This window comes from Phoenix dactylifera, chromosome 13 (assembly GCF_051530095.1).
Source record: "Phoenix dactylifera cultivar Ajwa chromosome 13, Ajwa_hap1_PhDact_Kaust_v1.1, whole genome shotgun sequence".
NCBI classification, from domain to species: Eukaryota; Viridiplantae; Streptophyta; class Magnoliopsida; order Arecales; family Arecaceae; genus Phoenix; species Phoenix dactylifera.
Genome location: NC_143202.1, coordinates 28160422 through 28230181, shown reverse-complemented (window position 1 = coordinate 28230181; position 69760 = coordinate 28160422). Strand labels below are relative to the sequence as shown.

The 69760-nt window shown below is 46.2% G+C and overlaps 5 protein-coding genes across 8 annotated transcripts; 3 read left to right on the top strand and 2 right to left on the bottom strand.

The window, feature by feature from the left end:
* Positions 1-27813: 27813 nt before the first annotated feature.
* Positions 27814-31844, top strand: LOC103697830 (2-carboxy-D-arabinitol-1-phosphatase-like). 3 transcript variants are annotated; one of them, XM_008779767.6, is made up of 9 exons: positions 27814-28216; positions 28451-28556; positions 28698-28914; positions 29032-29150; positions 29804-29902; positions 30607-30660; positions 30746-30844; positions 30952-31059; positions 31292-31844. In XM_008779767.6, the coding sequence occupies exons 1-9, from the start codon at positions 27882-27884 to the stop codon at positions 31664-31666; spliced, it is 1512 nt and encodes a 503-aa protein (XP_008777989.2). In that variant the 5' UTR covers positions 27814-27881; the 3' UTR covers positions 31667-31844. The 3 variants fall into 3 exon arrangements, with proteins under 3 accessions (XP_008777989.2, XP_088565983.2, XP_088565984.2); XM_088709857.2 differs by lacking the exon at positions 30607-30660 and having other exon boundaries at positions 31292-31840; XM_088709858.2 differs by lacking the exons at positions 30607-30660; positions 30746-30844 and having other exon boundaries at positions 31292-31817.
* Positions 31845-41181: 9337 nt separating this feature from the next.
* Positions 41182-43093, top strand: LOC120107807 (uncharacterized). The gene has a single exon (XM_039121258.3). It carries the CDS (start codon positions 41738-41740, stop codon positions 42695-42697), a length of 960 nt encoding a protein of 319 aa, XP_038977186.1. The 5' UTR covers positions 41182-41737; the 3' UTR covers positions 42698-43093.
* A 5895-nt stretch (positions 43094-48988) lies between these two features.
* Positions 48989-52408, top strand: LOC120107808 (fructose-bisphosphate aldolase 1, cytoplasmic-like). Its single transcript, XM_039121260.3, has 2 exons — positions 48989-49338; positions 51092-52408. Exons 1-2 carry the CDS (start codon positions 49311-49313, stop codon positions 52138-52140), a joined length of 1077 nt encoding a protein of 358 aa, XP_038977188.3. The 5' UTR covers positions 48989-49310; the 3' UTR covers positions 52141-52408.
* Positions 52409-53184: 776 nt separating this feature from the next.
* LOC120107694 (stress-response A/B barrel domain-containing protein At5g22580-like) lies at positions 53185-54461 on the bottom strand. Its single transcript, XM_039121086.3, has 2 exons — positions 54149-54461; positions 53185-53632 (listed from the first exon to the last, which is right to left on the bottom strand). The coding sequence occupies exons 1-2, from the start codon at positions 54343-54345 to the stop codon at positions 53434-53436; spliced, it is 396 nt and encodes a 131-aa protein (XP_038977014.1). The 5' UTR covers positions 54346-54461; the 3' UTR covers positions 53185-53433.
* Positions 54462-67456: 12995 nt separating this feature from the next.
* LOC120107806 (uncharacterized) lies at positions 67457-69103 on the bottom strand. Of its 2 annotated transcripts, none has more exons than XR_005509437.3 (4): positions 68636-69103; positions 68139-68249; positions 67926-68037; positions 67457-67794 (listed from the first exon to the last, which is right to left on the bottom strand). XR_005509437.3 is itself a non-coding variant. In XM_039121257.3 (4 exons), the coding sequence occupies exons 1-4, from the start codon at positions 68876-68878 to the stop codon at positions 67720-67722; spliced, it is 510 nt and encodes a 169-aa protein (XP_038977185.1). In that variant the 5' UTR covers positions 68879-69095; the 3' UTR covers positions 67457-67719. The 2 variants fall into 2 exon arrangements, 1 of the variants encoding a protein (XP_038977185.1); XM_039121257.3 differs by having other exon boundaries at positions 67926-68006; positions 68636-69095.
* Positions 69104-69760: the final 657 nt, after the last annotated feature.

The following is a 69760-nucleotide window of genomic DNA, read 5'->3' as shown; positions in this document are numbered from 1 at the left end:
CAAGATGCCGAGGTTGCACGCTCCATGTTGCGGCGTGCGGTGCTTCCAGCGGACCGGGCCGTGTTCCGGGGTATTTCGCTGGAGGAGGCCGTCGGCAGTGCTTACTGCAACACTGCCCGGGTAAGCTTTCTTCTTAATTTCCCCGAGTTTTTAGCGTACATATGTGCTTTTCAACTCACAATACCCTCGTTCCTTTCTTTTCAGCATATTCTCGAGCTCGACACCATGGCGTTCATCGCCCATGGGTATCGGGAAGAAGTTCAACAGCTCGGCCAGCAACTGGAGCCGGCCAAGAAAAGAGTCGCCGAGCTGGAGGCGGCGTTGGCCGCGGCCGAGGCTCGGTGGACAGCCACCGAGGCTGAGCGCCTTGCCATGGTAGGGGCGCTCGAGGAGGAGAAGGCGGCTCATGCCCTGACCAGGGCAACCATGCGCGGCACGGAGGCGCGCTTAGGGGAGGTCCAGGCCAGGGTCGCGGCCCTCGAGTATGAGGAGGGGGTCTTGCGCCTCCGACTCGGGCAACTTGAGGCCCGGGAGAGGAGGGCCCTCGAACGAGCCGAGCATGCTGTGGAACTCTTCAAAGAGTCGCAAGAGTTCCGCGACATGTTGGAGGAGGAGACGGTCGACGGTTTCCTTCGAGGTTTCGAGAACTTCCGGGAGCAGGTGCGCCGGTACTGCCCTCAGTACGACTTCTCGACGGTCCGTCCGAAGGAGGACCGGGGCTGGGGGTCTGACGTGCAAGCCCTTCCTGCCATCCTGACGTCCGAGGCGGGAATATACGAGCAGGACCCCGCCGAGCCTTCGACGGGGGTAGCCGAGGCGGACGGTGTCATGGAGGCGGCTCCGGCGGCCGAGATCGATGCTGTCCCGGAGGCGGCGCCCGAAGCTCCTGCTCCCGGCCCCGAGCCGGTTCCGGAGGAAGATCATGAGGTCATCAATGTGCCGGATGACCCCCCGGATGTGGCTCCCGCCGCTTAGGACTTAAGCATATTTTTCTTTTCTTTTTCATTGTATCCGGGGTCGGCCCTTGAGTGGCCGACTTCCAATTTTGTAATTGGCCTTCCGGCCCTTTGTTAATGAAGAAATGTTTGTCATTCTGTGTTCATCTTTCCCTCTATTGTCGTGGATGAGGCTAGAACCTTGGCTAACCGCCTCGACGACCTCTAACTTCGTATTTTAATCTTTGGGCTGCTTAACGAAGCTGCCCTTTTCCCTGGCTATATCTTAGCCTTCTCGGATTCCAGTCGTCTCGACCAAAGAAAGCTCCGAGCTTAGGTTTCTAGAAAATTTCTCTAAGTCCTATAACTCGGATCTTAGAGTCGTGGGAGTTGCCACGTTTGGCCTTCAGGAAAATCTTAAGGCACCGAGGTCGGGCCTTAGCCCTTCAAGTGGGACCGGAATAGGTCTATTCGTGCCGCTATTCGGGGAGTTTAGTCGGGTTTCCGAACTCAACTCCGAACCTCTCATAGGGAGCGCGGGCTAATAAACAAGTTATTGCCGAAGGTTTTCATAGTTATCGTCCTCGGACCCTGCCGAGATTTCGGTGAACAAGGCTGGGATTCCCAAAGATCGCCTTGGTACCTGTGCTTGGCTGGTACATTCGTGGCCGGGACCACTTTTCCAGCTGGACGTCGGAGTTTACTTAGAAGAGCCGAGTTGGGCCCTACTTTATAAAGCCTTAGTACGGATTACGGAGACTTGACGAACAGAGCAGGCATAATGAGGTTGGGAGGTCGGTCTTAAGCCGACCCAGCGAAGAAGCCCGGCTTTGGGGCAAAATAACACTCCAACATTGGACGAGATCGGCAATATGTAGATAAAATTTGACAAGGAGGGCGTCTAGTTGGGTGTACCTCTTGCATTCTCGGGGTCATGCTTCGCATGGCGGAGTAGGTCGCTTCCTTTCCTCGTCGACCTCCGGAGTCATTTTTGACTGGTAAAAGGGGCTCGGGCTTCCCATGGACCCGGCGACTCTTGCCGGAGTTGAGAGGATCTGGGGAGGCTCTGTTGATTTGTAGCCCTTTTTGAGATCGAGGGGGCTTAAGACCCTATGGTCGGACCTCGGAGCGCCTCAGCCTTGGTCGAGGGATCTCACATCAGGTCGGCGGGTTCGTGGACGCCTTGCTGACCTGTGATACCTCCCGAGGTCGAGGGAGTCTGGTTCTCTACGGTCGACCCTCGGGGCATCCCGACCTTAGTCGAGGGGTCGCTCGCTTCGGGGATCGGGGATCGTCGACCGCTCCCGGGGGTCCACTTTGTGGCGCCCCGGGTGGAGCCACCCTTTCCACCCCTCACGGCGCCTTCCCGAGGTCGAGGGAGTCTGGTTCTTTACGGTCGACCCTCGGGGCATCCCGACCTTAGTCGAGGGATCGTTCGTCAGGTCGGCTGGTCTGGGCACGCTCTACCGACCGGCGACGCTTCCCGAGGTCGAGGGAGTCTGGTTCTCTACGGTCGACCCTCGGGGCATCCCGACCTTAGTCGAGGGATCGCTCGCTTCGGGGATCGGGGATCGTCGACCGCTCCCGGGGGTCCACTTTGTGGCGCCCCGGGTGGAGCCACCCTTTCCACCCCTCACGGCGCCTTCCCGAGGTCGAGGGAGTCTGGTTCTCTACGGTCGACCCTCGGGGCATCCCGACCTTAGTCGAGGGATCGCTCGCTTCGGGGATCGGGGATCGTCGACCGCTCCCGGGGGTCCACTTTGTGGCGCCCCGGGTGGAGCCACCCTTTCCACCCCTCACGGCGCCTTCCCGAGGTCGAGGGAGTCTGGTTCTCTACGGTCGACCCTCGGGGCATCCCGACCTTAGTCGAGGAGGCGCTACGGGGGGCCGCGAAGGTACTACCCCGTTGTTGGTGTCGAGCGCCACGGGGGACTGCGAAGGTACCACCCCGTCTTCCCGAAGTGTCGAGGGGTCTGGGCACGCACTGTCGACACTCGGGGCATCTCGACCTTAGTCGAGGAATCTTGCACCAGTCGACGTTTCACCGTCCTGCGATTCTTTCCGAGGTCGAGGGAGTTTGGGACTCTACGGTCGAGCCTCGAGGCATCCCGATTTTGGCCAGAGGATCTGAGGATCACAGACGACCCAATATTAGAAGAGGATTACAGTCATCAAAAATGAGAGAAATACTTGCAGAAAAAGGAGCTGAGTCCATTATCCTGATTATCTTGAACCCCTTGGGGTTTCACTGGTAGTACATTCGTAAATTCTCGGAGTTCCAGCTTCGTCGGATCAGAGTCCCTTCCAGGGACTTCAATTTGTACGCCCCTAGCCGTTGTACCCGGGCGATTTGATACGGTCCTTCCCAGTTTGGGGCGAGCTTTCCTTGCTCGGTTGGTTGAGAAGCCTCGGCTTTCCTGAGGACGAGGTCCCCTACTTTGAAGAGCTTGGGCTTAACTCTGGAGTTGTAGTATTGGGCCGTTCGCTGTTGATATCTCGCCATGCGCACCCGGGCGACCTCTCTTGTCTCTTTGACGAGGTCCAAATTGCTCCTGAGCTGGGAGGAATTGGTATCGGGGTCGTAATGCTCCACCCTCAGAGAAGGCAAGCCGATCTCCAATGGGATGACGGCCTCAGTGCCGTATGCTAGGTTGAAGGGGGTCTCTCCCGTGGGCAATCGGAACGTGGTCCGGTACGCCCAAAGGACATTGTACAAGTCCTCGACCCACTGTCCTTTGGACCGATCAAGCCTAGCTTTGAGTCCCTGCAAAATAGTTCGGTTAGTTACCTCAGTTTCCCCGTTTGTCTGGGGATGGGCAACCGAGGTGAAGCGATGATCAATGCCGAGCTCAGAGCAAAACTCCCTGAAATGAACATTGTCAAATTGTCGACCATTGTCAGATATAAGGATACGGGGTAGTCCGAATCGGCAGATTACAGACTTCCACACGAAGTCCCGCATCTTTTGCTCGGTGATCCGGGCAACAGGTTCGGCCTCGACCCATTTGGTGAAGTAGTCGATGGAGACGACCAGGAACTTTCTCTGTCCGGTGGCCAGGGGAAAGGGCCCCAGGATGTCGATCCCCCATTGGGCAAACGGCCAGGGGGCGATGATGGAGGTCAGCAGAGCTGAAGGTCGGCGCTGGATATTGGCATTTCGTTGGCACCGATCGCACTTGCGGACGAAATCCGTTGCGTCCTTCTGGAGTGTGGGCCAGTAGTATCCCTGCCGCAGGATCTTGTGGGCCAAGGCTCGACCCCCCAGGTGATTTCCGCAGATCCCTTCATGGACCTCTCGGAGGGCGTAATCCGCCTCGGAGGGGCGGAGGCATCTGAGAAGGGGAGAAGTAAATGATTGTCGATAGAGTTTATTCTCGTACAAGACATACCGGGGAGCCTGGCGCTTGATTCGGCGAGCCTCCGTCTCGTCATGAGGTAGAGTTCCGTCCTGAAGATAGCAGACGAGCCCGTCGATCCAGCTTGGCTCAGAGTCGATGCACATAGTGGGCTCGGGTTCCTCCGTGCTGGGGACCCGAAGATACTCGAGCGCTGTTCCCTTGGGAAGCTCGCTCATGCGGGAGGTGGCCAGTTTGGATAGCTGGTCTGCCCTGAGGTTTTCCGCTCTGGGAATATACTGAATATTGAAAGAATTCAGGGCAGATGTGAGTTTCCGCACCTTTTGGAGATACTTTTGCATGGATGGCTCTTTAGCTTCAAAATCCCCTTGGACCTGGTTCACCACCAGCTGGGAGTCGCTGAAGGCCGTCAGGTCTCCCACTTTTAGTTCTTTCGCCAGCTTGAGCCCGGCGATGAGAGCCTCATACTCGGCCTCATTGTTCGAGGCCGGGAACTCGAGGCGCAGAGCTTGCTCGGCCACCACTCCATCTGGACTGGTGAGGATAAGTCCGGCCCCGCTGCCCCCCGGGGTCGAAGACCCATCCGAGTGCAGGACCCATGGCTGCTTCGGGGTCTCCTCCACGGACTCAGATGGCGGCTCGGGGTCGTCCGGAAGGGTGCACTCCACGATGAAGTCGGCGAGTATCTGAGCTTTGATAGCCGGCCTGGGCCGATATTCTAGGTCGAATTCCCCGAGCTCGACCGCCCATTTGGCGATCCTCCCCGCACGATCCGACCTCTGCAATATCTGCTTCATAGGCTGGTCGGTTAATATAGCCATCGTGTGGGCTTGGAAGTAAGGCCTGAGTCTCCGAGCCGAGTTGATGAGAGCGAAGATGGTCTTCTCAAGTTTAGAATATCGGGTCTCAGCATCCCTGAGAACCCGGCTGGTGTAATAGACCGGCTTTTGGAGCTTGTCTTCTTCCCGGACGAGGACCGAGCTTACTGCAGCTGGGGAGACGGCCAGATATAAGTAAAGAATTTCGCCCTTCTGGGGCTTGGTGAGCAGCGGGGGAGAGGCCAGAAGGCTCCGAAGCTCTTCAAAGGCTTGCTGGCATTCTTCTGTCCACCGGAAGTCTTTCGGCCGTTTGAGGCTCTTGAAGAAGGGGAGGCAACGCTCGGCTGATCGAGAAACAAACCTTCCCAGGGCGGCTATCCGCCCCGCGAGCCGCTGCACCTCCTTAACTGTCTTTGGAGGCGACATCTCTTGCAGTGCCCGGATTTTCTCCGGGTTGGCTTCAATTCCGCGTTGGGTCACTATGAAACCCAGGAACTTGCCCGAGGTGACTCCGAACGCGCACTTCGCCGGATTGAGTTTCATTTGGTATTTTCTGAGCTTGGCGAATGTCTCGCTGAGATCGGCTATGTGGTGTTCTACCGCTTGGCTCTTTACCAGCATGTCGTCCACATAGACTTCCATGTTCCGGCCGATCTGGTCTTTAAAGATTTGGCTGACCAGTCTCTGATAGGTGGCCCCAGCATTTTTCAGGCCAAAGGGCATCACCTTGTAGCAGTAGGTGCCCTTGTCGGTGATGAAGGCCGTCTTCTCCTCGTCTTCTGGCGCCATTCGGATTTGGTTGTATCCTGAAAAGGCGTCCATAAAAGTTAGCAGTTGGTGTCCTGAAGTGGAGTCGACGAGCTGGTCGATGCTCGGGAGAGGGAAGCTGTCTTTTGGGCAGGCCTTGTTCAGGTCGGTGTAGTCCACGCACATACGCCATTTTCCGTTGGCCTTCTTTACGAGGACTACATTGGCGAGCCAATCCGGGTAGGAGACCTCCCGGATGAAGCCGGCTCCGAGGAGTTTGTCCACCTCCTCGGCCGCAGCTCGTTGTCGCTCAGGGGCGGAGCCTCTTTTCTTCTGCTTTACAGGCCTGCTGGTTGGCCTCACCTGGAGTCGGTGGACCATGACCTCGGGGTCAATTCCTGGCACGTCCGCGGGCGACCAGGCGAAGACATCAGCGTTGTCCCGCAGAAAGCTGACGAGGCGATTCCTCTCATAGGCGCCGAGGCCGGAGCCAATCTGCACGGTTAGCTCGGAAAAATTTTCTTGTAGTGGGATTTGAATAAGGAGCTCACCGGGCTCTACTTGCTTCTTCCAGAGGGTGTCCCTCGCATCGAGGGTTTCTATGGGCAGTGAAGGGCCCATCGGGCGGTCTGGTGCCTCGGCTGGTTGCTTTACTGTGTGGGCCGCCATGTAGCATTGCTTGGCGACCAGTTGGTCTCCGCGGACCTCGCCCACTCCTTGGCTGGTGGGGAACCGCATGAGCAAATGGCGAGTTGAAACCACGGCTCGAAGGGCGTTTAACTCTGGGCGCCCAAGGATGGCGTTGTAGACCGAGGGCAGACGGACCACCAGGAAGTCCGTCCTCACAGTGCTCTCCCGGGGGGCGAGGCCAACTGTGACAAGGAAGCTAGCCTCACCTTCAACCGGGACCGCATCTCCGGTAAACCCGACCAGCGGGGCATTGATTCTCCGGAGGTGTCCTTCTGTCAACCCCATTTTTTGGTAGGCATGGTAGTACAAAATGTTGGCTGAGCTTCCATTGTCAACTAGGACACGCTTTACATCAAACCTATTTACAATCATTGAGATGACCACAGCGTCATCGTGAGGGGTCTCGACCCCTTCTAAGTCCTCGTCCGAGAACGAGATGACTTCATCAGTGCGTGGGCGCTTCGGGGGTGCTCCCTGGGCGGCTGTTCCTGCCGAGGTCCGCCCAATCATGTTGATGGTGCCGGCGATAGGCCTGTTGCCGCCAGGATTTTCGGTTGGTGCGACATTCTCCGCCGGCCTCCTTTCCTCATGTCGGTTCCTCACGAACCGGTTGAGTACTCCCCGTCTGATGAGCGCTTCTATCTCGTCCCGGAGCTGGAAGCAGTCCTCCGTGTCGTGCCCGCGATCTCGGTGGAAGCGGCAGTACTTCCTGGAATTTCGGGGAAATCCTGTGTCTCGCATAGGAGGCGGGGGTCGGAAGAAGTCCCGACCCTCAATTTCCATCAGGATCTCGGCCCGAGGAGCATTGACGGGTGTATAGTTCTCGTACCTCGCCTGGTACGTCCGGGGCCGTGGTGGAGACCTCGGGCGAGGAGGTGTCCTCTGCTGAGGTCGCCCCTGTTGGCGGGGCGGGCTCCTCAGTCTGGGGAGATTCTTCTCTCGGCGGGGAGACCGGCTTCTTTGTCGACCGCGCTCCTCGCGGCGCTTCTTCCGTTTCTTCGAGGTGGGCTCGATTGCCCCCCGTCTGGAGGCGACTGCCTCCTCGGCCTTGGCGTACTTCCGGGCTCGGGCAAGCATTTCGGTGAAGTCGGCCGGGAAGCTCTTCTCGATGGAGAAGAGGAATCGGTAGGAGCGGACCCCAGTCTTCAGAGCCGACATGGCTATCGAATGGTCTAGCTCGCGAACCTCTCATGTGGCGGCGGTAAAGCGGTCCAGGTACTCTTTGAGGGACTCCCCCTCCTTCTGCTTGATGTCCAGGAGGGAGTCTGATGTCCGTCGCTGGCGCCGGCTGGCAGCAAAGTTGGTGGCGAACTGCCTGCCGAGCTGCTCAAAAGAGGACACCGTGTTCGGCTTCAGACCAGAGAACCAAAGCCGAGCGGTCCCTCGGAGGGTTGCTGGGAAGGCCTTGCAGAGTATGGCCTCCGAGGACCCTTGTAGGGCCATGAGGGCCCGATAACTCTCCAAGTGGTCGAGGGGGTCGGTGATTCCGCTGTAGGGCTCCACCTGAGGCATTTTGAACCTCGCGGGAACTGGCTCGTCCTCGATCTGGCGGGAGAAGGGGGACTTGGTAGTGAACTCAAAGTCCCCTTCCTGTCTTGCCTTCTTGCTGTGGAGTGCCGCAATCTGGCGCTCCAGATGCTCGACTTTTCGGTCGAGCTCTCCCACCCGTGGGATTGTCGCTGTGGTTTGCGCCGGCTCACGGTGATCCGGGGCTGACTCCGCCTCAGAAAGTTGGGGTCTCCGGTCGAAACCTTCTCCCGGTAACTCTCTCCGGGGAGAAGCTCGTTCTCCATTGTTGGCTCTGGAGGAGCCATGCAAATTTTGGCTGGGGAGAACCGGGCCGTTGGGGAGACACTCCGGCGGGGCCTGGGCCTGCGGGGGAAGTGCCGGTAAAGCCTCCACGCGCCGTAGGCCCTGAACGGCGGCGGCCAGGGCCTGGACTTGCTGTGCCAGGGCATTGAACTGTTCCGGCTGGACCTGAGGAGCTGGGTCAGCCGGAGTTGGAGAATTCTGGACGGAGTGTCCAGAACTTTGCGGGGGACGCCGGGAGACGTTAGAGGTTCCCTTACTTCTCAACTTCATGACTGCTACTCGGGCCCTTCCTCTAGCGCCAACTGTTGCTGGAAATTGGACCCGGGGGCAATCTTCGGTCGAGGAGAGGGAACGACTGTTAGTCCTCACGGCGGGGCGGCGGTCTGTCGGCGGGCGGCGTCCTCCGTCCGGGGCGGTCGGAGAGAAGGAACAGCAGGTCCTCGCAGCGGGGCGGCGATCCGTTGGCTGGCGGCGTCCTCCGTCCGGGTGCCTGCACACGAACCGGTGGCCGGGTTCTCCAGCGCCGGCCCTCCGACGCTCAAGTCAGGGAGGGGGCAAATAGTGGGGAGAAGGAGATAAACAGTGATTTTTGGGTGTATGAATGTTCCCCCCTCTTGGGAGGCCGAGGCTCCCTTTTATATGCGGGGGTCGTTTACCTGTGATGTAACAGGGCGAGGCCGTAGTACGGCTTGGCATGTTGTTCAGGTCGGCGCTCGGTCAGGCGAATCATTGCACTGATGTCGGCGGTATGGCCGAGATCAGAGACTTATCATAGTCGACTAGACCCTGCTGGGTCGATTTGCCGTGGAGAGCCGGGGATCTGTAGATGTCAGGAGCCATGCGCATTTATTGTGGAGTAAGCCGGAGATCCGCATTTATTATGGAGTAAGCCGGAGATCCGCATTATTGGTGGAGTAAGCCGGAGATCCGCATTTATTATGGAGTAAGCCGGAGATCCGCATTTATTGTTGAGTGTGCCGGAAGATTACAGCGGCCATGCGCAATAAATGCCGGAGGGGTGTTAGAGTACGGTCCTCGGACATCGGGGTTTCTCTTAGGTCGGAGGTTTCGGGGTCGGTCGTCTTGTGGCCGAGCGTTCCGAGGTCGGACGCTGACTTCGGCTGTCCGGGGTCGGAGGTTGTACGGCTTCCTAGGGGCATTTATGTCATTTGGGGGGAAACTTTATTCCCCCCAACAATAACTATTATATATAGCGGCCAAGGATGATTTCCATGGAAGAGTAAACATGTTATTTAAAATCTTGTGTTATGAAAGAAACGATAGCCATGATTGATCATTAATCCTGGACTGGATTCGTTTGGCAATGAATTATTCATGATTGCACTGCCCCTTGTTAAACAAGAAAAATTGATGATATTATTTGTCAAAAGATATTATTTAACTTGTTTAGAATATTATTAAACTGAATATACAATTTTGCAAAAATATTATATATTGCAGCTGACATGGAAATTTGAACTTAAAACATTATTTTGTTCTAGAATCACTTATTAAATAACTCGTTATGCTTTCTATTATATGGACTTTTCACATGCCGTTTGAAAAACATCTACTGCTCCTTAAACTACTTCACTTATCATAAATATGGTATAATCAAGATATTAAAACCTACCTAGGTCCAACGTTTTTTTCTTTTACGTACAAGAACCAATGGTGACTTCTAATCCTCGGAATATCTAATCCCATTCAACCAAAGAAGCGTGTTCTCCTCCATCCCGAACTCTGACGTAATCTCATCCACCGAGATCATCCCACCACCATATGGGCGTTGGAGCACACAAGGTCGAGGCTGGTGCGAGAGTGAGCGAGCATAGCTGATTGGCGATGGATGGCGACCTAGAAGGGATAGGATAGTCGGACTTGACAGATCTCAAAGGACAGAGGGAGCGGAGGAAACATGGAATTGAATGGAAAAGAGACTCTACTCTTTTAAATTTAAATAGATGAGAAGACCGACCTACAATCGTAATTTTCTTTCTGGATTCTAATATATATACACTAAAATGGAGGTTTTGCTTTAGCAAAGCTCTCCATTCACCACATATACAGATACTAAAACTTCTTGCATGCCATAAAGCATAGATATTAATAATATCATTAGCAAAGCTTATTTAATACCATGTTAAATAAGAGACTTATTAGTACACTAATAAGGAATTTATTAGCTATGAAATAATATTAAGTAAAGATCTTTTTGTGAGTATCTCTAAATAAATAATGATATTTGCTTAATGTATGCTGATATTAGTAAAAAATATTTTTTATTAGTTCTGTACATTACCCATATTCTGCATGATTCATTATGTTACACTTATATTTTAATAATTTTTATTGCATTTTTGTGATTATATTGTTATTTAAAAAGTGAAAGTACAACCACTAGTAATCTTGTTATATGGCATTTAAATATTCTTTATATGCTTTACTTTTCTATTTCTTATTTATACACACGTTGGATCATGATCTTGTTATTTATAATAATATTTTATCTTACAAACTTGATATATGCATATGTTCTTGAAATTTTGTGTATTAATAGTGTTATGGGGGAATTGAGCCGCCATGCCCCACGTGATCGGCACGCGTATCCAGGAAAGCTACGGCTGCCCTATGATCCAGCATTCCGACCCCGAGTCGGACCTCCTCGGCTCCGCAGCCCGACCCCGGGTCGGCTGCCCTATGATCCAGCACTCCGACCCCGAGTCGGACCTCCTCGGCTCCGCAGCCCGACCCCGGGTCGGCTGCCCTATGATCCAGCACTCCGACCCCGAGTCGGACCTCCTCGGCTCCGCAGCCCGACCCCGGGTCGGCTGCCCTATGATCCAGCATTCCGACCCCGAGTCGGAGATCTTTTGATAACGACAGGCTATTCTCCAGAGGCACGCCGCGGCCTCCTGCTCCACTACTCCCTGCAACGGCTGTACCCGATGCTGCCCACGATCTCCTGTATCGACCGTACAAAGCGGAGCTCCACTACGCCCTGCCATGACCGTACCCGGCGCTGCTCCACGACGCCCCGTAACGGCCATGTCAGTGGCCATTCTATCGTGCCCCACGACAACAAACCCCCCTGAGAGACCTCCCAGCCAGGTATATATGCGGCTGGGGGGAGAAGGGGGGGGGTAAGCAATACCTCCCAGAGCACTCTCTCCCACTTGTGATTATCATCTCTCCTCCTCCAATCTCCTCTGACTTGACCGTCGGAGGGCCATCACCACCCTGGTGGTGGTGCAAGGCTTGTTTGCAGGTTCCTTGGCGGAAGGTGGAGCGCAACCAGCACCAACCAAGACAACTCAGGCGGAACCCCGTTCACACCGTCGTGTCAATCGTTCTCGGTTTGGACCACCAGCAACAGTTGGCGCTAGAAGGAGGGCCGAATCTCAGAACGATCGTAATGGCACGGCGAGGTGGTCGCGGAGCTTCCAATGCTTCCGGTCGCGGAGCCTCTCGCGCCTCTGGCCGGGAGGCTGCTGCGTCCCCAACACACTCTCAGCAGCATTGATGTCTTGGCTGATTGCTCTGATACCAAGTGGTATCAGAGCAGGTGCTCAAATATTATTTGTAGTCTTAACCGACTAGAGCCAAAGATCATGACAACTCAAATAGATAGTTTTCTAGGAGAAGGACAATCAATTGATACACCACCACTATTTAATGGCATAAACTATACACATTGGAAAATACGCATGCGCATCTTTATTCAATCACAAAACTATTATTTATGGAAAATCATAATAAATGATCTTCACACACTCTCTCAAACTTTTAATGAAAAGGATTTAGCACAATTGAATGCTGATGCCATGAACCTTTTATATTGTGCATTAGATAGGAATGAGTTTAATTGCATATCTTCTTGCATGACTGCTAAAGGAATATGGAATATGCTTGAAGACAAATATGAATGCACTAACAAATCTGAAACATCATGTGTAGAAGGAGAGCAGTATCATATTGAAAATCCATGCTTGGTGGCACATGAGGTACATGCTGGAACTGAAAGCAATTTTACATTTGATGAACTCCACGATGCCTTTTCTGATTTGTATTTAGAATATAAGAAACTTGTTTGTAAGAACAAGAACTTGAAGAATGAAAATCAAATTCTAATAGATGAAAAACTGAAACTAACTAGTAAAACTGAAATCTTAATTAAAGAAAATCAAGAACTAAATCAGAAAAACCAACTTCTCACTGAAAGCCATGATAAACTTAAGAAAAATAATGAATTGCTTTCAGAAGATAACAAAAGATTAACTAAAGAAGTTGACAAATTAAAACCTGTTGTTGAAAGATTTACTTTGAGCTCTGAAAAGTTGAATCTAATGATAAATAATCAAAGAGCTGAATTTGATAATATTGGATTGGGATGTCAACCTTGGTACACCCAAAAATCTTTCAAGAATATGTTTGTTAAAACAGTTTCTAATCATTTTAAAATAGATTCTTATAATGCTGATAAACAGGAACAAAGGTTATGCAAAATCTCTTCTGTTCCTAAATCTGTACATTACAAATTTGATAAACCTAAAAGGCAAAAACAGAAAACTGAAGGATTATCTACCACTCATGTTAAATCCATGTTTGTTAAATTTAATAAGAAGATGCAGAAATACACTTCTTGTAGTCCAAAAATCTGCAAGCCTATGGACAAAATAGCTATTAAGAAAATATGGGTTCCAAAAGGAACAATAATAGCTAACCTGCAAGGACCCAAAAGAGCTTGGGTTCCTAAGTTGAAAATCTAAATATTTTCTGCAGGTGTGTCTAGCACTCAAGGCTCCAACAAAAGATGTTAAATTGGACATTGGGTGCTCTAGACATATATTAAAGAATAAAACTTAAATAATAACTTCAAATTTCTCCATCTTTCTATATTATACTTTACTTATTGTTGGATAAGTTGCTAGATGATTAATCAATTTATTAAGATTAACTCTATGAATTCTCTATATGCTTGATTGAGAGCTTTTATCCATGGCATTATTGTTTATTGATCATAGATATGAAAATGTGTACTTGGTATGCCTTTGAATATTGCACTATAAATACCAAGATTAAAGAAACCATCTTTGGCATATAATATCAACTCATGCGAGTATGGATTTAATTTCAAAAGACTTTGGCATTGGCTTACTTAGAGTATCTTCTGAAAGGTCAAAGTTTGCTATGCATGTTAACTAAGGAAACAAACAAGAATCAATTTCTAAATCTAAAGATGTTGTTTCTATCACTGAGTTTTCAAAAGCTTACATTGGATTTGTTCTTGGCAAATAAAACTGAAGTATTTTCTGTATTTGCTAAATCCTGTAAAAGTGTTTCAAATGAAAAAGGTTTCCAAACTGTGAAGAATCATGACACAGTGTTGAAAACCAAAATCCTGATAAAAGTTATACAGAAAATAATATTAAATCCAATGATTTCAGCACCAAGGACACCATAAGTAAAATAGAATTAATAGAATTCTCATATGACTTCTATTAAATCTATTTTTGATGAAAATTTTGATCTTCTGAAAAATGGAAAATGAACCATTGCATATCCTTTTCAGTCGTACATGTTATGCTTGATATGCTCTTATGAAAATAATGCCAAATCTGATAAAGATATTTCTATTCTTGGATATCATTCATCAAGCAATGCATATAGAGCATTCATGAAAAGATTCTAGTTGTAGAAGTATCAATTCATTTTGATTCTTTATGAGACTAGTGATTTATTATCAAGATACTAAAATTATATGGTTAATCTTTTACATATAACAATCTGAAAAACTTGTTAATAATTAGAACCAAATTGGATTTTTCAGATATGCTCTTAATAAAAAAAATTTTTGACTATTAAAAGACTAAATTAAGAAAAGATAAAATAGATCTTGATAAGATTCTTGCATAATTAGAAGTAAAAATCACCTTTATCATTTATTTGCTTTACGAGCGTTATTTTCTATCAAATGAATGTGTAGAACACACTCTTGTGTGGTTATTTCATTAAAAAGGAGATCTATGTAAAATAACCACCATACTTAAAAATACACATTACATATATGATAAAGCAATATGAGATTTGATACAAGCATCAAAAACTTAATATATAAAAGCTTAAGTAAATTTTTTGATAGAAAGCAATAGTGATAAATCTATGGATCAAAAAGAAGAATTTGTAATATTTTATTTGCTCAAAGAATGCATTGATGACATCAGTTTTGGTTCTACTAATGAAGAGTTATATGAAGATTTTACTTAGCTCATGTAAGGTGAGTTTGAAATATGTGTGATGAATGAATTAACATCTTCTCTCAAACTCCAAATTAAGACAAACAAGAAAGGGGATCTTCATTGACCAATGTTAGTCCACAAGAACACTCTTATAGAAGATTGGCATGAAGAAGGTACATCTAAGACCCCATCTTGTAGAATTTGAATAGGATGAGCAAAGTAGATCTATTGTTTAAAGTTGTATTGAAGATTGATAGAATAATTATTTCATCATACAGCTAATAGACCAGAATGTATGCTCATTATGTGCACTTGGGCAAGACTTCAATCTAACTTTAATGAATCTTATTTTATTGATAACAAATAAATCATAATCTGAATTTCTGATAGAAACAACTGTTTAAGATAAAATTGATTAAAACTTAGCTAAAATATCTTATTGATAATTATCTTAAACAAATAGAATCTAAACTAAATTATTTTTGAAAATAAGAAATTGAATTGACCTTGATAAATCTTCTATTGCCTCACATGCTTGTCCTTGAACTATCTTGGTTAATGAAACTATCTCTTTAGTTCAAGTGAAATGTGCTTGCTTATATTTAGGCAATCTCTTGAGTAAAGTGATTCAACATTTGCGCGAGTCGACTCCGATCCCAACGGTAACATTGTCAGGAAATGCAGACTGTGTCCAACGGCTCTTTTTCTTGTCTCTAACGGCTATATTCTTGTTTCCACGCCATCTAAAGCTATAAAATCAAGAGAAGAGCTAGGGGAGAAGGTATGGAAGTGGGAGAGAACTTTTAGGGAAGAGATTCCAAACAGATTACAAGGGAAATCTCCCAAAAGCACAAAAGGGCCATTCAAAGTGAAATAGAGGGAAGAAGAGCATCCAAGTGAATCCCAAAGCTTCCTCTCCATCCGTGTGCTGCCTCAGTGATCCTCCACTTCGTGCCAAATCAGAAGAGGGTCAAGTAAAGAAGAAGTCGAGCTCCTTCATCTTCCAAACTCGTTTGAGGACTTCACTTTACTCTATTTGCTTATAGTGTTATATTTGCTTGTTTAAGAAGCTTTGATTTATCTTAAACTTTGTTATAATATCTTGTAACTTGATTCAATCACGGGATTGAATCAAGGGGTAAAGGTTTGTTGGTGAGCCAAAGGGAAAACCAACGGTGTAAGGTTTGTTGGTGAGCCAAAGGGAAAACCAACGGGGTTTAGGTTTGTTGGTGAGCCGAGGGTAAAACCAACGTGTAAGGGTTTGATTGTGAGCCCGGGAAAACAATCGGAGTGGTTCTAGTCGGTGAGCCTGGGAAAACCGACCGAGTTCGTTGTGCGCTCGTAAAACAACAAGTTGGGTTGTGAGCTTGTAAAACAACCGGCTGTAATCGGTAGGATTATAGTGAAATTCCCAAGAGGTCTTGGGGAGTGGATGTAGGTGCTGGGGTGCACCGAACCACTATATTTTTGTTGTGTTTGTGATGCTCTTTGTTGACTGACCTCCTCACTCACTTACTTAGATATTAAGCTTGCTTAACTCTTCTTCGTGCATCCTTTAGTTGCAAGCATAATCAATTTACTCAATCATTAAATTGAATAGCATACTAGGGCAAAATTAGACTAATCTTTTATTGAACCCACTGCTTAATAGTTGATTAGATTAGAATCATACTCTTGCTAAGGTTAAGCTTCACTAAGCATCCATACAACTTAGCATAATTAATCTAAAAGATTAGAAGTAGTTTAAAAGGTTTTAAAAGACCCAATTCACCCCCCCCTCTTGGGTTGTCACCTTGGGCAACAAGCATTCCACCGCTTCTCCTCCCATTCAGACGGTCGAACCTGCTCAGTTCGACCAGCTAGCCCAGCAGGTTCGCACCCTCGCGGAGGCAGTGCAGAATCTGCAGGGTGTGATCTCTCGGGTGCCGCAGCGGGCTCAGGAGCCGCTGCTCCCCGAGCACTCGCCTCTTCCTCACAACCCGCGCTCCTTCCTCTCCCATGGAGAGGAGCGCCGGCGCGGGGAGGATTCTCGAGTGCGGTCCATTCTGCCAGGACCTTCTCATCGGAGCTGCGCGGGGTACGAGAGGCGGACCCGGGCGCGTTCTCAGACACCCCAGTCCTCGAGGGGCCCGCACTCCAGTCGGTCCCCCTCGCGCCGCTCCTTGTCTCCCACCCACCGGTCGCGCTCCCTGGACCGGCGGGTGGACGATCTCCACAGACAGCTCCAGGTCCTGAAGGGCCACTCCAAAGATCCCTTCGCCGACTTGGAAATCTCCTCCCAGCCGGCGCTTGCCTCAAGGATCCTGCGAACCCTAAACCCGCCGGGGTTCAAAATGCCGGCGATCGAACCCTACGACGGGGCGGCGGACCCACGGGACCACGTGGAGAGTTTCAGGACTCTTATGCTCCTCCATGGAGCATCGGATCCTCTCCTCTGCAAGGCCTTCCCGGCGACCCTCCGCGGCCCGGCAAGGGCGTGGTTCGCCGGCCTGGAGGCTAATTCCATCCAGTCCTTCCACCAGTTCACCCGTCTCTTCATCAGCCATTTCGCCGTCAGTAGCCGGCGAAGACTGGTCTCCGACTCCCTCTTCGATGTCCGGCAGAACGAGGGAGAGAGCCTGCGGGATTATCTCACCCGCTTCAACAAGGCAACACTGGAGGTCCGGAATTTGAGCCAGGAGGTGGCTCTCTCAGCCCTGAAGCGAGGCTTCCGGAAGGGCAGACTCACCTTCTCCCTGGACAAACGTCTGCCGCGGAGCTTCCCGGAGCTGTTGTCTCGGGCAAACCAGTATGCAGACGCCGAGGAGGCAGCCTCCCACCGGAACAAGGAGGCCGCCGAATCCCCTCTAAAGCCCGGGAAGAAAAGGCGAAAAGAGGCACCCCAGAGGAGGAGCCCGACGCCTCAACGCCGGCGCAGAAGCCCGTCACCAGCAAGGAACCACGGCGCCACACGCCCTCGTTCTCCGCACCGACGCTTCAACCGGTACACCCCACTCCTGGCCCCCCGGGCCCAGATCCTCATGGAGGTCAAGGGGCGGGAGGACCTCCCGGTCCCGAGGCAGATGAAGAAGATCCCTGGGAGGAAGCCTTCTCGGGCGTACTGTGAGTACCACCGAGACCACGGCCACGATACCGAAGACTGCTTCCAGCTTCGGGACGAGATCGAGGCTCTCATTCGCCGAGGACGTCTCGGTCGATATGTAAACGACCGACGTCCCCCCGCAGACCCGCGTCCAGCCAACCCGGCCCCTCAGGAGCCTCGGGAGCAGAATCGACCCGTTGCGGGAGTGATCCACACCATCACTGGGGGCTGCTCTCGGCCCGTGAGGAACGCAGGGGGCTCGGCGGAAGTATCAGGAGTGGCCGTCGCGAAGAGGCAGCGGGTCGGAAATGTAATCACTTTTTGTGATGAAGATGTAAAGGGGGTTCAGACTCCCCACGATGACGCCATGGTGATCTCTCTCACTATGGCGGACTATGATGTAAGGCGTGTTCTTGTGGATAGTGGAAGCTCAGCTGATATTTTGTATTACGAGGCCTTCCAAAAGATGGGCTTTTCCCGACAATTGTTGCACAAAACATCCACCCCCCTCATAGGATTCACTGGAGACGCTATCTCGGCCGAAGGTGTCATCGAGCTGCCTGTGACTGCGGGCATTGCACCCGCAGAAGCCACGGTGCGGCTCGGGTTCTTGGTCGTCCGTGTCCCCTCGGCCTACAACGCTATCCTCGGACGACCCGGACTGAACGCCCTTCGCGCGGTGGTTTCTACCTACCATTTGCTCATGCGGTTCCCCACAGCGGCCGGGATTGGAGAGGTCCGAGGTGACCAGCCGACCGCACGGCAGTGTTTCCTAGCAACTCTCAAAGGGAAGAAGCCCATGGAGGCCCTAAGCGTCGAGTCACTTGACGCCAGAGACGAAGTGGCCTTGCGGCACGGGGAGCCGGCCGAGGGCGTAATCGAAGTTCCCCTCGAAGAAGACCGCCCGGACCGCACGGTCCGGGTCGGTGCCAACCTCGACTTGGAAGCTCGGCTCCGGTTAGTGGAATTCCTCCGAGCCAATGCAGATGTGTTTGCCTGGTCGGCGGCCGATGTACCTGGGATCGACCCGGAGGTCGTTTCTCACGCCCTCAACGTCGACCCGACCCACCGACCAGTAAAGCAAAAGAAGAGACACTGTGCCCCGGATCGGATCCGGGTGGTCGACCAGGAGGTAGACAAACTCTTGGAGGCAGGTTTCATAAGAGAGGTGAGCTACCCCGAGTGGCTGGCAAACGTCGTACTTGTCCGGAAGGCGAGCGGAAAGTGGAGGATGTGCGTCGACTACACCGACCTGAACAAGGCGTGCCCCAAGGATAGCTTTCCGCTTCCACGGATAGACCAACTGGTCGACGCGACTTCCGGATATCAGCTACTGTCTTTTATGGACGCCTTCTCCGGCTACAACCAAATAATGATGGCTCCACAGGACGAGGAGAAAACTGCCTTCATAACAGACCGGGGGCTGTACTGTTACAAGGTAATGCCCTTCGGTCTGAAGAACGCTGGCGCCACTTACCAGCGCCTCGTCAATAAAATCTTCAAGGAGCAGATCGGCCGGAATATGGAGGTGTACGTGGACGATATGCTGGTAAAAAGCCGCCATGCAGACCAGCACATTGCAGATCTGGAGGAGACTTTCACCACCTTGCGAAAGTTTCGCATGAAGCTAAACCCAGCGAAGTGCGCTTTTGGTGCTTCGGCCGGGAGGTTCCTCGGTTTCATTGTCAACCAGCGCGGGATCGAGGCCAACCCGGACAAGATCAAAGCCATCCAAGATATGTCCCCTCCGACCAAAGTGAAGGAGGTTCAGGAGCTCGCTGGAAGGGTCGCCGCGCTCGGACGATTTGTGGCAAAGTCGGCCGAACGCTGCCAACCATTCTTCAAGGTGTTGAAGCGCCCAAAAGACTTCCTCTGGACGGCCGAATGCCATGCGGCGTTCGACCAGCTCAAGGAGTACATGGCGTCTCCTCCCCTGCTGTCCAAGCCGCAAGAGGGGGAGATGCTCTACCTTTACCTGGCGGTCTCCCCAACCGCAGTCAGCGCAGTACTGGTTCGGGAAGAGGCAAGACTTCAGAAGCCTGTATACTACATCAGCCGAGTCCTCCGGGATGCCGAGATGCGGTACACGAAGGCTGAGAAGATCGCCTTCGCGCTGCTGACTGCGACCAGGAGGCTTCGCCCCTATTTCCAGGCTCATTCTGTCACCCTTTTGACCGATCAACCACTGCGGCAGATTCTCAGCAATCCAGAGAATGCGGGACGGCTGGTGAAGTGGGCAGTAGAACTTGGTGAGTTCGACATCCGCTACCAGCCCCGACCAGCCATCAAGGCCCAGGTACTCGCGGACTTTCTCGCTGAGTGCACTGTGCAGGAGGCGGAACCTAAGCCGCCGGAGACACCCAGCCTCGATCTCCCGATCTGGACGCTCCACATTGACGGGTCGTCGAACCCTGAAGGTGGAGGGGCTGGGCTGGTCCTCACCAATCCCGATGGAGTGATAGCCGAGTATGCCTTGAGGTTCGGATTTCCAGTGACCAACAATGAGGCGGAGTACGAGGCCCTAGTCGCGGGACTCAAACTCGCCAAGGAGCTCGGCATCCGGCGTCTGAAAGTCTTCACCGACTCCCAGCTGGTGGTCGGGCAGGTTCGAGGGGAGTTCGAGGCGCGGAGCCCGACCATGCAGAGCTACGTCCGGAAGGTGCAAACACTCATTCCCGACCTCGGCAGTGTTGACATTCAGCAGGTCCCGAGGAGCGAAAATGCCAGGGCCGACAGGTTGTCCTGCCTAGTGGACGCAGACGCGCACAACTTGTCGAGGGCAATCTACCTGGAGACCCTGGATGCCCCGAGCATTGACGGGGCTGGAGCGGTGATGGCAATTGATCCGGAGCCGTCTTGGATGGACCCGCTCGTCGCCTACCTCGCCGAAGGAATCCTCCCTGAAGACGAAGATCAGGCCCGGCGGCTTGTAAAGAAGTCCGCCCACTACGTACTTTATGAAGGGAGGCTGTATCGGACCTCGTTTACCGCCCCCCTCTTAAGGTGCCTCCGCCCCGCGGAAGCGGCCTACGCCCTCGGCGAAGTCCACGAAGGCATCTGCGGATCGCACTTGGGGGCTAGGTCCTTGGCGCATAAGATCATGAGGCAAGGCTACTATTGGCCGACCTTGATGGAGGACTCGAAGGACCACGTGCGGAAATGCGACGCCTGCCAGCGCCACGCCAACGTCCAGAGAGTCCCCTCTGTCCCCTTGGCGCCAATCACCGCGCCCTGGCCCTTCGCACAATGGGGAATGGATATCCTCGGACCATTCCCCGTCGCTTCGGCCCAGCGGAAATTTTTGATTGTCGCCATCGACTACTTCACCAAGTGGGTGGAGGCAGAGCCACTGGCCACCATCACGGAGGCACAAGTCCGGAAGTTCGTGAAGAAGAACATCATTGTCCGATTTGGAGTACCTCGGGTCCTCATCTCGGATAACGGTCGACAGTTTGATAACAAGCACTTCCGGGACTTCTGCGAGGAATTCGGGATCGAGCATCGGTTCACATCCGTGTCGCATCCCCAAACCAACGGCGAGGCCGAGGTCACAAATCGGACAATCCTCCAAGGTATCAAAGCGCGGATCGGCCGGACGGGGCAAGCTTGGGTCGAGGAACTCGAGAATGTCCTTTGGGCGTATCGGACCACACAACGGACTCCTACTGGAGAGACGCCTTTCAGCCTAACCTATGGCACGGAGGCCGTTGCCCCCGTGGAGCTCGGACTCCCCTCGCCTCGGGTGGCCGCGCACCGACCCGAGGCCAATTCAGAGCAACTCCGAGGGAACTTGGATCTCTTGGAAGAGGCAAGGGAAATGGCTCAGGTACGGATGGCAATGTATCAGCAGAGGGTGGCCCGATATTACAACTCCAAAGTCCGACCGAAGCTTTTCAGAATTGGAGATCTGGTGCTGAGGCGAGCTAAGGCATCTCAACCTACGGAAGGTGGGAAGCTAGCGCCAAATTGGGAAGGCCCGTATAAAGTTCGTTGGGTAAACCGACCTGGCTCCTACCAGTTGGAAGCCCTAGATGGCCGAGAAATTCCAAGGGGCTGGAATTCCGCTAACCTGCGGATGTATTACCAGTAGAACAACAAGGCCAGAAAGACAATTTAAAAAGGTGCAATACTTTTCATTTCAATAATTTCTGGTTACAGTGGCGAGCTCGTGTGATTACAAGGAATTCCCAGAGGGGAATTAGGGAGTAAAGAAAGTAAAGAAGAGGTGGGGACCCAAACCCTCAACCCAGGGCGGCTGCAGTCCCACCAGAAGTGGGTGCTTCTAACCGGAGGCGCCATCCAGCACCTCACCAAAAAGAGGAGGAGCCGCCGCAGAAGAAGCTCCCGCTGCCCCCAGGGGAACGCCGCCTCCAAAGGATATTCCCATCTTCCCCAGTGGTAGGAAAGAGAAGGGATTCGAGGGGGAAGAGTATATGGAGGCGCGGTCCCGGATTGAGCGTCCGGCGCAGAGCTCAACCGGGAGGCTGAACTTCAAGGAGGGGAGATGTGATCCCGGATGAAACGCCTAGAGCGGAGTTCCGCCGGGGAGACCCTCCTTGTTGATCCCAGATGAAACGGCTAGTTGGCTGAAGTTGTAAGGGGAGCGCCTCCCCTTTCCTTCGACAGGAGTCTCTCAGTCATATGCCAAGGAGGAGGTCCGCGATCCATGGCAACCTGCAGCTCCGGCTTAGCAAATTCCATCGTACCTGCACCTGTATTTATAGCCAAGCTGCGGCCCCCTGGTAGTTCCGATACGGGTGGCTCCAATAAATGCAGGCGCACTGAATCCGGAGCCGTTCCGGCTCCCGAGGCGTATCTCCCCGCGATTTTCTAAGCGTCATTCTCCTTAAATCGCATTGTTTGTGCAGGACGATCCGGGTGACGTATACCCCTAGGTCCACGTGTCTCCGCTCGCGCCCAGGCCGCATCCTCCTCGAAGAACCCGCGTATCGCGGCCGCTCAACTAACACTCCTCACCAGCGGCAACTGGCGATCCGATTTCCCAGGTAACGCATTAATTAGCGTTTAATACCCTTCTCGTGTTCCCCCCAGGCAACGCTTGGAGGAGAGGAGAAACACGGTCGCGGCTGGGCACAGAGAAACCCCGATGGGCGGCGAGCGACAAATGGCCGACCAACGAGTGGAATGTCCCGAGGCTCGGCCCTCGGATGCCTGGCTAACCCGATGATCATCCCGGGAGCAGACTAGCCGGAAGCCCCGACCGGTCGCCTCGGCTTGCGCCAGCCTTGGCCGACCAACGAGCGGAATTTCCCTGAGGCTTGACAACCCTCAGATGCCTGGCTAACCCGATGATCATCCCGGGAGCAGACTAGCCGGAAGCCCCGACCGGTCGCCTCGGCTTGCGCCAGCCTAGGCCGACCAACGAGTGGAATCTCCCGAGGCTCGGCCCTCGGATGCCTGGCTAACCCGATGATCATCCCGGGAGCAGACTAGCCGGAAGCCCCGACCGGTCGCCTCGGCTTGCGCCAGCCTTGGCCGACCAACGAGCGGAATTTCCCTGAGGCTTGACAACCCTCAGATGCCTGGCTAACCCGATGATCATCCCGGGAGCAGACTAGCCGGAAGCCCCGACCGGTCGCCTCGGCTTGCGCCAGCCTTGGCCGACCAACGAGCGGAATTTCCCTGAGGCTTGACAACCCTCAGATGCCTGGCTAACCCGATGATCATCCCGGGAGCAGACTAGCCGGAAGCCCCGACCGGTCGCCTCGGCTTGCGCCAGCCTAGGCCGACCAACGAGTGGAATCTCCCGAGGCTCGGCCCTCGGATGCCTGGCTAACCCGATGATCATCCCGGGAGCAGACTAGCCGGAAGCCCCGACCGGTCGCCTCGGCTTGCGCCAGCCTTGGCCGACCAACGAGCGGAATTTCCCTGAGGCTTGACAACCCTCAGATGCCTGGCTAACCCGATGATCATCCCGGGAGCAGACTAGCCGGAAGCCCCGACCGGTCGCCTCGGCTTGCGCCAGCCTTGGCCGACCAACGAGCGGAATTTCCCTGAGGCTTGACAACCCTCAGATGCCTGGCTAACCCGATGATCATCCCGGGAGCAGATTAGCCGGAAGCCCCGACCGGTCGCCTCGGCTTGCGCCAGCCTTGGCCGACCAACGAGCGGAATTTCCCTGAGGCTTGACAACCCTCAGATGCCTGGCTAACCCGATGATCATCCCGGGAGCAGATTAGCCGGAAGCCCCGACCGGTCGCCTCGGCTTGCGCCAGCCTTGGCCGACCAACGAGCGGAATTTCCCTGAGGCTTGACAAACCTCAGATGCCTGGCTAACCCGATGATCATCCCGGGAGCAGACTAGCCGGAAGCCCCGACCGGTCGCCTCGGCTTGCGCCAGCCTTGGCCGACCAACGAGCGGAATTTCCCTGAGGCTTGACAACCCTCAGATGCCTGGCTAACCCGATGATCATCCCGGGAGCAGACTAGCCGGAAGCCCCCGACCGGTCGCTTCGGCTTGCGCCAGCCTTGGCCGACCAGCGAGCGGAAGAATTTCCTGAGGCCTAACCCTCGGATGCCTGGCTTAGCGCCGGAAGAATTTCCTGAGGCCTAACCCTCAGATGCCTGGCTGAGCGCCGGAAGAGTTTCCTGAGGCCTAACCCTCGGATGCCTGGCTCAGCGCCGGAAGAGTTTCCTGAGGCCTAACCCTCGGATGCCTGGCTTAGCGCCGGAAGAGTTTCCTGAGGCCTAACCCTCGGATGCCTGGCTCAGCGCCGGAAGAGTTTCCTGAGGCCTAACCCTCGGATGCCTGGCTCAGCGCCGGAAGAGTTTCCTGAGGCCTAACCCTCGGATGCCTGGCTTAGCGCCGGAAGAGTTTCCTGAGGCCTAACCCTCGGATGCCTGGCTCAGCGCCGGAAGAGTTTCCTGAGGCCTAACCCTCGGATGCCTGGCTTAGCGCCGGAAGAGTTTCCTGAGGCCTAACCCTCGGATGCCTGGCTCAGCGCCGGAAGAGTTTCCTGAGGCCTAACCCTCGGATGCCTGGCTTAGCGCCGGAAGAATTTCCTGAGGCCTAACCCTCGGATGCCTGGCTTAGCGCCGGAAGAATTTCCTGAGGCCTAACCCTCGGATGCCTGGCTCAGCGCCGGAAGAGTTTCCTGAGGCCTAACCCTCGGATGCCTGGCTCAGCGCCGGAAGAGTTTCCTGAGGCCTAACCCTCGGATGCCTGGCTTAGCGCCGGAAGAGTTTCCTGAGGCCTAACCCTCGGATGCCTGGCTCAGCGCCGGAAGAGTTTCCTGAGGCCTAACCCTCGGATGCCTGGCTTAGCGCCGGAAGAGTTTCCTGAGGCCTAACCCTCGGATGCCTGGCTCAGCGCCGGAAGAGTTTCCTGAGGCCTAACCCTCGGATGCCTGGCTTAGCGCCGGAAGAATTTCCTGAGGCCTAACCCTCGGATGCCTGGCTTAGCGCCGGAAGAATTTCCTGAGGCCTAACCCTCGGATGCCTGGCTTAGCGCCGGAAGAGTTTCCTGAGGCCTAACCCTCGGATGCCTGGCTCAGCGCCGGAAGAGTTTCCTGAGGCCTAACCCTCGGATGCCTGGCTTAGCGCCGGAAGAGTTTCCTGAGGCCTAACCCTCGGATGCCTGGCTCAGCGCCGGAAAAGTTTCCTGAGGCCTAACCCTCGGATGCCTGGCTTAGCGCCGGAAGAATTTCCTGAGGCCTAACCCTCGGATGCCTGGCTTAGCGCCGGAAGAATTTCCTGAGGCCTAACCCTCGGATGCCTGGCTTAGCGCCGGAAGAATTTCCTGAGGCCTAACCCTCGGATGCCTGGCTTAGCGCCGGAAGAATTTCCTGAGGCCTAACCCTCGGATGCCTGGCTTAACGCCGGAAGAGTTTCCTGAGGTTTAACCCTCGGATGCCTGGCCTAGCGCCGGAAGAACTTCGGGAATCAAAAGTCAGCAAGAAGCAACCAAGAGCTAAAAAAAAAAAAAGAGGACGAGGGCGAGATGAAGAAATATTCAACGTGCATTAATTTTCAGGGCCGAGGCCCATACAATTGGGCAAAACGCCGACATACAAAAATAAAAAAGACAATGAAAGGTACAAGAGGTCAGCTTGCAAAGGCGAATCGACACCATTAAGGAAGGATGTCCGCCGAAATCCTCAGGTTGCCAGGTCAGCAGCAACCGCCATACGCCATAAAGAAGGCGGGAAGCTTGAAGCGCGCGCGCCTCTCCGAAGGATGGCGGCAATCTCGAAACATCACTCCCTTCACCTGTTCCCCTTCTGGTTCCAGGCTCGGAAGCGGGGGGCTACTGTTATGGGGGAATTGAGCCGCCATGCCCCACGTGATCGGCACGCGTATCCAGGAAAGCTACGGCTGCCCTATGATCCAGCATTCCGACCCCGAGTCGGACCTCCTCAGCTCCGCAGCCCGACCCCGGGTCGGCTGCCCTATGATCCAGCACTCCGACCCCGAGTCGGACCTCCTCGGCTCCGCAGCCCGACCCCGGGTCGGCTGCCCTATGATCCAGCACTCCGACCCCGAGTCGGACCTCCTCGGCTCCGCAGCCCGACCCCGGGTCGGCTGCCCTATGATCCAGCATTCCGACCCCGAGTCGGAGATCTTTTGATAACGACAGGCTATTCTCCAGAGGCACGCCGCGGCCTCCTGCTCCACTACTCCCTGCAACGGCTGTACCCGATGCTGCCCACGATCTCCTGTATCGACCGTACAAAGCGGAGCTCCACTACGCCCTGCCATGACCGTACCCGGCGCTGCTCCACGACGCCCCGTAACGGCCATGTCAGTGGCCATTCTATCGTGCCCCACGACAACAAACCCCCCTGAGAGACCTCCCAGCCAGGTATATATGCGGCTGGGGGGAGAAGGGGGGGGGGTAAGCAATACCTCCCAGAGCACTCTCTCCCACTTGTGATTATCATCTCTCCTCCTCCAATCTCCTCTGACTTGACCGTCGGAGGGCCATCACCACCCTGGTGGTGGTGCAAGGCTTGTTTGCAGGTTCCTTGGCGGAAGGTGGAGCGCAACCAGCACCAACCAAGACAACTCAGGCGGAACCCCGTTCACACCGTCGTGTCAATCGTTCTCGGTTTGGACCACCAGCAACAAATAGTATATCATAATATTGATATCAAAAAATAATTTAAAAAAAATAATCAGGCTTGTTCCAGTTATCTATTCTATCATGTTTATTTTATATTGCATTTCAAGAAAGAATAGAAAAAAAAAAAGAAAAATTACACCACGCGCATGTCATGAGTTATAAACTAGCATATCTATAATAGAGGCTCTATCTGCATATAGCTCTTTATTTGCCATATGGATATTAGTATTATGATGTGATTTAAATACTTCTTGCATTTAACATTATCATTAATCAAATAAAAACCATATATTAAATAAATCGATGTCTTCATTAAAGCTGTATATTAATTTGTTGCAGGTTACAGAATAATGATTTTTACTACTTGCATACCAATGTTGATGATGGAAAACAAATCTTTCTCAAATTCTACATCCTCATTAACCAGGTAAAAGCCACATTTTACTTAAATCAAATAAACAAAGAAATTGGTACTAAAAATGTAAACAAACAATTGCAAGCTTAAAAAATGATATTTTTTAATTTATTATATAGATATTGTAACAATTACAAAAAAAATATAACGGTTGAAATAAATATCTAATATTCATAATTATTATAAATAAATAAAAAATTGATATTATATATAATAATTATATGCTCATAATTTATTTTTAACTCAAATTCAAACTAATTAACTTAAAATTTAATGTAATTTATACTTTAATCTGCACATATGTAATTTATTTCACGACTTCAACTTCAAATGTAGTCATTATAATATCATAATAATATTATATTTCATCATCAAAAATATAATATAATAGTAATATTATACTAATTTGGTAAATTATATAATATTTTGAATATAATTTACTATAATGCTATGTACTGGCATGGCATGGGTGCTAAGCTAGTTCGAACGCCCCGCAGCCGATCCGCGAAGATAAGTGAGATGGAGACGGCAGGATAAAACGTGGCAGTTCATTGACTTAACACGTGGCGTTATCGGAAACCAAAAAAATATCGCGGCGGCTTGCCGAGTTCTTTAAAACTCGTCACTTTACCCGCCTTCTCCAATCTCCATCCGCTCTCCGCAGTCCGTCCGTTAAACAAATCCATTAGAAGTATTCTTCCCAAAATGACCTCATTGGTATCTCCTCCTCGTCCGCTCTCGTGCCTCGACCGGCGAAACCCTAGGGTCGGCCGCCCGTCTTGCTCGAGATTGGGGGAGATCGAGAGGCTGCCGGGGGGCGGCGATGTGAGGCCGGAGCTCCGGCACTCGGTCCCCCAGTTCCCAGCAATCCGGGAGGCGAAACGGGTGGTGCTGGTGAGGCATGGGCAGAGCACGTGGAACGAGGAGGGCCGCATCCAGGGGAGCTCCGACGCCTCGATTCTCACGCCCAAGGGAGAGTCGCAGGCCGAGACTTCTCGCCAGATGCTTGTCGGCGATTCTTTCGATGTCTGCTTCACCAGGTCCTTCCCCTTTCTTCCCTTTCTCTCCTCGGACCTCGGTTTTTTGACGAGAATTTCGGAAATCTTCTTCTTTCCTCGTGCTAATCTCAAAAAGAAAAAGAAAATTATGTGTTCGATAAAGATTTATTGGTTTTATAATGGGAGAACGCTGTGGTTTGATATGTTATGTGTTCGATTAGCTTTCTTGATTCTTTATTAGTGTTAATCGAACGAGAATCGTGCTTTGTGCTCCAGTCCCCTGGTTCGTTCCCGGAAAACAGCTGAAATTATATGGGGTGCCCGGAAGGAGGAGATGATTCCAGAACCCGACTTGAGGGAGATTGATCTCTACTCATTCCAAGTTAGTTGTCTGCGAAGAATGCCCGAAGCTTATGACTAGATCCTATTCTTCGCAAAGGATGCAGCTTTTTCGTTTTCTTAGTTGTGGTATCTGCTATGGTGCTAAAGGTTTCTGTATTCTATGATGTATTGAGCTTCTCAGGGTCTCTTGAAGCATGAAGGGAAGGAGAAGTTTGGCAGTGCGTTTCGCCAGTGGCAGAAAGATGCTGCAAATTTTAACATCGACGGCCACTATCCAGTGAGAGAATTGTGGGCCAGAGCCCAGAGCTGCTGGAACAAAATCTTAGCTCATGAAGGGAGGTCGGTGCTTGTTGTTGCTCACAATGCAGTCAATCAAGCTCTTGTTGCCTCTGCAATAGGTGCCGGGTTTCCATTCTAATTCTATGTTGTTTCGCATTGAATATTGTCATGATTTAGCAATATAGGTAAGGCAGAATTATTTATAGCTATCGTAACACCTATATCTGTCCACCCAGGACTAGGCACAGAGTACTTCAGGCTTCTACTCCAGAGCAACTGTGGGGTGAGTGTGCTGGATTTCACCCCACAACCTAAAGTCAGTTCTCCACATATATGCCTCAATCGTTTGAATCAGGTACTTGCACCATCCGATCATTTATATCTGAAGCTATGATGTGCTAAAATTGACTAACATTTGTAGGCGCTTGCCCTGGGTCCATCATTTTTCTCTGATCAGTAAGATATGCGTTTTATCTTAGCATAGAGGGAAAATACTCAGAACATGACACATTGCCTCATTGGTATCACCTCGAATGTGCAATCAGTGACTGTGTTTGTATGGTCCTTGAATATCTGATTGTGATCAAAACAACCAATCACTGAAATGAAGCAGTTGTTTGATGAAATCCCTTTCTTAGTGGTCTGGGGTTCCTCTCTACTTTATATTGGTAGATAAATATCTTGTCATGTTCTTTGTTTTGTCCTGCTTAATTGTATGTGCTTTGTTGGTAGTTTATCTTATGCTAGGCAAAGAAAGGATTTTAGTGATGGTCATGGGCGGTAGCATATGTTGTGTGCAAGGCATATGTTGTGTGCAAGTTGGCAATTCTATCTACAGTTTGATTATTATTTTTTAAATATTTCTAGTAACATGCTTTGATTTTTTTGCATTGTTATGTTACTTTCGTGACATTACATTAGTAAATCCTTGATCTGTCTTGCTCATATTCTCATCATCTTAGTAAGCTTGTGCAAAGGTAATAATGCATGAATTTTATGCTATTGCAGACTCCAAATTCTCCCATTGCTCCTGGAAGTTCTGGAGGAAGAAAAACCAATAGGCGGATCATTTTGGTCTGCCATGGGGCAACACAGAGCAACACCGAGGTATGGAAAAGGTGATGATCAGTTAATGCTACATCTTTTCTCTTGGAGTATCTAATGCCTAAAATATTTGTCATATGAAGCCTCTCAATGGTCAGCTTATTCTTCTTCCATCACTTAGTGTGCCAGCTTGGCTATGTTGATGAATTGTGGGAATCTGGGTGCTTGTCCTTTTGATTAGTACTCTTTACACAGCTATATATGAGTTCCCATATTCTAGAAAGAGTATGCGTGGACACTTTCTGTGGATACATTCTAACATGTATAATAAGTTCAGCAAATGCCTACTGCTAGATGTCTCTGTGCAATGCACAATTGTTGAACCTAACTATAGTTAGGAATCAATTATCAAGTGACACAGGGATGTGCTGACAGAGCATTTGCATATCTGTATCACGTAGAACTATCATATGTTTCAACAGTGCTTGATCTTGTTCATAATGCCAAAGCTATGTTTCAGCATCTTCTGTTCTGGTTCATCAGAGCTAACCGTGTTCATTTTATTCTTATTCTGTATGACCTAAATCCTTTTGTTCATGTGCACATATAAGCAACTGTTAACCATTATATATTTTCAAAATGTGGATTTTTTTAAAAAAAAATATGCTGAGTGTTGCTTAAAGTAGCTCATTCTTGGTTGTTGGAGCTAGTTTGCAAGCTTTCCTTATCCTAAATGAAGAAAATGATTTCAATTTTCTACTTTCCAGGCCGGTTTCCCCAATATGGGATATGAACCCATGAACATGCTTGGGGTTATACAGGTAGCTCATTTTGGTTCCCTCATTGTTAGTATATTGAAGCTGATGTATTATTGATACAGTCATTTCTGGACCACTTTGACTGCAGTCACAGAAAACTGCAGAACTACTTCTAGACTTGAAAGTGAAATGTATAATTTGTAGCCCACGAATTGCCTCAGCTGATACCGCCATGGCCATATCTGAGGTGAATCTTTCTTGAAAGTTTTCCAAAACCTAACAGTACAATTAATTTCATGAAATGTCGTTCTTTTCCAATGCAGTCATCTATTTTAACTGCAAACCTGATTGTAGGTTCAAGAGGCAGCGGATTGCTTGGGTGCTGATTGTATGCCTCGTTATGTAGAAGTGAAGAAAATGCTAGACCTTGAAGTTGAGCCTGTACTTCAGCAAGCATGGAAGGTCAAAATTTAAGATTTAGCATCATTTAAAACTTTAGGCTAAAAATTAATTTATTTAGAAGGCACTCTTTCGTTATAGCAAACTTGAAGCTTTCTGTCAATGAATTCTATGGTTGCTCCGATCATCACTTCTTGGAGATGGAAAACTACATAGCAAAGCATGATTTTTATAAGCTTAATTAATTTTTCAAGACAGCAATTGGTTTCTGACACTGATTTTTGATATTCAACAGAATTCAATGGAAACTTTGATAGCCAAGTCAGGTTGTTTATATGGCTTTGATGATGGCATCCTAACAGAATTATGGAATCAATCAAAGAAGGCTTGGCGATCTTTGCTCGATGAGATGTCTAATTATTCAGAAACGGAAGGAAATGTGGTGGTTGTAGGGCACCCTGCTGTTCATATAGCACTGATAGCCCATTGTCTGAATCTGACAGAAGAATGGATGGGATCTTTTCATCTAGATGCTGGTAGTGTCAGCGTTATTGACTTCCCAGATGGGCCATCAGGAAGAGGCGTCATCCGATGTATAAATTACACAGCACATTTGGGAAGGTGGTCTATACCCATAACGAGAGCAACAACAAATGACGAGGAGTTTTAGCTGAACTTGCAGGGATCCTTCTTCTATTTCTTACTAAATTAATTGCAACTTGGACAATGTAATCACGTAAGCATGTCATAACGATGCATACAATTTTCAAATTGAAAAAAATAGGAACGAAAAAGGAGATGTATTATAGTAATTTTAAAAAGTTGAATTCACATAGTTGCTTTATCTAGCTATTCTGACTCTTGAGCTAATCTATTGTTCATAAAGGAAGTCCCAACATGAGCACTCTATCCTACATCCAGAATGGCTTTCTGCTTTGATTGGAAACCTGCTAAAATTGGAGAAAGTACTTTCTTCTATTCTTTATAACACTTTGGCATCCAGTAAAGTTCATGTTCCTGTCTTCTATAGTACTATTAGTCTCTACACTTCATCTTTGATCTTTCTAAAGAGCAAGTCCTAGAGAAGCTTGATGCTGCTTCTTAGAGGCTCGAGTTCTGAAGTCCGAGAACAATGTCGAATAGATCGCCAAAGATCAGGAAGAGGAGAGAGGATAAGAAGAAAGAGGGAAGAAGAGATTGTGGAATTCCGTCAATCATGAAGAATGCAGCCTCCGCTTAAAGCTTTAAAACTTTAATATTATTTAACAGTTACTGTCTCTGAACTCCGCATGCTGTAAATAGAGTTGCAAACAAAAGATAGAGGGGAAAAATAATGGCTGCAAAACAAACTATGGGCGTAATTGATTTGAAGTCTTCTAAAGTCCGTGTCCCTTCTTACCACAAAAAGGACCACGTCCCTGCTTTTACTCCACCATGTACAAGCTATCAGCATCAAAAGGTCATGAACAGCCAGCGGGAACAGTCCAGCTACATCCCAGAGACCCTGACACAAGACGGACCCAAACAATTTAAGTCGTGTAATTTCAGCAAAAATATCTGAATCCAATATTATTTGTTCCTCCGAACAGCAAAACTTGGGAACCCACGCTCCTTGGTTAGTTCTATCTTGCAAGCTCTAGATTCTTGGTCAGTCGCGGCGCGGGGGGGGGGGGGGGGGGGGGGGGGGGACGCGCCCCGGCCAAGTTCGAGGCGCCCTCCCTATTCACCGACGCGCCCCGGCCAAGCTCGGAGCGCCTTCCTTATTCGCCGACGCGCCCGACTAAGCTCGGGCTCCCTCTCCAGTAATACACCCCGAAGCTCGAGCTCGGGGTGCTCCACCGAGCATACCTTGGAACTCGGAATACTAGGCTGGCCTCAGCATCCGTCTAGCCAACCTTGCCGAACGCCTGATGCAACCTCTCGACGAGCTCGGCCTCGCCAACCACTGCACCCATGTGCATGTCTTCGTCCTCCTACGTGGCCGTATATTGCGACACTACCACGACGTGCTACTCTGGCCATGCCCTGACATAGCTGTCAATGTCTTACCGTTCTCAAGACGGACTCCACCGCGCGCTACAATCAAGCTCTAGCTGCGCGCCACTTCCTCTCATGATGGAAACGGGCCATACCTGCCATGGCTGTCAAATGCCTTACCGTTTCCAAGAACGGACTCCGCCGCGCGCCACAATCAGACTCTGGCTGCGCGCCACTCCCATTCATGATGGGAACGGGCCATACCTCCGCCATCTACACGCTCCTCTCGGAACTATAAAGAATTCCAACAGGTAATGCCTAAGGGACTTTTTTGGGCTGGATCTATAAAACTCAACACTAACTTGATCGTTGGAGAGCCCTCACCGAAAATACCGGTGAGGCTTTGTGCAGGTACGCCGTCGGTCGTAAGAGGTGGCTCTTCTCGTCTTTCTCCGCACTCCGATGGCTCCTCCGATTTTTTCCGGTGTGGTCACCCTCGGGCTAGATTTGAACCACAATAGGTTGGTTATAGGTCTAAGCCCTTAGCCACGTAGCAGAAGGTTGATGCAACTCTGTGCGCTTCCTCTTTCTCAACCACGAAATTTACATTTGTGAGAAAATAACAAAGGATAATCTTTGTGATATTTCTTATGATATAATTCCACCGATGCTCCACATGTGTTCCTGCTTCATTAAAATTTTCCGAACATCACTTCTCTGCATCCACACCAAACAGAAGGTCATGCTGTTAATGAAGCTGACATCTCGGTACCTGTCGATTGACGTATAGGTTTTTACTTCGCTTTTTTGACATCCGTCCCACCTAGCGATATGGAAGTATGTGTTCTTTAATAACTTTTGATATCCACCATAAGGGCATTTCCACCTTGAGATGTGCTGTAATATCCGGGCCCAATTTGAGCCCAAAACCTTTTTGGGCCCGTACTTGAGCATTGGGCCAGGACACCTAATGGACCTAACTAGAGCCCATTGTTGGTGGCTGCTATCCCATACCCTAAGGATGGATGTGACTAGGGTAGGGACAGCTGGGAAGCTGTGGAGGGCCCAGCTGTTAGGCCCTTCACGAGGGGAAGCTGGGGGTGACACTTCACCCCAGCTAAAGGTGGCTACAGCCCCCTAGGTCTCTCTCTCTGTGTGTGTACCGTACCCCTTCCTCCTCCTTCCTTCCTCTGTTCTCTGAGAGAGGGTTTGCCAAACCTACTTCCGTCGCCGGAGAAGATGCTCGTGGCTTCTTCCAAAAGCTAGGTAAGCCCTCTACCTTTTCTCCTCTTGACTTGATCGGGATAACAGAGAAAGAAAGAAACACGGAGAGAGAAAGAAAAGGGAAGAAAGAGGGCTCACTGCATGCGGCCGCGAGCGGCGCCGGCGACACCGTTGGCTCCGACCGCGAGCACCACGACCTCCACGGGGAACAGCCGTGGGAAACGGCCACGGGCATCCCGCGTTGCCACTGGTTTTCCCCGGCGTCTCTTCCCCGTGGGAGAAGAGAAGGCCGTCGCAGGCGCGGCCGTGGGCTCAGCCGTAGGCGCGGCTGTGGACACCGCGAGCCCAGCCGTGGCACCGCCGACTGTGGCTCGGCCCTCCCAAACTCCCCTTCTTCCTTCACAGGGGAATAATGAAGAGAGGAAGAGAGAGGGTTTGGGAGTGAGAGAGAGAATATGGGAGGTTGGTGAAGGGAGGAAGAAGAAAAAGAAGAAAGGAAGAGGGGACTCATCCTCGTCGTCGTGTGCGGCGGCCGCCGGCTTCGGCCGCGAGCACCGTCGACGCAGGCGCGGCCGAGAGTGCCGCAGGCTCGGCCAGGGATCCCGCGGGGCTTGGCCGCGGACGCCGCCGGTCGTGGCCCGTCCCCCTCCGCTCGCCATCCTCCCCTCCGCTCGCCGTTCCCTTCCGCTCGCCATCCCCCCCTTTCCGCTCGCCGTCCTCCCTTCGTCGGAGAAGAGAGGAAGGGGAGATTGGGATGAAAGAGAAGAAGGGAGGAGAAGAAACTTCGGGAAGAAGAAAAGAAACAGAGAAGAAAAAAAAAAAGAAAAGAAAAAAAAAGAAGAAAAAGAAAAGAAAAAGGAGAAGGGAAGAAAAGGAAAGAAAAAAAAAAGGAAGAGAAAAGAAAAAGAAAAAAAAAAGAGAGAAGAGAGAAGAAAAGAGATCCTTAACGGGTCTGCCTAGCGGGTCGGATCCGAGTCCGGATCCGAAACCCGTTAGGCCTAAATTCTTTAATTCGATTTGGGTGAATCCGATGAAGGATTGATTCAAGCCCAATCGAGTTAAACGGGTCAATTAAGCCTAATTGGTGTTGAATTTGAACCCAATTAAGCTGAGTTTGTCTCAGCAGACCTAATTGATTGTGAATCAGGCCCAATTCATGCCCAATTCAACTGACAGAAGGTCGAATTGACCTTGGGCTAACTTCGACTCAGGCCCAGATGAGCCACATTGACCAAATCAGAGGACCCAATTGGCTAGAAAAGGTTGGACCCAATTATAAACGAGGCCCAATCCTTTAATTAAAAAACCCAATCAACCCATGTGGACCCAATCTGGTTTTTAAATCGAACCCCAAAGGCTTCAAATTGGACTTGGGCTAAATCCTTGGATGGGATCCAAGCAAGTAAGTTCATAGTATGATGAACTAAGAGATGTTATAATAAATGAATGGGGAATAATGTAAACCCTATGATGTTGTTTTAGGTGATTAAGGATTTGTCACCTGGACTTGAGCAATTTGGAAAGCGAATTGAAGTAAGTAATCTGTCTTAATCTTATCGTAGATCTTGTATTACATTTTATAAGATGAACCAGTATTTTTCATACAATTTGAATTGTATACATGATTTGTGAAGAAAGTGAGTAATCTATCTTAATCTTATCGTAGATCTTGTATTACGTTTTATAAGATGAACCAGTGTTTTTCATACAATTTGAATTGTATACATGATTTGTGAAGAAAGTAAGTAATCTGTCTTAATCTTATCGTAGATCTTGTATTACATTTTATAAGATGAACCAGTATTTTTCATACAATTTGAATTGTATACATAATTTGTGAAGAAAGTGAGTAATCTACCTTAATCTTATCGTAGATCTTGTATTACGTTTTATAAGATGAACCAGTGTTTTTCATACAATTTGAATTGTATACATGATTTGTGAAGAAAGTAAGTAATCTGTCTTAATCTTATCGTAGATCTTGTATTACATTTTATAAGATGAACCAGTGTTTTTCATACAATTTGAATTGTATACATGATTTGTGAAGAAAGTAAGTAACCTGTCCTCATCCTGTTATGGATCATGTCATGTTATTAATGTTTCCTAAGCATTTATTTTAAGAATATATGTTTCATGCATGATATGTTACAATGCATAAGTAACTTGCATGATCCCAGAAGCTATGGCTATGTATGCAACATGATGATACTGATATTTTAATCATGCATGTAAGTTTATAAAGTCTTAGCTAGCCCAGAGGCACTATAATGGGCTCAAAGATGCTACTGAGAATGACTGAGCCGCCAGTGGCTGAATAGTAACTGAGCTTGCCCCGCCAGTGGCTGAATAGTAACTGAGCTGCCCCGCCAGTGGCTGAATAGTAACTGAGCCTGCCCCGCCAGTGGCTGAATTGGAATTGGGCCTGCCCCGCCAGTGGCTGAATAGTAACTGAGCTTGCCCCGCCAGTGGCTGAATAGTAACTGAGCCTGCCCCGCTAGTGGCTGAATAGTAACTGAGCTGGCCCCGCCAGTGGTCGAGTCTGACCTCGCAGTAGCATCCGAGAGAAAAAGGACCACGGCATGCCGGGGGCACGGTTTCATATGCATATATTATGAAAATTTTTGTGATTTGCACTACTGCTTTGTTTAAATCGCATACTTATTGTGCCATGATGATTATTAGATGAATATGCATGTCAGCTTCTCAAATCCTGCATAAACATGGTTACCATTATGTTCGATCCGGTAAGATTATGTATGATTACTTACTGAGCCGTGTAGCTCATATCCGTTCATTTACTTTTTCTTTCAGATCCTTACCACTGATAGCTGCCAGAGACACGTTAATTTGGTATCAGGGCTTCTTTCTTTTGGGGTAAAGCAAGTATACTTTTGTGTACATAAACTACATAGAATATCTGTATTTGGGTACTGACCAGCATGTTGTACTAAGAATGCTTTCATATGAAAAGATTCGGTTGGTTTGACTACCCTGTTACCCAGGTATGAGGCTGCGTGCTATTGTGGGCGGTAGTCGGCAATAGCACGGCCGTGTCACGGATCCGGGTCCGGGGCGTGACATGTGCCCAGCAGTCTAATGGTTCTCACAGCCTTGAGCTGTTCCAAATGTCATAAGTTAATTTTAAATCAGAAATCATTGGCTAATTTTATATCATCATTTCTGCTCTTCTTGTTATAACCTTTCAGCTGCATGAGTTACCCCTGTTGATAGCGGCTAGTAATCAACGAGGTTGCATTCTCCCATGAAAAGGAAGAATGATTGGATCTTAGAATTATCTCAGTCCTCCGGATTTTAATGCTTGGAGCAACATGTACTACCATTGTACGACATGTTTGGTTAATTCTGTATAGTTACAGAAGTTCTTGATATCTCAATCCATAGATTGGTGAGAGTACTTGCAATCTCTCTTCCCTTACTCTGTATCTGGAATATCATATCAGGTTTTAGGTTATACGCAGCATTCCCCTGCTTTTCCAGTCTTTTTGCCCCAACTCGCTAGGTGGGAAATCTGTGGTAGAAACATAAGTTCTGCAGCGAATCCATTCTAGAAGCAGCTTGCTGCAGCTGCAGCTGCTGCAATGGTCTTAGGACATCTTGGTGCTCAAGGCGGCGGTATTTATCCAGATAATTGAGTTGGTTTGTTTTCCGAGGGAAAGGGAATCAGATCTTGCAACTTGTCCTTTCCTCAACTAGAAGTCCACGTTGTGGTCAGTCAATGGTTTCAAGGGAGGATCTGAGAAAGGCCCATCACATCATGATCTCTGTTCCAGGTCCATCAACCAATGGAGAGAAAACTGACTTAAATAATTTTATTTTATTTTTTTGCTTGGAAGGGCCACCCGAATTTTAAATCGTTGTGTCAACTTTAGGTTTAATAATGACTGTCCGCTTATAATACTGATCAAATATTTAGTTTTACTTGAATCGTGCATGGATTTTAATAATGGCTGCTGCTTCCTCTAGGTATCTAACAGTTGGTGGGCTTGATAAATCCTGTTGGGTTGCACATGCATTGCTGGATTTGATGTCCTCATCATTTCAGATTCAATAAATTGAAGTTCTGGGGACGTGGATGAAGAAAAGTATTTCACAAATCTTGCCCCCCCAACACGATCCCGATCTTATGAAAAGAGACCAGCAGCCATTTAACTAGAGTTTGCCACATCAGTCAATTGCTTAGGGTCTTATACGTGCGGTGCAACATAATTCTGCCGGTTGGCACCATTCTCGTCAACGCATAGGCTGGGAAGAAGCTTCGGATTTCAGATCCATATGCGGCATTCCACCGTTTTTCTTGAAGAAAACAGGAAATTGTCCAAATTGCTCGTATTTCTCTCGAGTACGTAATCTATGATTCAACCTGCAACCAGAAAGTCGTGAAACACGGCACATATCAAGGAACAAGTTAACCCAACCATTCAGAAGAAAGCAGCAGAACTGCTAGGAAAGAGAAAAATAGAAGAAAAGAAAGGTGGAGCTGCAAGGTGAACTGGACAGGAGGCACAAGCATCCAAGTTGATATCCGTATAAACAACCAACTACATGTCCCTTTCCTGCTTCCATTTATTTTTAAAATTTGGAGGCATTCACTTTCTCAACTTTGCTTTTAAAATGCAAACAAGATTAGGTATAATGGCTCTGTATTCCATTGAATGCGGTAAGTAAATGATCAAATATATGACCACCAGCTTACCTGCCCATTAGATGAAGTCACGGTCGCTCGCTGCTTCTCCAAATCTTCTCTCCGGTGCTTGGGCCAATTCTCCGGAGAACTCAGAATGCAGAGCCAGTAATATGTGAGGAGGGGAGGTGGCTCCATTCTTCCCTTCTACAAACATTCCATTCGTTTGGCGGCTTCCTGTGAGGAGCGGACGGGAGGCCCCGTCTTCATGATCCACCGAGTTGTTCTGATAGGAATTTTTATTAGCTAACACATTAGCTTGGTCTGCCGAGTTGGTTTGAACCTATTCATTCCAAGACATGGTCCTCAAATCTAAGGTCCCACTCTCTAAAAGCTCGAAGGTGAAGCAGCTTCTCTACGATCGCCCTCAAATCTCAAGCCTCCACCCTCCCTGGTAAAACCCATTGACATGAATTCGGTGCCGAGTTGAGTACCTTGTCGTGCGGAGCAACTAATTTTCTCACAATATACCCTCTGACATCTTTTATTAGCCATACATTATACCCTTCATTTAGACGGATGGAACTGGTAAATCAAGTATTGAATTTAATGTGAGCTCGAACCAATTTTCTTGTGGTACATGGAGTAAAAATTTACCAGAAAATGATAGACAGCTGAGGATCTCATCCATTGTGTCAGCTTAATCTAGACCAACTAGAGGCCCTCGTTGATTGCAAAGCGCACTTAGGCTGCCCTTGTATTTTTTTGTCCGATCATCTCTAAGCAATTACCTTTTCGGCTGTGATGTAGCTTCAAGAATCTCATCCAAAGAGGATAGATGGGAGATATTATTTGAGTTATTTTGAATTGTATAAGTCTTCAAGATCTATTCATTACATAGCTGATATGAGACTAAATACACATTTGCACAGATCCCTACATGCTCTCTTTGTTTAACCTCTAATACTTTGCTAGACTAAGAATCCAAATCCATCCAAATCTAATCATAAATATCAAGATCAGCTCATAATCAGCCCAAATGAGCCTATACAGTAGTATCTCCTATCCACATAAGCCATAAGTCGAATTTTCTCTAATACCATTTGTAATAATTCAGATTTTTTTAAACAAAAGCTAGTCAAAAAGTATCATCTAGGTTTCTTGATCCTATATTAAATATCCAAAATTTATCTAGTATATAGTTGATGTAAAACTAAACACCTATGTGCATAAATCTTTGTAGAACTTGGATCATTATCCTTTGTTCTTCTACCATGCCGGTTACTATTTGTTTCAGCACATCTCTTTGAATACTAAAAGGACAGCAAAAATAAATTCATTTCAGTGATACCTCATTTTAATGCCTTTTGGAATAGTGCAAATGGCGAGCATTGAAAAGCAGTAATGGTTATGGGACCAAGTGTGACATTGACTTTCAACTTGTTTGCTATGTCTTTTTCAGTTTCCTGAGCCCTTCTCATGCAAAATTGCAACCCAGTAACATGCGTGTCGTTCTTGCTCTCCTCCTACAGTTTGTTGGTTTTGAATTTGTGGGTATGATATTGGGCGTTATTTATTGCAAAGACATGACTCATCTTGCTTAGATTGTAGTGCCTTACTCTCCAAATCATCAATGAGGAGTGCTATTTATGTCGGATTGCAGTGCCTTTTTTTTTTCTCCTCAGAAAAATTGGGATCTTTCTTTATGTTAAAAATGGTATACATTAAAGAGAGAGTCTTGCTTTGGGGGACTCTGATTTGTTTTTTCTTTTTTAAAATCATTATCCCTAAATTAGAAAAGAGAAGTTGTCTTTTTTACTTTGAAAAAAAATAAAAAATTGTTCTTCAAAGGTGCAAAAGATTTTGTTAAAAGTGGAGGACCGTATTTCTTACTTGAATAGAATTTTGAAATACTCTCAATAGGATCATTTCTAGACTTTCTTTATCAGCAAGTCTGCGAATGTACTCCCAAGAAAACTACAGCAAACATCTCAGTTTGGGATCACTAATCTCAGGAATCACGAACAATCAAGGTGGCTCTGAAGGAAAAACCTCCGAGCAGAGCCTGCATACTTTTCTAATGCAGTAAGTTATGGGATGACGACTTAGGTGATGACATGAATTTAATTATGCAGTGCTTCCCTCATAAACAGGCACAGCCATGTGTTTGGAATCAAGGATAAGGAGAGTTGGTATATTAAATGCTATCAATACCGAAAATATTAGCTACCATTGTGGTATACCACAACCCATGGACACATTAAATAGAAATGAGAGGAGTTACTCACCAAGGTTCCAACCTCACATTATTCCTCTGGCCTTCTGCCTTGGGGTGATGGGTCGGAGTTGGTGGGTCTGCTGACCGTGTTTAATCTTTGTGGACCCAATCCCCTCCTTCGTGACGCATTAGCCCAATCACCTCAAGGAATAAATATACTCGGTTTCCTCTTAGGCCTCCTTGCAACCCTGCCTTCCCTAATTGCTTGCCACCAAATCCTTTATTTACGCCAGGCTCGAGCAAATCAGCCCTCACGCAATGAGAAGGAAAGAATTGAAAACAATGAAAACAACCTCCTCCTTTTAAACCAAGTGTGATTCTCCTTCCTTCTACACGCCATGGGGGACAAAAGCGTACAGGGATTAGGACCGTAATTAGACCAAGTCCAATGCCAGTATAGAAGTCTTTCCTTTAGATGCCATTTGCACTGGCCATGAAAAGCAACAAGGCAAGCCAAGATTATTCCTCCCTTCCCTTCCCTCCCCCATGTCGTACTTCCCAGCCAAGAGATTCCCTTGGCTTCCCTCACCTCTCTTCCTTCCCTCTGGTCTTCCTTTCCGTTCTGGTTTCGAGCCATAGAACGTTGAGAGACCGACATTGAACTCAAAGAAAGACCGATGGCGAGCAAAACAAGGAAGAAATCCCTTATCTCCAGCCATCTCCTCCTCCTTCCTCCAACAATGAAGGACTTCGCTTCCTGCTTCAGCGAGCACGCCGTCAAAGTCTCCGATGCCTCCTGCTCGGGCGGCAGCGGCCATTCTTCGCCCCCCGAGAACAGGTCGGTCCAGAGCGCCGTCACCTGCCTGTACAGGTCGCGGCTCTCCACACGAAAGGAATTTCTCATCAGGGTCACCTGGTCCAGGAGCCACGTCGGCCCGGCCTTATCCATCGGCGTCGACGACAGCCCCTCCCTCCGCGACTGGAAGCCTACTTCAATGAATTCACGGCTCTTGAGGAAGAAGAAAGGGAGCGAGTCCTACGCCTTGGGTAGCTCTGTCGTCGATCTCCGCTGGGACATCTCCTCCGCCAAGTACGGTCCGGGGCCCGAGCCTACCGATGACTTCTACGTCGCGATCATCGTCGATGCCCAGTTCGGTTTGCTGCTCGGCGACATGAGCCGGGACTACATCGAACGATTCGAGGAGAAGATCCCGGTTGCCGAGTTCTCGATGTTTAGTCGGAGAGAGCAGGTCCTCGGGCATTCCCTTCACTCGACCAAGGCTCGGTTTCGCGAGGATGGGAGGGATCATGAGATCACCATCAGGTGCAAGGAGGATGGTTGGGACGCCAAGGAATCGGAGCTGTCGGTGTGCGTCGACAAGAAGAGGGTGGTGTACGTGAGGAGGCTCAGGTGGAACTTTAGAGGGAATCAGACCATATTTATCGATGGAACGCCGGTGGACATGATGTGGGACTTGCATGACTGGTGGTTCAGCAGCCCCTCGGGGGGTTATGCCGTGTTCATGTTTCGGACGAGGAGCGCACTGGAGAGCAGGCTGTGGCTCGAAGAGGAGATACTGCACAAGGAGCAAGCCATGTCCGGCTTCTCCCTGTTGATCCAATCTTTCAAGAGCTGATCTCGAAGCCTTCTGACTGGTTTGCTGTTTCCTTCACCTTCTCCTTCACTATATATGCTGCTTCTTTTCTCTTTTGTTCCCAAAGATTAGTCCCCGATTCTTTAGGACGTTTCGACTCAAATAAGTCGGAGAGGAGTTGCTCGTTAGATGGAACTTTAGAAATGTGAATTTCAGGTTGGATTCTGAATTTTTTGTTCTTTCTTTCGGCCCCCGGCCCCCTTTGTTTCCTTGTTAAATATACTTTCTTATAGAATCATGTTATCCTTTTGAAATACAAGCCTTTGTCCTTTCTTTAAAGGGGATGGTTTTTCCATTCTTTCTGTTTATATGTTTCCGGGGTCGTTATGGGAATGAATTAAATGGGTGGAAATACCAAATCCCACCTTTTGTTTCTTCTGTCGATCTCCATGATTCGCTTTTGTTCCTTTTCACTTTAAATTTTGGTTATTAAATTTTTGCTATTATCTTAGCGGGCATCAAAGCTGTGTTTGATATTTTTCTTCCACCTTAACATCTCCCTGGAGTCCTCGAGGTTCCTCGACTTGTTTTCGGGAGGAAGTTTCTAACCTCACTAACTATTTGCTATAGCGTCTTCAATTCAGTCACAGTGGAGATTTGATTGTCCTCGAGCAATAGATTGCTATAATGGTGGGGCTTCAAGGAGACTCATATCAGGGGATTCATAATGATAGATTGTTCGAAAGATAAAACTTATTATAAGGCAAACTGCAAAGGTGATCCACCATTATATACTGCTGGTTCTCCAACTTAATTAATGATAAATTAAGTATGCCTTTTTTGGCTATCAATTTTACTTCTAAGTTCGCTCTCGTAAAATCTCCTCAAATCTCTCCATCTCAATAGCAATCGCACCATGTTTTTGCACTCTGTGCATTTTTATCACCATATGTGTTAAAATTTATTGCTCTGAAGCATAAATGGGAGGTCTGAAATTGTTTGTTTTAGGTAATAAAGGTCCCGAGTGATATCGGTCATTGAGATACATTCATAGATTTGCATGGGTTAAATATAGAAGCAATGGAGATTTTTTTAATATGGTTTTAAATTAATTTGTGTTCGTAAGTCAATGATGAATGATCGTGCGGATCATCTCCATAAAAAAAACTTCCAACTAGAACAAACAATAGGGCGAGGACTGGTATTCTGAAGAAGGGATCCACAGTCAAACCATCCTCCTCGGGGGGTTTTTCTTTCAACTTACCAGCCAACCTCATTTGGAATCTGAATTGCTTGAAAAATATGGAAAGGAAGTTGCTTTAAGCAAAGATCTTTCAAAGGATCATAGGTTCTCTCTGACTTTTCTTTTCTTGGGAGAAATGAATCAGACCAAGTGCCTCCTCTTATTAATGAATGACCAAGTGTCGCACGCAGTCAAGACAAGGGTCATATGGGGGAATCACCATGTCCATATCCTATCAGCAGCATATTTATTGATTGAGTCCTTCATTTTACTCCTATTTACTGAGATCTATTATTGTATTTCGATATAAACGAGAAAGATTCAAGTTTATGAAGTTAATCCATTATGATGTTTGAAGGAAGAATTTGTGGGACTCTGTTGCCTCAGCTCCAAGAGAGCTACAGGATCTTCTATTTTCGGATGCTAGTTGATGTTTATACACTCCTGTAATCTGGCCTTTATATTCTCACCGCAACATAGACAATGCTGTGAAGAACAAGACGGTGCCGTAGGATATTTTGATCGAGAAACAAGAAACTTGTGCAACTCATGCATTTAAGGAAAAAAAAATTGTCCGAACCAAAAACATTAGCTCATGTCAAGGCACTATAAAAGAAACGTGAAGTCTTGGATCATGTTTCTGGCTTGAGCAGCAATTTGATAGGTGGATGTAGTTGGGAAGGGGATTCAAGAAACAATGGATATACAAGGATGATTGTGAGGAAACAAGGACGAAACCAATACCATAACTAACGAGATATAATTGGATGGTGCTTCATATCATTCTTTTATCAATTGGTTTTAAATATATAGAAAGAAAGGCTCTAAGAGTACGTGACGAGATGTCTAGAAGGTTAGGATGCCGTCGTATCGTTCTGGTTGCGAAGTATATTTCTGCACATTGTTACATCACCGTCATCTTGGAAGCAGAGCATCCTGGTACTGGAGGAGAAGTATCTGTCGCATTCTTTGCTGCCTTCTAGCTTATTTTTTCATATTTCCTTCCTTTTCTTTAGTAAGACTGGCAAATGGGTATATGTAAACTTGTAAAATTATGATTATAAATCGATAAGATATTCCATGTCAACTGTCCAGCTCTATCTCTCGACTCGGTCTAATAACAAGTAGGTCTACTCTGTATTTAAAAAAAAAAAAAAATGAAAGCAACACGACAGATTTTTAAAGAAATATAATAATATCAAGTAAGATGGATGCATCAATGATTGCATTTACATAACATTTCTTTCCACCCTTCTTAGCACGGTGAAACCGCTGGCCTTCTCGTTAACCAATCACCTTTGTGGATTAAATTATTAACGTACTTCAACAAATTGTGAGGGGCTGATTAATGAGGCCAGATAATGCCTGTTTCAGCTATTAACTCAGCTTGCTTAAGACTTGATCAAATCATCACTGACCTCTTGGGAAGAGCTTTACGATCGATAAGATTAAAACTGACGAAAGAGACGTTGAAATATAATGAGATATATGTAGTAATCAACTGGACCAGCTTATGTTATGGTCCCTTGAATCTTGATGCAATGGATAACCATTTCTACAGTATTGTAGTAGGAAGTTGATATAATCATGAAAGAAACATCAGGGAATTGATTAATGAAGCAATGTGACGTCTACACAAGAGTGCGTCGTGTCATGACGGGCCGTGGCCCTACCTGCACTCAGAGAATCGATAAGTGGGGTTCGCTCAAGTGGCTGAGCATGGAACCAGATTATCAATTCTTGAACTTTTGTTTCAACAAAACCCACCAAGTCCACTTTTTGAGATCTGATAAGAGATCTTATTACTCTCTATCTACTTCTTTTATTCATTCCACAAACATTCCAGATAACACACTTCATTGAGAATCCGGAAAGTTGGTAGAATTACTCCCCTTTCTACCAAGGGACTCCATCATGGCTCTTGTCCGAATGCTATCGGTTTCGCTTCAAGTCTTATCTTTCTTCTTGCTTTCCTCGCCACTCTTCTTTTTATCTTGCTGCAGGAGGTTCTCCTATTCTTCATTAGGCACAGCAACTACGGTTGGTAGATCTTCATATTCTCTTGAATCTTTAACAAAGATCCTATCAGCCGAAGCCGCCGAAAGAAAACCAACCCACGAGGCCACGATGCAGACAGAAGCCGCTTACCTCCTTGTATCAGAAAAATAAAACCAATGTTTAAGCTGGGAAAAAGGGACTGTTTTTAATGCTTGTAACAGATAAGACCTATCGGGTCGCTCATAATTGGACATCCGAACTCAATTCGGGCCAGGAGAGTTCGCTTGGGGATATTTGATTGCTGATTGATCGCAAGTGGACCTGAGCTAAGTTTCTCTTTAGCCCAATTTAATGGAAAAAAAGGCCCAATAGCTTTGGCCCATGAGAGCATATGCCACTTTCGAAGTGGGCTCTCCCTTGACCCACTTACACCAAACCAAATGGTCCCTCGGCCATTTTCGTGTCAAGGGATGGCCTCCTGGAGCACCAGTGTGGAGGCTAACGGTCTCGTAATTAGTTAAGAAATCTCATATTAAGGTCCAAGATATGAGTCCGGTTAGCCATTGCACCGGGTTCAGGCTCAGGTTCGTGCTGATCCATGTCGAACGCCAGCACATCCCCAAGTACCCCAAATCCGAGGCTTATCTCTCTGCGAATGGGCACAAATAGCCCAACAGGTACCCAATGCTTATATAAGTAAGCAACCCAACACAAATTAGAAAAAAAGTAAATAGTCTAATAAAAATACAAACAACTGAAAAGCATAAATAAAACTAGACGAAGATACAAAACATAAAACCACATATTTATATAATAAAAAAAATCATAATATGCATAGGAGTATTAAAATATTAAACAATGAAATAAATTACTTTTTATACCATTAGGCATATCATATAAAAGAAATAGTAAGTATGCGAATTTGTGCACTCATATGTGTGCGCCGTGTGTGTGAAAGAGAAAGGACAAATCAGGAAGGAGGGAAGACAACTAAAAGAGCGGAAGAGATAGGTGGGCATGAGTGTGTATACGTGCAAGTGTGCATGAGAGCATCAAGTTTCAGACGCATGCACCTCTCACCAACATCACTGCCCTTTTCATTGGGTACTCTCTCCACCTTCATGACACTCCTACCAATGGCCCCCCTCCTTGTCCGCCCCCTCCCTTTACCTTATGTCCAAGTTGGCCTTCCCATAAGGTGAAAGAATGTTCACGCACCACTTTGGGCTCGTTTGGTTCGCGGAAAAAGAAGAGAAGAAAGTGTGGTCAACGGGAAAGTAATAAGATGCCTCTTGTTTGGTTGGAGTTTTCAAAGGAGAGAGAAGGAAAAGTTGAATTCCCATAGGAATATGATTCCCACATTTCATGGGAAAGTCTTTCCCATGAGAAACATGGGAAAGTTATTTTCCCATGAGGCAGGAATTACTCCATTTTTACTTTTTTCCAAAAAGTCCCTTCAGCATTAAAGAAGTATTAAAGAGACATTAAAAACCTAATTTTTATTAAGGACATAATAGGAATTATACATAACTTTCCTAGGAAAGTGGATGACCAACCAAACATAAGCACTTTGGAAATTTGCCATTTTTCCATGGTCAACCAAACATGCCAAAAGTACTTTCCTAGGCATCCTTTTTCTAAGAATTTGTTTCCCAGAAATCATATTCCTAGAAGAAAAAATGCTTTCCGCAAACCAAACGAGCCCTTTGTGACTTCACCAATGCTGCCGTTGTCCTCTGCCTTATCTTGGCATTTTCTTCTTTTCTTCGACCCCGCATCTGTCTTCTTTGCCACCCTTCTCGCCCACGAGCCTCACAGCAACTTTCCTTGCTCGTTTTGTGTGCAGCTTCCAGTGGCCAACCCCTTTTTATAGGTTAAATGTTCTGGCCACCATATTGAGGAAGTAAGTTGTTTGTTAGAGGTTATTTGGATTGGGAGAGGTTAAATGTAGGCTTAATCATGAAAAAATAATCTGATTTTTTTTTTGCAAAATAAATGATAAAGTGTTTTTTTTTGTCTTTGCAAAATCTACTGATTCAACCTCATATGTATTGAGTATTTGTAGCCTAGATCTAGACATAGTGCTTAGAGCTTAAAGTAGGGTCACTAATAGACCAGCTTTAGTCTAACCCAATCCAGACTCTTACATAGACTCAGCGCGAAGCCTGGCCCGAATTAATAAGACTTGTGGGCAACCCGAAACCCAAGATGTTTACTAAGACGACTTGCCCTACTTTCTAATAATCATCATCACGCTTGGAATGAAACAAACGAGTTTGAAATACGATGCAACTGCAAAATTATAGTTCGGATAGTGCGACGACCGGGGACTTGAGTTTGGGTAAAAGGTGAAGAGGATAAGGTTCGGATATAGATGAATAAAAGAAAAAAAAATAACGCCCCATGGCCTTCAAAAGGAGCGTAACGCGGACTTCAGTGCCTCATGGCCTGATCTACTTGGGCTTCGCAAGCCCGCCGTACTCGTGGCAATCGATGTGCACGGTCCATGGATCCAAACCTCACGCCCATAGTTTTGATCTGATCGGAGAACTTGGATACGGAAGCTGGCACTGAAAGAGAGGAGGGTTCTAGAAAAAGAGCGAGCATCCGTAACGAGAGGCACAGCCCACCTAAGCTGGTTCTAAAAAACGCTACATTCCCCTTGATTCGGTGGGCGGGTTGGTGGATTTTGGAAACTTGCGTTTTTTTTCTTTTATTACGTCCCCTTGTCGCACCCCTCGGCCCTCGCGCTTTTCCACTGCCTTGCGGGCCCACCTGTCCAAGACTAACAGCAATGCTAGGCCCATAGATGATGGGCTTCCAAAGCACCCTACGAGGTTGGAACCCGCGCTTAACGTGAACAGCAAACAGGGCAGGTAGTAGTCTTCTAGTGTAGCTCCACATGCGCGCGAAGGACCATCTATTCTGACCCCTCTACATAAGCAATCATTGATGTATTAAAAACTGAGGTATCAGACTACCGGCAGCTAAAATAATAAAGCGATATTGACTCTTGTTTGATGTACATCTTGATTGCACGTAGTAAGAAACTCGCGTACTATAAAAAATTACTCTTTCATGTTCTCCCACATGACAGAGATAAGATCATAAGAACCGTGGGCATTTTAAGAAGAGTAAATATAATCTGTGGGCTGGGCCCTTGAGAGGGAGGCCCGGATCTGGAGTCCTTACAGCACAAGGTGACGATATTCTCGAAGCATCGGCTTTTAGTTTTGAGGCCGGAGAGTGGTATGATGTAAACCCCATCCCTATCCCTATTCCCTCGCCGCTCCTTTACCCCTATTGCCGTTATCCTTTCTCGCTCTCTTATATATACACTCTTCCCTCCCCTGCTCCGTTAATTCTTAGTCCAAGAGATAGCAGCAGGAAGAAGAAAGGGGGCCAACGTCGACGATGTCTGCTTACTGTGGAAAATATCGCGGTATTCCATATATCTCTCCTACTCTTTCTTGTTCTGAAAAAGATTTCATTTCTGATGTCGTACTCTTTGGTGGTATGAAAAAGGGGTGATTTTTTTTGATGTGATGAATTGTATTATTTCTTTTTGGGCGAACAAAAATTCGATTTTTTTCTCGTCTTGGATGAACCTTCTTATTGTTTCTTGGCCCGAAAGGTTTTAGATTTTTCCCTTTGAATCTTCGAATTTTTCTTGCCCTTAAAAATTTGTTCTTTCTTTCCTCTAACGTTGTTTCTTCATGGACAAAAAAGGATTTAATTTTTCAGTGCCTTGTCACTTCTTCTTGGCTGTAGAGTTATTGTTTTTTCGCTTCCCCTTCTTTGATGACACGAGTTTCGTTACTTCAAAAAAAAAAAAAAATCCGTTCTTTTTTGTTTGTCGCGTGAGTATTAATCTTGGATTTCTTGGATGTTTCTTTTTTTTTTTTTTCGTCTTAGTTTTTGTATATGGGTTTTGATTATCGTGATCTTTTTGCTGGGGTTTTTCCACTCCCTCCTTAACTGGCTACGACTATAGGGCAGATCATAATAGAGATTGTTCCCAAGATCTTATTTTTTTTGTGGGAATTCCGCTTTCCTGGTATTGTTTACTGGTCTTTTTCGCCTCCTTAAGTATCTTATCCATGAGTCGTGAAACTGGTTTTATCTTATCCATGAGTCGTGAAACTGGTTTTGTTTATTTATCTTTTCAATTTTAAGTGTCTTGTCTAGAATCATGAAAGAGAACTAGGACTTCTGATCTTGATATAGGTTAAGTTTTTTGAATTTTAATGGACAGTGTTGATGCTGCGTTCGTGTATTATATAGTGTTCTAATGATTTCTTGAAAATTAATCTCCTAAAATGCCCTTCTCTAGCAAGGATTTTAAGCACCGGCAAACTTTTTTTTTTTGGACTGGGCAGCACAAATCTTCTATCATGTACAATGCGACAAACTATTCCTAATTCCTAATAGTATTCTCTTCCTTTCTTTCTTTCTTTTTTTTAAGTTCTTCCCTAGAATTTGACCAACCATCCATTCAGGCTCTAAAAAAAGAAAAAAAGAAAATGTGGTGCATCAGTTTTAACCTCTATATGTAGTTCACACAGAAGAACTTTTAGTGTTTCTCTTGGTGATCAAATTTTATCCGATTAAATAGTGGGACTTAAGGTTACTTAAGCTGCTTTATGGCCTAAATACCAAAAGAGGGGCTCTTGCGGAAGTCCTTGATGTGTCCATAAAAATCGAGCTTGAATTGAGGATACCTTAAGCCTGCTTGTACTAGTCTAGTCTTTGGGCTTGCATTTCTCTTAGCCTGTTTGGTCATGCATAAGCACAATCTGGACTTGTTTGCACTTCTTCAAATCAAAAAGCTTGTGTGTTGTGGCCTTCCCAGCTCTGTTGTCACAATAAGCTATAGCTTTTCAATAGCTGAATCCCAAGTGCAGTCAGCTATATCATGTTGCTATCATCATAGTGGAAATTGTTAAAATGTATGTCTTGATCGGATGCTTGCACAACTGCTTTGAAATTCTGTCTTTATTCAAAACTTTACACCCTGCTTTGTCAATGCCAAATAAAAATTTGTCTTTTTTTTTTTTTTGTTTCTTTCAGAATCTTGTTATTGTCATTGTATGAGCATCTCCATCCTCTAGTTTTCTGTTTGAGATATATGATGATTTGTAAGCTTCTACCTTTCTTCTGTTCAAGACAGATTCTAATTTTCCCTTTTCTTGTAGATGAACTCATTGCCAATGCAGCTTACATTGGCACCCCTGGTAAGGGGATTCTCGCAGCTGACGAATCCACCGGCACCATTGGCAAGCGTCTTGCCAGCATCAATGTGGAGAACGTCGAAGCCAATCGCCGTGCTCTACGGGAGCTCCTTTTCTGCACACCAGGTGCTCTGCAGTACCTCAGCGGCGTCATCCTTTTCGAAGAGACCCTCTACCAGAAGACAGCTGACGGAAAACCGTTTGTTGAAGTCCTCAAGGAAGGAGGGGTCCTCCCTGGCATCAAGGTAGACAAAGGTACTGTGGAGCTTGCTGGTACCAATGGCGAGACCACGACACAAGGCCATGATGATCTTGGCAAGCGCTGCACCAAGTACTATGAAGCAGGGGCTCGTTTTGCCAAGTGGCGTGCTGTCCTGAAGATCGGCCCGACTGAGCCATCCCAGCTTGCAATCAATGAGAATGCTAACGGGTTGGCTCGGTATGCCATCATCTGCCAGGAGAATGGCCTTGTTCCAATTGTGGAGCCTGAGATCCTTGTTGATGGGCCCCATGATATCAACCGCTGCGCTGAGGTGACAGAGCGGGTGCTTGCTGCTTGTTACAAGGCATTGAACGATCACCATGTTCTCTTGGAAGGAAGTCTCTTGAAGCCAAACATGGTGACTCCTGGGTCGGACTCAAAGAAGGTCGCTCCAGAGGTAGTGGCTGAGTGCACTGTGCGTGCTCTCCTAAGAACTGTCCCGGCAGCTGTTCCAGCCATCGTCTTCCTTTCCGGTGGTCAAAGTGAGGAGGAGGCGACTTTGAACCTGAATGCGATGAACCAGCTTAAGGGGAAGAAGCCATGGTCACTCTCTTTCTCATTTGGCCGTGCACTGCAGCAGAGCACACTCAAGACATGGGCTGGAAAAGAGGAGAATGTTGAGAAGGCAAGGGCTGCTTTCCTTTCTAGGTGCAAGGCCAATTCAGAGGCCACCCTAGGGGCATACAAGGGAGATGCTGCAAGGGGAAAGGGTGTCTCGGAGAGCCTCCATGTCAAGGACTACAAATACTGATTTTGGTTCCTCGAGGTTTCTGGCTTGCTTTTAAATGAGGTTGTTGGATTACTAGCTGTTCAGCACTTCTTCGCCACTAGCCAGGTCTCGTTAGGATTTCCTAACCTGAGGGTATTTGGTACCTCGGCAGGTACGAGTCTTTGAATGTTTGCTTCTCCTGGTTTATACAGTTCAGTTCTCTCTTTCCTTTTCCGACTCCAATGGTTGCTTCTCTGTAATGAAGTCCTCTTTGAATATAGGTATCTGCCATGTATGATTATCTTCCTTATGTGGTCTTCTTGTTCTCTATTCGTCGTCTTTCCGTGATTCAGTACTAGTCCAATTGTGCGAGCATCGTTTTCTATATTTCTAAATTTTTTTTAAGAGATTCGAGAAGCTTCTTTTCTCTGATTGGATCAAGATATGAGATTTTTCTTCCTCGTGGTTTTTGCCCTTCTTTCCTTTTTTTTTTTTGTTGTTTTTTTTTTGTCTCCTGTTTTCCGATGCCTCCTGCTGAAGTAGGCTGGTCTTGCCTGTTATCCATGGATGGTAGAGTCATCTGAGAACTAGGAGTCCAGAAGAGGAAACAGTCAGTGTTCGTCGAGGAATCTTGCGGTTGGATTTGTCTGTGCCTCTCCCATGGAGGCTGTAAAGAGAAGAGAAGCGGTATACGAGGAGGATGTGGGTCTAGAGAGATGGTGGCGGAAGGGGACCGAGGAGAAGGGAAAAGATGGGACCCGGTGGAGTTGGTAGGATAACGTGAATGGAGCGCATGTGCGTGTTTACGGTGGCCGGAGATATCTGATTCGGGTGCGCGAGAACACTGTTCATGGGCTTTTAATAACACTGCAAGCCCGGTAATGAGAACATTTAGACGTGCGAAGCAGCAACCGTAGGCGCCTGCGGTATGTCGCTCGGATGGTACACAAATCCATCGAAGTAGGGTGGAAAAATGTAATTTAGCAGAGGAGCATTTTCCTACTTCGCATTGGGACTGAACAAAGGTTAGGCCACTCGAAAGGATATACAATTCCATGAGAGGGCGTTAAGAATTTGATGTGGAGCTCGAATAACACCAAATTAAAATTCAGAAAATAGCTCTAAATAGCAGGATTAGGAGAGAACAGAAGTTTGAGAGCCACCTAATTTTTTGTTTTAAATAAAAAATCGCCGAAGGACAGCACCTGACAACAAAACCAGAATCACCAATCTAGCTCATTACGTAACACAGTTAAATGAGAACGCAGCATGGGATGAACTTTAAACTATTGCGGACTTTCCTGACCATGACCCCATCTTCAAATATTTTTCCTTTCAAGCTGAAGGCTTGACGAGAATTGGTGGAAAATCAAATAACAAGACCTTATCGATGGCTGCAGTGAATTTTTCTGCGTACTCGAGGTGGCTGGGATGGTTGGCATAAGTTGCTAGGTCATTTGGGCTTCTAAATGTCAACAAGAACATGTGAGTGAAGCCTTGTGTGACCATGTCCTCGCTCAGCACATTCTGTCCCCTGCATCAGAATGAAAAATAAGAATAGCTGTTACGGTCGAAGCACCAATAACTCATTATAGACTTGATAATTTTCGAATTAAAAAGGCCCGAAACCATCACCGATCTGACTCATGTCCACACAAATATTCACTTTTTGGTGTTGGGGGGGATTATTGTGGGTCGGAGCAAACTGATCAAGCGAAAACACTTTCTTGCAACTCTGGTAGGAAATTAGCAAGTCTTCGCACAACATTAAGAAGAAATTTTAAATATAAATAGAGAAGAATCCATGTTCCTCGCCTGAGGCAGAACACGCTGGTTATGACATGTATAATATAGACATCGTGCTAGTTTTGAAGAGTATCAGTTTTAGTTTGCCTCAGTACAAGATCATTGCAGATTGTGTTTACCTTGTACCCGAGTACTCCCATAGCTAGAAAATACTCGGAAAATATCCTTATATGATAAACTTTCACCAAAACTAAATAATATGTCAGGAACCATCATGGAAAACAAGAGTAAGGATCAGTAGTACCATTCGAATGATTTAACAGTGTCCATTTCAGCAACGAGATTTTGCATCCCTTCCATCAGCTTCTCCACTACGACGCCATCCTTGAACTTCACCAGAACCAAATGCTTGAAGTCTCCCATCGGTCGATCGCTCAAGCAGGAGCAATAGTTCTTGCCAAGATCGGGGTTAAGGCTGTCAAAATTTAAGAGTTCGTTCATGGACCATCGTCAGAAGCACCACAGTGAAGCATCACCCCTTTCTCCAACAATATCTTCCAAAATATTCCATGTACCCCACAGGGCACAACTGCGGGGATCCCACCACCGTGATCTCGTCAGAAATTTCTTCGATGAAGAGATTGGAGTTTCCTTCGATGAGCTGTCTAGATCAGGAAGTTATTCATTTTTTTTTTGGTTTTATATGCTTTTAGAGGGTACCATCATGACATGACGATATATTCTTTTTCTCCTGGCTTATCTCAGGGGCTCCAAATTACGTGCCTGTGATCAAGCCAAGGATGATCATGCATACGATTCTCTTCTTTAGCTCTGGCTGCTGTCAGGACCATTTCAACGGATATATGTGCTCATGGGGGAAGTTTTACGAGCTATACGATGCATGATGTAAGTCGAGTCTGCCTCCATGAACCTTGGACTCTTTGAACTCTTGAACGCTTGAAGTGTGCTTCCCACCTCTAACCGAGTCAAATAGTTGCTCAAAGTATATAAAGCTACACGGGTCATTCAAAAGATCAGCATATCTTGCTTCACAATTTGCATCAATTCACCGTGAAGTCCGCATAACTAAAGCACTGGATAAAGGTGCAGAGCACATGCTTCCTCATCAGACATTAATACATGTTCGGATGAAGAGCCACCGACTTCAAAATGATTCACGTGTGGTGTCAGAGAGGCAGGTAAAAGGTTACAGTGTTAGAGTAACTCGGCTGACCTGTTCCAGAGTTTCATAGTTTATGCCAAAAGATGCCCAAGGTTTAGAAGGAATAACTAGGGAATGAAGAGAGACAGGCTAATGCCTTTAAAAATATTTTTTTTATAAAAATATAATTTTTGAAAAGTAGATTTCTGGAAAGAGGCATGTTTGGTTGATCATGAAAAAAGGTGATAGATTTTTAGAATACTTATATTTGATTGACCATCCACTTTTCTGAAAAAATTATGTATAATTTCCACTTTAAAAATTATGTATGTTTGGTTGATCATACTCTTAATAAAAATTAGGTCTTTAATACTTTGGTTCAAATAAAAATGCTTAATTTGATGTTGAAGGGCCTTTTTTGGAACTAATAAAAATGTTTCGATTTTTGGCTCATGAAAAAGTAATTTTTCCATATTTCTCATAAAAAAAACTTTTTCTTGAAACGTGGGAATTATATTCCCATAGAAATACAACTTTTTCGCCTCTTAGATAACTTCAATCAAATAAGAAACATCTTTTTACTTTTCTGTTGACCATACTTTTCTTCCTACTTTTTCTGCAAACCAAACGAGCTCTAAGAGGGGTCTCTTTCTATAGACCTCTATAGATCACATCAATAATTGTGAGGACCCATGCGGGCGTGTGTTTAGTCCCACATCGGTTATTCGCTGGGTAGATCTTGGGTACTTATACAAGATCAAGGAACCCAAACAATACCTTCCGGCTAGCCATTTTGAGTGAGGTCCTGGGTTGTTACAAATGGTATCAGAGCGGATCCGACCCATAACTTATGTGGACTACAGGACATTGCAGCACGTATCCATTGAGGTTGACCACAGACCGATCGTGGTGTTTGTGATTAGATTTGAATGGATTTGAATCCTTAGCCTGACGAGGACGTTAGAGCTTGAACGGGGGGAGTATGTGAGGACCCGTGCGGGCGTGTGTTTAGTCCCACATCGGTTATTCGCTGGGTAGATCTTGGGTACTTATACATGATCAAGGAATCCAAACAATATCTTCCGGCTAGCCATTTTGGGTGAGATCTCGGGTTGTTACAATAATAGATCTAGGAATACAAAAAATATCGTCTGCGAGAACGGAAACAGCTAGAGTCATGAACCACATCGACGGTATCAGGTGAGTTGATTTTATCTAGCAAACAAAAAACCAAGGATGATTTTGCGAATAAAGTCCACATTCGTATAAAACACCGAAAGGCCATGGAAATGGAGCAAAACATGAAAGGCAAGGCCGACACTTTTCCCTCCCTGTTGAGAAATCCAAGGAATGGTAGAGAAGGAGAAGCGAGGAGCATAACACACCCCTTTATGAGAAGCTTGAAGGACATTCTTTCTAGAGGGGAATGCCACCAAAAATCTGTTGTAGCTAAGATGACAGGGGTTCTTCCAATCAAAGTTGTAGCTTGAAGGACATCCTTTTAGCAAGCTGAGAATTGGAAATAGGGCAGTCGTTGAGTGTGGCAACATTAATAACCTCCGAGCGTAGAGCCTGAAGAATGTCAGATCTAGTCTCAAGGTCAAACGGAGGGAAAATCCTCGACTTTTCCGGCCGACCTCTAGTTTCAAATTGCTTAGCAAGAAGAACAGAAGGGAGGGCCCTACAGATCCGGAAAGATTGCCTGATTCTATGACAGAAGAAGCAGATCAGAGCTTTCCGACATTCCTTCTTAAAATGACCAGCTTGCCACAACGGAAGCAACTACCTTTTTTTGAAAGGAAAAAAGGATAGTCTTACCCGCAGCTGCTTCCGAACAGGTTGAGAGAGCACCTCTTTTGAGGGAGGAGCTTGACGCGCCTTACCAAAAATCCCACTTTTTGGAGCTTGGCTTGCAAGGGAGGGGTCTTTATCAGTAAGATTCTGAGATGTCGCAGAGAACCGGCGAGAGAGAGGTTTTTTCGGAGGAGGGTAGCAAAGAAAGTACTCGCGAGAGGCGAAGCCATCAATGTGCCCCAAATTCTTAGCCCTGTGCAATACCCTACATATGGCTACGAGAGGGAGAGAGAAATTATACCATACACTAGGTGCACTATATACACTATCCTAAGAAAGAGACGATGTGATTGGAGTTGTGCACGACTATATGGTGCATACAGTGTAGAATATAATATTTTTTTATGGCTAAAATTTTGGTCGACAGAATGGAGTCCATTATTCCCGTTTTGATATATGAGGGAGAACGAGCTTTTGTCCAATTTCCTATTATTACCTCTCTAATCATGCATCTGCTCCCATCTTTGTAAAACACCACTCAAGCTAGATCAAATTAAAGCCAAGAGGCTCCCTCATTCCATGAGGGATTTTATCAGCACTGGGCGCGCCATGCAGCTTCGCTAGAGGTGCAGCATATCCTGCATTTTCATGGATTTTCGATGCCAGAAAGTACAGATTGTCTTCTTATCCATGTGAATTTCAGACTCTTGAAATTGACGGAGAAGGTGGTGGCATACTGGCTAATTATTCTATGCTTCTCATGCTGCTTTTATAGGATGACTCAGTGCTTGTTAGTGTAGAATTTTTAATATAATACTCTACACATGGATTATCTTGAATAAATACTAATCCTCTCTGAACCTTCATTTTTTGTAAAACAAATCCATCATAATGCGATCTTTGCTATTTTTTCAAGTGGTGGTTGCTGCTCGATCCATATTGACCGGATGCTTGGCTTGTGAGTTGTGACTAAGAAACCAGTGAATGGAGCGACTAACCTAAAAGCTATATATATATATATATATATATATAAGAAGTGGAAGACCTCGCATATATACTACCGGAAGAGAATCACGGGCAAGGATGGTGATATATATATTCCACACGTTGGGCAGGGAGCTCGGGAACAATATTGGCGAGTAAAATTTGTTGCATGTGTTCCAAAAGCCCAAAAGAAAAAGCAATGGCTGGTGATTAAGGACCTCTTATTTTCTTACTTTGTTTTTCTGTCGAGGAGAAAAGGTTTAGATCGAAGAATATTATTTCTGCATTTTACTGCCGTTCTCTCAAAAAAGAATAACTTCAGCATCTCTTTCTACTTGCCAGGTGTCTTACCAATAGTGGTTTGGAGAGAGGAAGGTGCAAACGTCATATTTGAGTCCAGGCTCTAAATTAAATCACCCTGAAAGAAAATGCTTATTCTCCATTATTCTTCAGGTGAGTCGTTGGTGAGATGAAAGAAAGATGCTTATCTTCCTTGGTCATTTTCGATCTTATTCGTTGGATAAATCTTTAATGAGAACAAGATGCTTGCATGTCCCCTTTTCTTATCATGAGATCTTATTCTTTGGATCAATCTTTAATGAGACGAAGCAAAGATTCTTATGTCCTTTCTTCTCATGGAATCCTCTACTTGAGATCGATCTTTAATGAGATGAAAGGAAGATGCCCATATATATATATATATATATATATATATATATATATATATATATATATATATATATATATATATCTGTGTGTGTATGTATGTCATTATGCATGCATGCGCATACATGTGCACATATATATTAATTGTATTGACAAGAATTATTCCTTACCAACCATACGGCCTAAGAATTATAGAGCATCATGCAGACGAAAGGATTCTGGCATGTTTTGCAACTATTTTAAAAACTTTCCTTGCTGATGAGAATCACTTCTTACCAACTATAAGTTGAAATCACCACTTGTTCTAAAAGCTTAAGCTTATAAGATAAGGTAGATTTATTTATATATTTTATATTTTCTAACACTCTCTCTCACATGTGGGCCGGGCTTTTCTTAATGGGCAAGCCCAACATGTGAAATTTTTTAATAATAGGGTTAAAGATTGTGGAGACAGGGTTCGATTTCAGGACCTCTGCTCTGATACCAAGTTGAAATTACCACTTGTCCTAAAAGCTTAAGCTTATAGGATAAGGTAGATTTATTTATATATTTTATATTTTCTAACACTATATAGCCTAAGAATTATGGAACTGCATGGTGACTAAATTTTCTTCACATGATGCAATGGTTTAGGAGCTGATACCTTATTTGTAAATCTTTCCTCTCTACAATAGATGAATCATGTATGGCCTTTCATCTCAAACATCTAGCCTCATAATTCCTTGAATTTTAATTTCTACATGGCATCAAAATCATTTGCTTAAACAAGCCAACAATCCAAAGATTTTTTTTCTCTCTCCATGGCGGAAGAAACCTTTTCAAATGCCACCAATCCTATGATTGTGTCCAGCCCTTCCTTATCAAACCCGATCAATATTTTTGTCTCCAAAACTATTGAAGCCCAACTACAACTAAAACTCACAGCTATGAACTATCCATCGTAGCCTGCTCAATAGAATCATATCCCCTCCACCAATAAATGCTGTCAATTATAGGAAAAAGACCCTAAATCCAGCTTATCTTTATTGGCTTCATCAAGACAAGCTACTACTTCATGCAATAAAAGCCTTCACTTATGATTTAATCATGCCTCTCATAGCCTCTGCAAAGACCACGTGTGAAGCATGGGAGAAGCTAGCATGCCCCTTCGCAAATAAGACATATTCACATGTTATGAGTCTTTAGGAACATCTAATACTCACCCAGCATGATACTCGCTCAGTGGCTGAATACCCACAACTCATGAAGGGTATTAGTGATCAGCTTTGTTTTCCATTTTCTTATCCCATTAGGGTGTGTCAAAGGACTCATTGGCAGATAGAAAGAATAACAAGTCAAATAGCGATGATCCATAGGTGAGGGGATGTGCCACTAACGTTAGCGTAGTTGAAAAGATGGTGATCAAAGGAAGGACATGCCACCAAGGTGGTAGCCTAGTGGTACTGGGCAGCAATTCTAACCACAAGGTCCCAAGTTCGAATCGCTGCGGCGACGATTAAATTGTGGACCGGAGCTTACTACTTTGGCCACCACTTGGACTTGTGGTGTAGGACCGCTCTTGAACCGCTAGTAGCCGAGGTGGTGCCGTGTGTGACGTACTCACACGTGGGACTCGAGCCAGAGCTCAGAGGAGTAGCTGAGCCGGGCCCACGGGTGGGGAGGGTATGAGTAAAACCGGTCGGGGTGCCCAACACACGGCCATTTCTGCCCGCATCGAACATTCTCCTGGCGGGGCGGGGGCCCAGTTGGGGACTGCTACGCGGGGGTGGGCTTGTCCCTTCCTCCCCCCTACCCCTTTTTTTAAGCAAAAAAAAAAAAAAAGGAAGGATACGAGAGTAGCGTGGGTCCAGATATCTTGACGTTTAAGAATTTTTGCAACCATCATGTCACCATCACACCACTCAGATATCTTGACGTTTAAGAATTTTTGCAACCATCATGTCACCATCACACCACTATTCGAAGAAAACAGACTTGGATAAGGATAGGAGTATAGCCTCGGCTACGATAACAGAAATTTAAGTTAATTTCTTGATTTATTATGGCTCTTAGCTAACATATTGGGCAAGAAAGGAACTCGCGCGTTTTAACTAGAAGAAGAGCCTGCAAGCCTAAGGAGAGCCTCTGCTCAACCGAGCCAGCTGATAGTCATAGAAGCCTCCTGAGTTTGTTGTCCAAACTTGCACCTTCTAGCTCTCAGTGATCCCTCCTTACTGCTTGCTATGCTGCCTTCTGCTTTCTTTTGTAACTACACGGTTCATGTAGGCAACTCCACCATGTAAACAGCCTTTCATTGGATAAACTCAGAGGAGCCGACTTACTTCCTCGACTACTCCTTACACCCATGTTTCCTAAAGAAATTAATTAAAATTATCAGAATATTATTTCATGGGATTCGATCCTCTCTAGTTTAGCATACTAGCAGGCGGTCCCGATCTTATGGGCCCGACAGCTTTATGCGCACGGCGGCGATTTTGGAGCATTGATTCCCGCATGATCGTGGCCGTCCAAGAGTTGGACGGCCTGACTTGGTAGACAGGACCTCTCCAGCCATCGTGCCGACCAGAGAACTGCATTCTCAAGTTGTTTATTTATTTATTTATTTATTTTATGTTCAATATTTTTTTGAGGGATTCAAAAATCATATTCTTTCCTTTCCCTTTAGGAGACTCCAGACACTTTCATTGTACATGTGGAAAGTTAGTTATATAATTATATATATAATTATCATGCTAATTTAGCCCATCTTCATGCTTTCTTAACCCTTTTGAAAAAATAAAGAAGGGATACCTATCCAATTTAGATGAAAGATTGAAAATACGAGCATCAAAATTTACTTCATAATAATATTTATGATTTTTATAAATAGCAAAAAAAAAGAAAATATCAATATTGAGCATTTGAATGGTGTCGATGCTCATTAATATTTTATCATAAAAAAAACTGCCTCTGACATTTAAAGAACGGAAAAAATAAAAAGGGATCAACATTTGCGTGATACTAATATTGAAATAATTTGAAATATATAGTATAAAAATTTTTATTTTTTACATTAGATAGGATAACTGGATCATCGTAGTATCATGCTATTTTGATTTCAGAGGGTTGCCGACCTTCAACTGTTTTTTGTTTTACTTATTTGTTAATATTTAGTTATTCCATCGATGGATGTCGGTATCTAGGTTTCTTCTTTTTGCTATTTCATATATTAATCGAAAATCAAAACTTCAATTCATCCTTCTTTGCTACCTATATCTTGATTGTGAAAAATCATATTGCTCTCGTTTATTTAAATAAAGAATTGTTAGCACTCCCGTGAATCAAATTAATATCTTTTATCTTCATTCTGTCAAACACGGGCATGAGCCGGACTAACAAGAAACGTTTAATATAAGAAAAATCCTGCTTTCCTATCTAATAAACTTTTTTTTTCTGACATTTCTTGCTTCTCTCGACTCTCAATTACAAGCACAGATGGTTGGACCAACCAGATAGTTACACGTTCGCTGTCCAATTCCTTTCCATGAGGGTTTTTCTATTTTTTTTAATAAGAAGATCGTATTTATTTACTCCACTAATAACTAATAAGCAATCGCCTGCCGACCGGCGCGCCGCGAGTATTCAGCAAAGCCATCGATTTACATTTTTGTTAAAAAAAAGGTCAATTTACTTACGCGCGAAGAAACCACCGTCGGCTGTACCAAAAAAAAAGAAGAAAAGGAACCACTGTCTCGTCGTCATTGGACCATTGCAGCGAAAAGTAAAGGCCAGGGTCTTATTCCATTTCTTGATCGGAAGCCTGTATATATCGATCAACCAACGCCTGGAAATTGTTGTGTATTGGTCTTCGATCAAGTGATCAATTGCTCCTAGCGCCTTCATAATTTGTTTTGTCGGCAGGAGAACCCGGGTGGCGACATGTCTGACCACATCTCGGGCCGCGGCGGCAGGGTTGGCGGCGTCTTCGGACCCGGCGAGGAAGGCGGCGGCAGAGTCGGCGGCGTCGTCGGACCCGGCGAGGAAGGCAGCGGCCATATTGGAGGTATCTACCGTTCCAACGCCAGAGGGGGGGGCAACGTCGGCAGCATCTACCGTTCCAACGCCAGAGGGGGGGGCAACGTTGGCGCCACCTACGCACCTGGCGCCGCCGGAGGCGGCAATACCGGCGCCACCTACGCACCTGGCGCCGCCGGAGGCGGCAATACCGGCGCCACCTACGCACCTGGCGCCGCAGGAGGCGGCAATATCGGCGCCATCTATGGACCTGGCGCAGGCGGCGGCAGCAGCATCGGCGCCATCTATGGACCTGGCGCAGGCGGCGGCAGCATCGGCGCTACGTATGGGCTGGGACCGGCGGGCGGAGGCAGCATCGGCGCTACCTATGGACTAGGCCCGGCGGGCGGAGGTAGCATCGGCGCTACCTATGGACTGGGCCCGGCGGGCGGAGGCAACGTCGGAGCCATCTATGAACTGGGCCCGGACGTCACCCATGGAGCGGGTGTGGGCGGCGGCGGCGGCGGCGGCAATGTTGGCGCCGTCTATGGATACGGTGAGGGCACAGGACGGGGCCGCAATGTCGTCGCTATCTACGGACCCGGCATGGGACAGGGCGGCACCGAACCTGGAGCAGGAGGGGGCAGCGGAGTTGGCAGCATCGACATACCTATAACGGATGCGGACGGCACCGACGAACACGGAACAGAAGGGGGCGGCGGCGGCTGGGGCGGCGTAAGTATAACGGTAGGGGGAGGCGCCGATGAAGCAGGCGCCCAAGGGGACGGTAGCGGTGGCGGCATCAACATACCGATAGCAAGAGGGGAACCCGGTAGGGAAGGGGGCAGCCGCGGTGGCGGCATCAACATACCGATAACAAGAGGGGAACCCCGTGTTGAAGGGGGCAGCCGCGGTGGCGGCATCGACGTACCTGTAATGGGAGGAGGCGACAACGAGGCAGGAGGGGGCAGCGACGTCGGCGGCGGTGGCGGCAGCCTTCGCGGCAATATAGGAGCCATCTACGAACCTGGTGCGAGGAGCAGCGGCGGCAACATCAACGAAATATTCATACCCCGCCCGGGTAGCCGCGGCAACGCTGGTATGTGATGTGACTGGAGACCAGATCGTCAGCAAAGCGAAGAACTATGAATCAGTCACGGAACGGCCTATTGTCTTGGTTCTCTGGGTTTGTGCGTGCCGGTGCCTTCACCTTACTTTGCTTGAACGAATAAACAAGGGCTTCTCTTAAAATGTAGGATTTGTTTCTCCACTCTTGATTTGCATTTACCCTTCAATTTTGGGTGGTTGGGTTGGTAAGGGAAAGGGAGGGGGGCAAGATCATCGAACAGAAATCTATCGATTTCGGGTGTCGACATCAGAGGAGAATCGAAGTGCAGCAGGTCGGTCTCGAGCAGTTAGCGTCTGGCAAGCCGCCAGCCAGTCGGCAGCTTGAGGGGCAGGAGAAAAGGGGGTCGTCGCTCCTCGATTTTCCGAATTTTATTATGCGTTTTTGTAGACGGTTTTATCATCAGTGATGCATTTTTTTTTTAAAGAAAATTAAAAACATTAAAGAGAGCTGTGGCCGGCTTAGGTCTCATTGGGCAAACTTTTTGGTGGAGCGGTAAATACTTTCTCATCTTTTAAAAATATTTTTTGGATAGAATAGAAATATTTGTTTAAAAAAAAAAGAAAAGCTGGCGAAAGCTAAAATAGCTTCTTGGAAGAAACTCAAGAGCTTCTTTAAAAAAATACTTTTAGCATACATCGAAAAGTTATTTTGATTTATAAATTTTTTTATCAAAATATCCATGATAAAATATTATAATTATAGAAAATATTTTTTTATATTAAAAAATGTACAAAAATTCCGACAAAAAAAAGGAACCCAAAAATTAATTCCTAAAAATATTATATTAAGAAAAATATTAATATATAATGATAATAATTATAATATTTTATACTTTTATAATCGTATTATACTATAAATATAATATAATATTATATTATCATAATATATTGATATGTTATGATATAGAATATCAAATTATATTATATTATTATGCTATAGTACATATAATATTATATTACTATATTATAATTTTGTCATACCAATATTTAATTAATATGTATTTAATTTGTTTATTAAATACATATTAAAGTGCCACAATACTTTAAAAATGTAGTTATCAAATAGTAAATGACATTTTATAAAAGTTCTACTTTACAAATTTCTATTTCAAAAAGTTTTATTTTTGAAAGCTCTACTATTAACAGCTCTGCTAAATGGAGCTTTAGAGAGCTAACAGTTTTGGGCGTCAAACATGGACGATAGATTTGAAGCAGCTGACGAGAGCTGACCATACAATTGGTTGCTTATACAAATAATCTAGAAAATAGGTGTCCAAAAAAGAGGGTAGGAGAAACATAGGTATGTCTCTATCTCCGAGAGGGGTAGAGGGGTGCTTTCTATCCATATTGGACATGTTCCTAGTGGGAGAGGGGGCCATGTAGGGTTGCCACGCGGGGAGCGGATGGTAGAGAATCGACCATGCCGGATGGTAGAGCGCTGTTCCAATCTGGGTCCAGGGAAACTACGAAACTAAATGGCAGAGCGGATGGTAGAGAATCTACCATGCCGGCCACTTGTGCCCTTTTCTTTTTTTTTTCTTTTTTTTTTTTTTTTTGCTAGTACGGGTCGATCATACCCGGCATGAGCGGATAGACCCAATAAAGTCGAAAAATAAAATACCTCAAAGTGCCAAGGGCAACTCTCCATCACCAAGCCATAAAGTGCCTCCGAAGTGAGAAGCTACAAACGCAGCTATCCAATCCACCTACAGCATCGTTATCTTCACGATAAATATGCGTGCCCTTTTCTTTTCGACCTTCATTCTGTGCTGTCGTTCATGGGGACTGACATCGATCCCCTTCAAAAAAGCTCGATTCCATGCAATCAAATGCCAACCCCGCATTCCTGAAAAGACGGCTTCCCCAACCCCGATTCTTCTTCGTGGCCCTCTTTTACCCACCCGCAAATTGATTGCCACGTACACGAGCATTAATGCTAAAAAGGTGAGGTCAAGGTTCATCTCAAAAATTCGAATCCTGTAATTATCTTATCACTTTGAGTGACTTTACCCTACCTCTCACTAACCTTGGTTTTCAGCGGAAAAGAAAAAGGGAAGAAGAAGAAAGAAACCGCCTCCTTCCTATGTCCCAGTATACATGCTGGAACTAATGAACTATGCAATGTAGCATACTTCTTTGACAAATCTTTTACGTCATTATCTTCTTGTCTTTTATTTTCTTTCATTTTTTGATTGCTCTGTTCTTGGAGCACCGGGCCTTTTCCTTATCTAGTAGATCGAAAACCACTAGAAATTAAATCTATACCGATCCCAGTGGGAGTAACTAAGGAAAAGTGCACATTTTTATTTTTCATATAGAAAAACCTCAAAAAGAGATATTGGCCTAATTGTTATGATATTGATGCCACAGATTTGGAAAAGGAAAACCTCAAAAGATAAGGCTAACAAGGATAAGCTGCTTACATCTGGCCCATAATGATGACAGAAGCTTTGTGCATTGAAGCACCCTGATACACTAAGATGAAAAGGCCTCGCATCCGGACTCATCCACTATATGAAAATAATAGGATACAAATCTTCTTAATCATGACTAAAAACATGTAAAATCGAGAGATCAACCCTACCAATAGATGGATAACAAGCCACAAGCTACCAATAGATGGATTCAAATAATAAGAAGGTAGATAAACATAACTAACAATGATGGCTGGTAATTCTTGGGGAGAAAATATCTGTGAGATCACAATAGATCATCCCGAGTAGGTGAATTTGATGCTTACAAACCTGGCAATGCAACCTCTCTTTAAACAGAACAGGAGTACCTACCTCTCTAATGACTTCTCTCTTCCTCTAGCCACTTTCTTTCCCTTGCTTTCAGCTTTTCAAGTCTCTTTTTGCTTCTCTTGATGGGCTAGAGAGAGATTTTAGAGACAGCAAAACGAAAGAGCATATGAAAACCATTAAAGCTAACCTAAAAAATGTGCCAAGCTCCAATCCTCTGAATGGACTGCTTTCGAACCTTGCTGTAAGAGTGACATACTAGCGATCGAATTGATAACCGACTGAGCGGTTTCTTAGCTTTCTTTTCCACTCTAACCTAGGTTCCCTTTCTCTGTTCTGATGCTGCAGTATCTTTACCTTGTAAATTTTCTGTACATATACTTCTGATTTAATAAATTTAAGTGGCCCTATGCTTTCCTTACACCTCAAAAAAAGATTTGTCATTTGACAAATACTAGAACTGAGATTTGGACTTCCATAATCCTGCAAAATCCCAAAAAATGGCAGCAGTGCTCAAGTTCAAGTAAGATTAGGGATGGCAAAGACATGTTGACTGTTATCAATATACATAAGCATGGTAGATCGATCAGGATATCATTGTAGGATGGAGGTTGTATACTTATTAAAGTATAATTGCAAAGGCAAACTCTCCAGTTAGTTTCCAGAGGCATCATGATTGTAAGGGAACGGATTTTGGGGACTTTTGAGTTTGTGATTTGCAATGGGGTAGAGGGGTGTCTGATAGATGATGTTTGAAGGCTTGGAACGACAATTAAACCTAAGAATTTTGGTTACATATATGTTTCTCTTTCTAGTAAATTCACCCCTCATAAAAGCTGTATGTTAATTAATTATATATGTATTAAGTTTATTTCAAACAAAAAATGTCTATCAGTTTAATTGGTGAAGTTAGTAAAATTTATTATATTGATAAAAAAGCCTATATCCCATCTCTCTCTCTCGATTTTCAACCAGGCTTTCACTTGACCTAGTTCTTGAAAGGTTTGAGTTCAGCGTTTCATGCAAAAAAAACCATCGCTTAACCTAGTTCTTGAAAGCAGACTTGCCATTAGATCAAAACTGCTCCTGCAATATCTTTGAACAAGCTTTGATTGGCTGGTCTCACATTATGTAATAATACACATTTAGAGGTTAAGGTTTCCATAACACGGGAGGAAATCTTTTCATAAATACATCAAAAGGTTTTTATATTTTTTTTTACAATTACAAATCTGTGTGGAGGGCGAGTCCCTACCTAAATCAGCAAAATGGCACTCAGCAAACCAAAGCAAGATAACACAGCAAAAGAATAATTTCATGTCCCAATCAAAAACACCAGTGGAATCTACAATCATCTGAAACAAACATCACACAGGTCTAACTCCTTGGTAGCACCAACGGATTGGCTTAGCAAAGAGAGTCTATTGTTTTGCTCAACTCCTCCAGTTTTTTCATTCTTAGTCGTTCACTTTCGCTTACCAGCTGCTCAGACATCAAGCATATATACGAGTGAATGAACACAGACATCAATTTAGATGACTGAAGACTCTATACATGAAAAATTCACCTCTGAGATCACCATATTACTGATAGAAAAAGAAAAAAGTAGTCACCTCCATTAATTTATTGATCAATTGAGCCTTCTCCTTGTTCTTCTCATTGAATGCCTCAAGAGCTTCTTTGTACTCCTTTTCCTATATGAATAAGAGCATCCAGGTCCTGATTCTGTTAAGCTCGATGGTCTTAAGTGCAGAAACATATGGATTGATGAATAAATTATGTCACTCGTTTTAGTTCATCCTACATGTTATAACTATGTAACCCACCTTTTTCAGGCAGCTTTGTCCAAGAGGCTTTAGTTCACGGTTGACTGCATCGATTTTTTTGCGTACAGCTGCAACTTCCTTCCTTCTCGGATCTGCCATCGCTTCAAGTTCCTATAACCAGAAGCGCGTGATGATTATTTAAATGTAGAAACATTAGTCTTATGGGTAGATTATGCATCAACAAATTAAACTCTTTTTCACAAAATAACTTGGAATCGAAGACTTTTCTGAAGTCATAGTATTATTAGCATGCCAGTTCGGTATGTGATTGGTGCTAGAATATGGGGAAATTTTTTACAAATCCGATTTGCTACTACAGACAGAAGGTCAGATACTTCATCCTGATCATATTGTTCTAAAAATCTAAGTTGATGATCTGATTGGCAAACTAATGCTAAGAAAGAAAGCCTGTAAGCAAATGATCAACCTAAATACTAGATTTTAAGTGCCACCATTTTCGATGTTATATCTTGCAACCTGTTGGTTGTTCAACTTACTTCCCGGATCTCTGCCAAGCGCTTGGTTTCTTCTTCCACCTTTCCCAGTTGAGCAAACACCTTCTCTCTGACCTCCATTTTCTTCCTCTCAATCTGTTCCTCCTTTGCTCGGAATTCGGAGAGAGCCGACCTTGATGTCTCCTCCTCTTCTCGTTCTTCCTTCATTGGGCTGTTTCTGAAACTGTGGTTCCTGGTACGCAGAATGTGGTGCTGCTGCTCCGTTGTCTGCATTGGACTCTGCATCTCTTCCTCTACCAAAAGTTCCAAAGCTCTCCTCCTTTCCTCAGAATCCTATAAACTTCTGTTCTCTATTTTCTGCCCCTTCGTGTAGACTGGTTAATTTCTTTTCTCCTGCTGGATGGGTTTCTAAGCAAGGAAACCTTTTCAATGGTGTCAAGCGAGTCAGTTTCTTGTGATGTACATATATAAAAGATAAGACTTCAAGAGAGACATTGCAACTATTATTTGTGGATGTGGAATTAAAATTTAGGTAATCGATCCAGTATAAGTTAATAATTTGCTAAGATGGCTATTTTCATAAGTTGGTACGTTGGCTACATCCTAAGTTGGTAAGAACACTTTCGGTTTTTGTCTCGAGGGAATGGCTCCTTTCCGGATTAAAAACACTTTGGATTTGGTCATAGATTTTCTTATGCTTACGACCTTTAATTTATATTATAATCCTATTGGTTTTCGCCCCCTTTTTTTTTAAATATCGTGGGAGTATGGCACTTTTTTTATTGGGAGGATTAAAGGAGCATTGGGTAGATGCCATGTCCATGTGAAAAGGGTCCTTAGAGTTGAAGCTTTGACGTGGAGTAGGAAGGAAGTGGGCTCACCTGAACTGGGGAAAAGAGAGCCGTAGGGGCCAAGACAAAGATGAGTGATGCTATGCATCAGCTACCTTTGATAACTAATGACTGGCTTCCAAGATGATATCACATGATATCACTCCTTATCCTTTTTCTCTCCCTCCTTTCCCATTTTACTTCGAGCATATATCCCCTTCTACTTTGCTTTGCTAGCTTTGCTTGTATCATAGGTTTTCCATTAAGAACTCGTCTCGGGTTTTTGACATTTATTTTTATCCTCTCTCTCATGCTGACTTTTTTTTAAAAAAAATTT

What these genes read in the sequence shown, in the direction of transcription:
- LOC103697830 (XM_008779767.6), top strand. Translation starts at nt 27,882, where the DNA reads ATGACCTCATTGGTATCTCCTCCTCGTCCGCTCTCGTGCCTCGACCGG. An exon ending in TTGATCTCTACTCATTCCAA is followed by an intron (nt 28,557 to 28,697) that starts GTTAGTTGTCTG and finishes TGAGCTTCTCAG; the next exon opens with GGTCTCTTGAAGCATGAAGG. An exon ending in ACATGCTTGGGGTTATACAG is followed by an intron (nt 30,661 to 30,745) that starts GTAGCTCATTTT and finishes CTTTGACTGCAG; the next exon opens with TCACAGAAAACTGCAGAACT.
- LOC120107806 (XM_039121257.3), bottom strand. Translation starts at nt 68,878, where the DNA reads ATGCAGAGTCCAATGCAGACAACGGAGCAGCAGCACCACATTCTGCGT. An exon ending in GCTTGGCAGAGATCCGGGAA is followed by an intron (nt 68,250 to 68,635) that starts GTAAGTTGAACA and finishes TTCTGGTTATAG; the next exon opens with GAACTTGAAGCGATGGCAGA. An exon ending in TGATCAATAAATTAATGGAG is followed by an intron (nt 67,795 to 67,925) that starts GTGACTACTTTT and finishes ATGTCTGAGCAG; the next exon opens with CTGGTAAGCGAAAGTGAACG.
- LOC120107694 (XM_039121086.3), bottom strand. Translation starts at nt 54,345, where the DNA reads ATGAACGAACTCTTAAATTTTGACAGCCTTAACCCCGATCTTGGCAAG. An exon ending in ACTGTTAAATCATTCGAATG is followed by an intron (nt 53,633 to 54,148) that starts GTACTACTGATC and finishes ATTCTGATGCAG; the next exon opens with GGGACAGAATGTGCTGAGCG.
- LOC120107807 (XM_039121258.3), top strand. Translation starts at nt 41,738, where the DNA reads ATGGCGAGCAAAACAAGGAAGAAATCCCTTATCTCCAGCCATCTCCTC.
- LOC120107808 (XM_039121260.3), top strand. Translation starts at nt 49,311, where the DNA reads ATGTCTGCTTACTGTGGAAAATATCGCG. An exon ending in TTACTGTGGAAAATATCGCG is followed by an intron (nt 49,339 to 51,091) that starts GTATTCCATATA and finishes CTTTTCTTGTAG; the next exon opens with ATGAACTCATTGCCAATGCA.